Raw genomic sequence first — 72,089 nt, 5'->3', positions numbered from 1 at the left:
ACATACTAAAGTGCCAGGAATACAACAAGTACTAGTAATAAATAAGGAAATTTATATTCCCCCCCATTTCCAAACATTAAAAAAACTCTCAAAGTATTAGCTTTAGTATCATTTATTTATATGACAACACCTATAAATGGCTACCAACCAGGTGCAATTTTTCCTGCCCTTTTGGTATCATGGATATATTATATTATAAGGAATAAATGAGACAACTATGTGATGAACTTTGAACAGTATTGGGTGTGTAGTAAATAATGAGTATATTTTTATTGTTTTGAATACTGTTACCACTGTCATGGATTTGATAGATGGCACAGAGTGAGTGATCATTACATATTGGTTGTGCTTATAGTGATTTTTATTACTAGTTTGGATGAATAGGAAAGACCTGCTAAAAGATCAAGGAAGTTGATTTAAAAAGTGGTTTGCCTTTCCTGAGATTCCTTGAATCTTTATATTTGTTTGGTGCCAAATTGTGACGGAAACCATTTGGAAGAAATTTGGTTGATGTATTTTTCAGGAATAATCACTCCTCATGAGTGTTAATAGATCTAATATTAAATGTATCAGAAACATTTACAGTGATCAGTGAGTTCAATGCGAATAAGTGGTCCTCAGTCCTAAAAAAGTGGTACTGACATTTATGAGACATCATCTTCGCTGGTGACATAAGAATCTCAAAATGCGGATTCATGAGCCTTGCCTATACATACTCTGACTCAGTAGTTCTGGGATTGACTAAGAATTTGTATTTTAACACGCATACCCAGTTGATTTTGATACAGGTAGTCTGTAGACCATACTTTGAGAAGCACTCTTCTAAGACACTTAGAACCTTGGACAGCTCCTGGTGGTGCTGGCCCGGGATTTTCAGGACGTGGGACAGCTCCCAGCATCTCCAGCCCTATGTACTGTGGGATATGAACTCAATGGGGCTTGCCCATTTTCCTAGAGAAGAGCAACAACATAAACAGGTCTCTTAAGACTACACTCTAGGAAACGGAAAGTTCTAGTTCCTCATGGCAAATAAGGAGAAGGAGTATGCTCTATAGGAAAACATATTCTAAGTCCAGAGTGCTTAACGTGGAAACTCTGGGATAGAGGGGGTACAGGTAGTCTTTAGAGGATTTGACACCCTCCTGTGTGCAAAACTTGTGAGAAATATTATGTAAATATATTTTAATGAATGGGGAAATTAAATTTTTCTCCATTTGAGTATGGAAATATGCTGAATCAACTAATTTGTATACTTTTATGTATAATTTATGTACTTTGATGGACTTATTAAAGTTTGTGTGGATGACTTGAAAATTTTATTTAATTTCCTTCTTGTTATTCAAGTACCTAACAACTATCTGCATCACTTCAACTATAACAATATTAATTAAAACAAGTAAGCAAACAATCTCTGAAGCTTTCCAACTGTGACATCTCAAGACATAACTTGAAGTGTTGTGATGGAGGTCTATTAAAGTTGGTGCAGAATTGCAAATGGCTCTTCTTGGAAACTATATTACTAAAACAGTGTCTTATTATAGACACAGTTAATGTGGGAAATGAGGTGATTTATGTGATCAATGAGTTTTTTTCATATGTTATTTGATTTTTTACGTGTTCTTAGCCATGATGTCTTTATAAATAGGCAAGTGGCTAGTCATGTAGGTTGAATTAGCTAGTATTTTTAGCCAGTCAAACTATAAGCTTATGGCCATAACAATATTTCATTTAAAATACATCCCTAAGGGCATGTAAACAGACCATCCCACATTCATCATCTGTGACCTGTCTGATGGTAGTCTGAAGCTCAGCTATATATATGATGAGAGAGAGAGAGAGAGAGAGAGAGAGAGAGAGAGAGAGAGAGAGAGAATATATATTTGTTATTTCACTTATTTATGCATTCATTGGTTGCTTCTTGTATGTGCTCTGATTGGGGATTGAACCTGCAAGGACACCCTCTAACCAACTGTGAGTTCATGCCAATGAGACATGATTTACCCAGTGGTAGAGAGGAGAAAGCTAAGCTATTATTATACTCATCATCTTCCTAGGAGATGAAGGGCATGCATTTTGGAGGCAGTTTGTGTCTATGACCCTGCCATTTTTCTTTCTATGGGGAATAGTGACATAGAAATTATTGACTTAAGGGTCTAATCAACTCAGCAAACCTTCTGAACTATCTGTACTAATATAGTAAAGTTAACCCAGGTAGTTATTATTATTATTATTATTATTATTATTATTATTATTTGCTTGGCTTCTATAACAGCAGTTTTTTAATTGATTTGATTCTCCAGCTCATCTCATTGTATGCTCTTTTAATGTTTTAACTGGCTCCATCTTCTTTGCTTGACTTCCTGGCATCCTTTTTCCTGGGTCCTTTTCTGTAGCTACACTATTTCCCTAGTGTAGATAGATTTCATTTAGTCTCATAATGTTCACGCCATCTTTATGCAGATGACTCCCATATGTAAATCTCCAGTCTTGACCTTTCCTTGAGCTGCAAGCTCATAAATCAAACTGCTCTGTTGATGGCAAACTGCTCCCTGACTTGGTTATCTAATAGGCATCTTAAAAGTAATGGGCCCCACAGAGAACTCTTTATTCTCTTCATTTTCTTCTCCCTAAACTGTTCCTCTCTCAGTCTCTTTCTCAGGAAATGGTATTACCCCTTCCCAGTTTCTTAAGAGAAAAGCCCGAGAATCATTCCATTCTTTTTTTCATATTATTTGGGACAGAAATAGAATATTGGGGATCGGATAAATTATAAGAAATATTGATCATGCTTTGTTAACCATCAAGGTTCTGTTCTGACTAGAAAAAGCCCATTTTCACCTGGCTTGGAGTTGTATATCCTGGGACATGGGAGCTAACATCGGAATGCAGTCCAGCCTCCTGTCCCCAAAACTGACTATCATTATGGAAAGATTTATGGCCTCGTGGCTGAAACAATCTAGTCCAGAAAGCACCTGCTCTTTATAACCCCCTATTACCTGTAATCTGGTCCTGGGGTGCCTGGAGGTGCCCACCCTCTTGTGACTCCCTCCTTCACCCCCCCCACTACGTTTGCATAACTTGTAAACTGTAATAATTATCCAATGCCTACTTTTCTATGCCTGTAATTTCTACTTCCCCATGTAATCTTTGTCCTTCTACCCAATATAAGCAGCTGGCTTATGGTGGGGTGCAGAGCAGATTTTTGTGGATGACCCTCTGCTCTCCCATACTGCCGGCATTATTGGAATAAATGCTCATATAGGAGTCAACCCTGTCTCTGCTGAACTGGCTGGAGTAGTGACAGGCAGCCTAGACCCCTGGGTTGTCTGGTTACAATTTGTCACACCCAGGTAATCAGCTCCATCTCTAAAATACATCCCAAACATATTAACTTTCTATTTCTACAGCTGTCACCTTTAGGTTAAACAATCAACATCCCTTATCTGGACTATTTTAATGGTCTCTTAACTGTTCTGTCAGCTTCCATTTGTGTCCCACTCTAATCCCTTTTCTGAACAGCTGCCAAAATAAATCATAAATCTGGTCATATCACCTCCCATCTTAGCACCCACCAAGGGCTTCTCATGGAATTCAGGGTAAAATTCAGAGTTCTTTATTTCCAGGGCCTTGAAGACCCAAGGTGACACGGTTATGTCCATCTCTCTCACTCACCTCCTCCTGCTCTCTCTTGCTCTCTCTGCTCTAGCCACATCAACCTTCTTTCAGTTTCTTAAACACCACCTCTGAGCTTTTGCATTTGTGGGTTTTGGTTTTTTTCCACCTGCCTGAAGCTTCCATATTCAAAAACTTCACATGGCTGGCTACTTCTCAATATTCAAGTGTCAGCTCAGGTATCATTTCCACAGAGATCATCTTATCCATGACAGAGAGGCAGTCAGTCCCCAAAATTAAACCACACATTAGATCTGGCTGTGTGTTTCTGCACAGCACCCCCCACCCCACCCCCCAAACCACAGGGCCTTTGTTAAAGTAGGAATGGATTACTTTATTGTTTCATGTAATGTGGAAACTTGTCACAAAGACAAGCTGTTCAGGGCTGAATTGTGTCCTCCTATCCCTCACTCCCAATTCATATACTGAAACTCGAACCCCCAATACCTCATCATGGGATTGTATGTGGAGATAGAGCCTTTAAAGAGGCGATTAAGTTAAAATGAGACCAATAGAGAGGGCCCCTAATTCAGTCTAACTGATGTCCTTATAAAAAGAGGAGATTAGGACACATGGAGAGATCCACAACAGGGCGTGTGCAGAGAGGGAATGCCATGTGAGGACACACAGTAAGAGGACAGACACCTGCACACCAAGAGGAGAGGCCCCAGAAGAAACCAAACCTGCCAATGTCTTTATCTTGGACTTCTGGACTTCAGACTGTGTGAAATTTCTGTTGCTGTAAGCCACTCAATATGTAGTGTTTTCTTATGGCAGCATGAGCTAATAGAGAGATTGGCCCATTTTGCATATGGATTTTTTGCAATCCATATTGCAAAAAATGTTTTTTTATGTATGAAAGGTGGTTCTGGGAAGGGTTGGAAACAGGAATTGACTATAAAGTAATCCAGATTAACAACTGGAGATGCTATGGTTCCTTGAGAAGGCAAGGGTATGATGTTAGCTATTCTCCAGAAGAGTGAATGTACATAGTCAGCTCTGAGTTAACTCCTCTAACAGGTGGTCCCATAAATGTGTGCTTATCTCCATTTGTGTTTCTTTGGACTGGTTTATCTTAAGTTATTTGGGGAAATGGAAGATTCCTGCAAAATGCTTTAACACCTAGAAAATAAAAATTCTGGTAAAATATTAGTAAAAAAACATTTACTCTGCTACCACTATATAACTGCATGATTCAGATTTAAGTTTTAATTTGAAAGGTGACACTGGTTCGTACAGTTGGTTTGGAGCCTTGGACTGCTTTTTTCTTTTTCTTTTCCTAAGTAGGCAGAGCCCCAAGTCTTAGTTCCCCTTTGCTTCCGAAACTCAGAAATTACCAAAATACTTTTAGTGCTCAAGGCTGAGCTCAGGACTCTAAAGTGCCTAGGAGCAGGCCAATGCTGGGTTGGCAAAGTGTTTTCCCTTTTTTCCCCCCAGACACACCAGTGGCTCTAAGGTCTTTTCCAGGAAACAGAATTCAGACCCAATCACAACTCCCCAGGTGCTTAGACAGGAGAAAACAGGCATCTGGCATCCAGAGATAGGAAACAGAAACAACACAGCCCTGTCAAGTTGCTTTCTACAATGCCTTCTAAGAATTCATTTCTCTTTATCTTAAGAAACAGTTACCAATTGTTTAATTTAAGATGTTTTTGGAAAGCAAATCATCTTTGTGACAAAAAACCCCACAACAACACACAAAAAATGTGCCAAGCATCTGACTACATCAAAGGCATCAGCACAGAGGAGGGAGCTTGTGCAATGAAAGGGGGCCATGTGGTGTGGAGAGTGAGCAATCACTTACCCTTAAGCTTTCCTCATCTATTATAACAAGGTGGGTCTTGGCTGGGACTCATGGTGAATAGTAGGAGACATTGTTAACCCCATGTAACTATCAGCAACAACTTATTTTCAAATTGCCTAGGAGAAAAAGGACTTCATTGCTGTCCACAGTGGGCGTTGAGACATTTATAGATATGTCCGATGGGTTGATGCATGTGCATATGTGTCTGACTGAAATCCTATTCTAGGAAGGGATGGAAGTCACTGAGAGAGAACTCAACAGAAGGAAGAAGGAATCAGACAAGGGAAATCTGGTTTTAAAATGAGGATTCAGTGTCCTGGCCAGTTTCCCAATGGTTGGAGTGTTGGCCCATGGACCAAAGGATCTCAGATTGGGGTCAAGGGCATATACCTCGGTTGCATGTTCATTCCTGGTCCTGGTCAGGGTGAGAGTGAAAGGCAACCAATCGATGTGTCTCTAACACATTGATGTTTCTCTCTCTCTCTCTCTCAAAATTAATGGGAAAAACATTCTCATTTCTTGTGTGAGGATTTAAAAAAGAAGAAAAAAAACAAACAAATGAGGGTTAAGTGTCTGGGTACAAAGTGGCAGCAGAATCTTGAACTCATCTAGACCCAGCCATCCAAGACAAAGTGGTTTTGTTTGTGAATTTAAAGTGCTTTATCAATAAGCACCTGCCGAGGACCCTTCCTCCCGTAACCAATGTAACACAGAAGGACCAGTTACTTTCTCACTGGAAGAAGGACTTGGTCTTATGGTGCAGGGCCAAATTTCCTCTTCATGGGAGGGAAACCACAGCAGTGGTCACCCACGCATCTAAGTCATAAATACATATATGCATCCTGAAACAGGGAAAACTTGGAAAAGGGTAACACGTAAAAGATAAAGGCCTGGAGCCTTGTGAGTTTAGGTGGGTTGAAACAGTCTGCTTCTGTGTAAGTGGATGTGGTTGGAGACACTATCTTTGAACTTGATTCCAGTTCTCCAATCATCAATATTTCTTGAAACCCGAGGGAGAATTTAACAGTAGCTCTCACAAATATAACAGTACTGATAGCTATCATTTGTTTTGTCACCTATTATTGGGAAGAGTAATTTATATTCACAATGAATCTTAAAGGTGGGTGGTAGTAAACCCAGTTTAAGTTGATGACTCTAGCGTAGACAGTGAGCAAGTGATATTCAGATGTCTGACTCTAGATCTTGTGCTCTCTCCACGGTACCACACCATGATGGCAGGGGACATTTTAGTCTGGCCTTGGACCATGCTTGACAGGATGCCTGGAAGATATGTCTGTCATGTCAGAGCCTTGGGTGAAGAATTCCAGTGAGAAAGATGAGCCAGGACAAGATGCTGCAGACCCTCTACATCAGTGAGGCCACTCTGGAAACTCTGTGGCTACCCCAGGACAGAGGGCAGGTGGAGAGTGCCCCCACTGAGTCTCATTTAAAAAAAATATATATTTTTTATTGATTTTTTTACAGAGAGGAAGAGAGAGGGATAAAGAGCCAGAAACATTGATGAGAGAGAAACATCGATCAGCTGCCTCTTGCACACCCCTCACTGGGGATGTGCCCACAACCAAAGTACATGCCCTTGACCGGAATCAAACCCAGGACCTTTCAGTCCGCAGGCTGATGCTCTATCCATTGAGCCAAACCGGTTTCGGCTGAGTCTCATTTTTGTCACTAAGACTGGACCTAAGTGAAATGGTGAAATGGGAAGGTAAAAACAATACTGACAACAACAACAAAAATAGAAACTAGCAGTTATCCAACATTATTACTTGCTAAGAACTGAGAGGAATACTTTACAAACCTCTGAAGTCTTCAGCCTCCATGAGTTGACCATTAATATCATTACTTTATAGTTGGGAAAACTGAGGCTGAGGATTAAGCAGGTTGTTTGATGATAAGGTGTATGAGCAGAAGGCAGAGCCAGGACTTGAACCCAGGTAAATGGAACAGCAAAGGCTGGATGCAGTATCACGATCCTATAGTGTCTCTCTACAGCAGTACTCTTCTTCCCCTTCTGAATCACTTCAGGTCTCCATCTTACTCTGCATGTGGGACACTTTCCCTTGAGAGATCATGGGCTCTACTGCCTTCCTGCTCTTCTCCCCAATTATAACCCAAAGGAAGGCACCACTTTAAGCCACTTATACTCTAGGGAGAAAGTTGGGATTATTTTGCATTGTTTTAAAATGTCTCTGTCATACTTACTGTTTATATTTTCTCATATAATGATTGGTACCAGGGGAAATACAGGTGACTTTTACTAAACACAGAGGATCTGAATAGTTTTTATACTGGTTGACTTATTTATAACAAGCCCAGTGAAATTGCTGGGAGTTAAATATTACAAAATGCAATTTCCTATAACTAATAAACAATGATTGGTAAATTCGATTTTCTACAATGGATATTTAAGTAAAAATTTTATCATCTCAAGGTTAGAGGTTATGTAATCATTAACCATTGTGGTTAGAGTAAAACCCCATGAGACTGCTGGGCCTGAACTACTGAATTTTATGATGACAAAATACCGAAAAAATATAAATGTGACAAAAAAGTATTCTAACCCTTCATCCTATCTTATGTTTGTATTTTTAGTGGCTTCAAGTTAACTTACGGATAAATATTTTACAGTTCTTCTTTTATTTATATAACAAGGCGTAATTGTTAGTTCCGTGCAGAGTATTCTCAAGGTCTCATGGCACTAGTTCAAAGCTTCTCAACCTCTCAAAACTCCTTTAACCGAAAAATTTGTGGGTGCCATTTTTTAAAGATTTTATTTCCCTCCAGATGTATTGAGATATTATTATTATTTTATTTATTTATTTATTTATTTATTTATTTATTTAAAAATATATTTTATTGATTTTTTACAGAGAGGAGGACAGAGGGATAGAGAGCCAGAAATGTCGATGAGAGAGAAACATCGACCAGCTGCCTCTTGCACACCCCCCACCAGGGATGTGCCCGCAACCAATGTACATGCCCTTGACCGGAATCGAACCTGGGACCTTTCAGTTCGCAGACCGATGCTCTACCACTGAGCCAAACTGGTTTCGGCTGAGATATTATTGATATATAACTTTGTGTAAGTCTAAGGTATATGCATGGTGTTTTGATATATGTATATATTGTGAAATTATAAAACTAGTAAACACTTCCATCACCTCACATAATTACATTAAAATTTTTTTAAAATAGTCACCCAAGGATATTTTTTCCATTGATTTTTAGATAGAGTGGAAGAGAGAGGGGAACTCAGAGAGGAACATTGATGTGAAGAAACACATAGATTGGTTGTCTCCTGCACATTCTCTGACCAGGGCCTGGGCTCTCCAGAATGGAACCCAGTACCCTTCGGTCTGTGGACTGATAATCTATCGATATCTACTGATCCAAACCAACTGGGGTCATAATTCCCTTTTTTTTTTTTTTTTTTTTTTTTTTTGGTGTGTGTGTGTGAGTGTGTGTGAAAACATAGGATCTACTCTCTCAGGAACTTTCAAGTATATAATACAGTACTGTTAACCATAGTCACCAAGCTGTACAATTAGATCCCTAGTACTTTAATTTTAATCAATGGTTAATTAAGGAACTTAGGGTTTACCATGTTTATTTCTATAAATTTCAAAGGCGTTTGTATTTTGACTTGCCTCTGTCTGAGAAACAATAGTTTTGACCTCCCCCCCCCCCCCCATAAAGGAATTTTGAGAATTACTCAAGGAAAAATACTATTTTTGTGGTGGGACAGGGAGTGACTTTTCTCCTGGATTCTGAAATCATGACATCCCAAGGTCCTTCCTGAAGCTGTCTAGCAGGTCGTGCAGTATGGGCGCGGTTCTCAAAGCTGAGGCGACAGTGAACAGAGAGCGTTTGGTGACAACGTGCAGGGGGTGGGGGCATAGTGAGACTTCCTCTTTTGAACCATGGCTTATTTAGAAGTGTCTTGTTTAGTTCCCAAGTGTATGGAGATTTTCCTGTTATCTTGGTTATTAATTTCTGGTTTAATTCTATTTTGGTCCCAGAACACACTCTGTATGATTTTAATTCTTTAAATTTGTTGAGGTTTGTTTTATGGTTCACAATATAGTCTATATTGGTATATGTTCTGTGGACACTTGGAAAGAATTTGTATTCTGCTGTTGTTGGGTAGAATGTTCTACAAAGGCTGATTCTGCTGATTGATGGTCCCGAGTCCTTTATCCATGATAATTTTCTGTCTGGTTGTACTATCAATTGTTACTCAAAGGGTGTTAAAAGTCTGCAGCTTTACTTGTGGAATTGTCTATTTCTCCTTTCAATTTTACCAATTTTTGCTTTATATATTTTACAGTTGTGTGGTTTGGTACATTCACATTTAGGATTGCTATGTTTTGTTGGTTAATTGATCTTCTTAACATTGTATAATGTCTCTTTCTGTCTCTGATAATATTTTTGCTCTGAAGTCAACTTTATCTGATATGCAGCTATTCCTGCTTTCTTTTGACTAATGTTTGCACGACGTATCTTTTTCTACCCTTTAACTTTCAACTATATTATTTACATTTGATGTAATATTGTTATGTTAAAGTTTAAATTTGTCATTTTATCTTTTGCTTTTTGTTTGTCCTCTCTGTTTTATTATTTTTTTTGTAGTTTTCTGTTTTCTTTTCCTGTCATTCTGTGAATTACCTGAACAGTTTGTAGAATTTTATTTTGACTTACCTATAGTGTTTCACATTACACTTCTCTCTCTTTCCCTCCCTCCCTCCCTTCCTCCTTTTCAACCTCCTTCCCTTCCCCCCCTCTCTCCCTCCCTCACCTTATCACAGACTGTTGGTCTCATCATCTTACCAATTTTGCCTAAAGTATACAAATTTTACCTCTCTTTATATCCATTTTCTTTCTCCTTTTCATATAGAGATGTCTTAAATATTTTCTCTGCATACATTTACAATCACATCAGGCAGTATCATAATTTTGCTTTTAATCATCAAACATAATTTAGAAGACTCAAGGAAAGAAGATAAGACTATTGTATTTACCTATATTTTTGCTTACTAAGAGTGCTTCTTTATCCCTCACACATAGTGGAAAATGCATGAGTCATCAGACTGTGACTTACCCTGGATAATTTCTTTTCTTCTTGGAAGCTGCCATTTCCCTCAGGAACCCTCGCTGGATCATGTAATTCATGTTTTTATGCCCTGTTTGGGGATTTGGCTTTTCTGTTTATATGAGTTTGGTTAAATACAACCAGGCTGCACATTTAGCTAGCGTCCCAGTAGGCACCAGAGAAGCAAGTTTGTCAAATGTAAATTAACATATACAATCTAAACATACTTCTACTAACTCGTTTAATATGTGCTCTGCTGACAAAGAAATCTCCCAGGTAATAAATGCTGAATGCTTGGGAAAATAATACAGGCTTCAACCTCAACTAAAAATTTAGCTCCTGAAGTCAAACTTTGGGAAAGGAGACAAAGTGGTTGTTTTGCTATTTTTTAAAACTCTGAATGCTTAGTTAACTAGCTTAAGATGCATAAAAAAATGTAATTGCTTTTTATGAAAAAAATGAATATATTAGCTCATTTTAGGATAACTGTATGTATACATAGTTATCATATATGTATAAATATATTTCAGTAAGGTAAAGAAACCTCACTATTTTGAATAATTGGCTCAGTGCTATATATAAACCCACTTTGTTTATTTATTTACTTCTAGTTAAAATACTAGAGGCCCAGTGTACGAAATCATGGACTGATGGGGTCCCTTGACCTGGCCTGCTCCCTCTTGCAATCCAGAACCCCTTGGGGGATATTGGAGGCCTGATGTATGTATTTGTCCTATCTCTGCAGGCCAGATCGAGGGACCTCTAATCCTATATAATAAAGGCCTAATATGCTAAGTATCCAGTTGTCTGATTGTCTGTTCAACCAATCAAAGTGTAATATGCTAATGATATGCTAAGGCCACTCAACCACTTGCTAAGATGTACACTGACCACTGAGGGGGGGGGGGGGGGCAGACAGTTGACCAGTCAACCAGTTGCTATGATGTGCACTGATCACCAGGGAGAAGATGCTCTGACCAATAGGTTAGCTTGCCGCTGGGGTACAGCTGATTGGGATTGAGTGAGATGTGCCGGACATGCCCTGGAGCCTTCTGTTGTTCCTCCCTGGCTGGCCAACCTTCTGTGTTCCTCCCTGGCCCTGATCATGCACTGGTGGTGTCCCTTTGCCTGGCCTGCACCCTCTTGGGATCTGGGACCCCTTGGGGGATGTCAGAGAACCAGTTTTGGTCCGATCCCTCAGGCCAAACCAAGGGATCCCACTGGTGCACGGATTTGTACATCGGGCTGCTAGTATGCATATAAGATCTTTGGTATTAACTCTTCCCACCCTCCTCTCTCCCCACTTCCCTCTGACATTCATCAGTCTGATCCGTGTTTCCATGCCTGTGCGATGAGTGTCTTCCTCCTGGCTGTCAGTGCATGTCATAGCTACTGGTCGAACAATCAAATGGTCGAATGATTGCTTAGGCTTTTATATATTTAGATAATTGACATATAACTTTGTATTAGTTTGGTGAATAACCTGTCTGCTCTAAGATAACTTAGAAAAGAGTATACCAGTTATATTTAACATAATAGTTCATAAATACCCATGTTGGCTAAATACATTGTTGATTTAATTACTGTGGCTTTGATTAGAGTTTAGACCTCTTATTTCTGAATAAGTGCTTTATTGCCCCTTTTCTTATAGTTCTTCATCACTTTAATGACACATTCACTAATTTTAAAAAGATGAATTCCTCCTCCACAGGCTGATAATTTTGATGAACTGTTTTGATTGTGGGAGAATTTGTAAGTCTTTGCCATCAATATATAAGAGGTAAGATGAAGAAATCAAGGAATAGTGAGCAATCTCTGAACCATAATCAGGAAAAGTCAAAGCAGAGGTAATCAGTGGGTTGTGCTTTAGGTTCTCAGCTTATAAATTCCAGTAGAATCCGTGTGAAAGCAGCAGATAGGAGAGGCATGCTTGAGGATGGCCTTGTGTTTCTGGAGGCTTCCACAAGAAGATAATCATGTGGCCACACCTTGCTGCCATGGAAACTGGGAAATAGAGCTGTGTATCCAGATAAAATTTCTATTACTATGATACTAGGGGACAACTAGAAGTCTCTGCTGCAAGGATTAGATAAGACAATGTATATAAAGCAACTAGCACAGTGCCCAGACAGAGTAGGCACTCAATGCATTGTAACTATTGTTTCCATCTCTTAATTTTATAATATCAGGAGCAAAATGAATACGAAAGGGGGAGGTGGGTCCTGAGCTACCTTTGAAGCCCTCTGGGGAACAGCCTCCTCTACATTCCTTGTAGCTGAGGTATGGAAAGGAAACAAGAGCTCGGTGAGAGATGGAGATTTACAGTTGCTTTTAGGTTTCTGGTTTGAAAATTGATATTTCAGAGTCAGATAATCAGAATGGAAATGTGCTAGCCTGGGGTAGGGTAGAAAGCATATAGATTAGGCAGAGATATATTTCAATGTTTTTAAATATTTTCAATGTTTTTCCGTAGCAACCTGGAAACATTTTTCTAATAAAATTTCTGAGAAGGAATTAGACTATATATGTAAAAGGCTTAAATTCTTAGGAGGAATTGAATTATGCAGATCTAAACAGATGGCATTATCAATAACAACCATCGTTTTTAATATACATTCAGCACGTTGCTCTTCCAAAGACAAGGTTCTGTGAACACAAGAGCGGTGGTAGGAAATATGAGTGCCTAGAGCAGTGGACTGCCCTTCCCAGTGACCAGCGCCCACTTGCTTCTTATCTGGGGCAAAGTAGAGGACTATCTGCCACTTAGATTCACTATGTAACCACAGGGCCAGAAACACTCCTATTTTTGTTCCTCTCAGCTCTCACTTTTCTCTCTACCAGAGGAAGAGCACATGCCTCTTACTCTTCTTCTTTCACGTCCTTTGAGGAGTTTTTCTCTTGCTCAGTTCTAACTGTGATTAGCAAAGCCAATATTTCCTCTGTTTTTCTTTGGCAAAAATGGAACAATGGTGCTTATCCCTGGAGTATGCTCATTGCTAGGGCTCTGATGATGATGGGAGCAGAGGGATGTATTGTACTTGTGAAAGGAGTTTTTGAAGGTAAAATAGGTGGGTTTAGGAAATTTTGGAATTGGGAGGTCCATGGACAAAGCATAGGGCTACAGAGCTGCAGCAGGTACATTTCCATAGAATGAGGGAGCTGGGAGCTGCAGAAGGTACATTTCCATAGAATGAGGGAGCTGCAGAAGAAGCATTTCCATAGAATAAGGGGGATGGGAGCTGCAGAAGGTATACATTTACAGAATAAAGGGAAGGAAGCCACTCATTCAGCGAGGGAAGAGGAAAGTCCAATGGGAATAAGGAAACAATAAGGGAGAAGAAGTGGAGAACCTCACTTCATGTACCTCACGTGAGGTTTGAGCTCTGGAGTTGCTATAGTGACCAAATCAGAGGGTATAGTGACCAGTCAGAGGGGATGTCAGCACAGAGAACGGCAGCCTTTATAAACCAAGGAAAAAAGGGACTTCTTGAGTCTCTCTCCCCATCCCTATGTGGGAGTCTGTGCTTGTTTCTCAATAAATTTCTGTCTTTTATTATGCCACCTTTGTTTGTGGTTTCATTCTTGGACACCATTGGACAAGGATCCAGGAATCATCACATGTTCTAGTTCAGTTTTTGTGTTTCACTTGGAGGCAGTATCCTGCTCGTCCTCTAAGTAGAGGCCCAACACACAGTGCAGGAGATCCGACAGAACACTGTATGGATGTTCCAAACAGGTCAGTCACTTGACTTTTATACTTATTTGGAGTTTTCTAGAAATCATCATTTTTCTCCCCAGATGACTAAATTAATGTATATATTTGCCCATATCAGCTGCCTTTCTTTAATTTATCTTGCATGTATTCCTCTAATTTTTTTTCATGCTTATAGTAGGGTATAAAAGCATGCATACAAAATAAACATATACATATCTCTTTATACAAGGATTTTTAATCTTCATTGGGAATTTTCTTTGCAATCTAACTCCCCCTGAATAGTACCTCATGGAAATTTATTCAGATTCATTTCTGTAATTCAAATTCACTCTTAACAGTGCTATAAAATTCCAGTGTAAAAATACCAGAATTTATTCAATTATTTTCTTATCTATGGTCACATTCTCTCCCTCTCTCTCCCTCTCTCTCTCTCTCTCTCTCTCTCTCTCTCTCTCTCTCTCTCTCTCTCTCTCTCTCTCTCTCTCTCTCTCCCTCTCTCTCCCTCTCTCTCTCTGTTTTCAGAAATCTCCTTTTCCATGAATCCTTTGGAAATCTGTATTAGAGAGCTAAAATTTAGATAATGTAGTATGTCACTTCTTCCTGGAGCAGCACTAGTCCTTGCATTTTTCAAATTTGTTATTTCTGCTGACTGTGATGACTCATGGTGTCATGTAAATCCATATAGCAACTTGTAAAAATGCCCACAGATACTTAGTTTATTCATCGCGCGATGGGCTTAGAGAAAATGTTTTCAAATTCTAAGCAAAGCTACAAGCAGAATTTCCTTTTTTATTAAAGAGCCAGCCCTGTGTGCATTTAGTGGTTATCTCGATGTTGGCCTTGAAAACAATACAATTCTATCCAATTAAAAGATGCACCTGGCATGGCATTAAGATTATGGGCATATTTAGTCTCCGGCCTATAAGGTCATACAGCTAAGTTTATTATCATTAGTCTTCAAACAGGCTAAAGCAGACTAGAAAGCAACATTTTATCTAAGAATAACAGCAGAAAATTTTAGACAGCAGTTTGTTACAAATAGGGGTTTCTTCTCACTTGAACTTAAGGAGCTTGTTACACGAGTGGCCTCACTTTGCACTTTGACAAGTTACATGAAAAGTTTGATGGCACTGTAGTGCCAAATAATTCCAAGCATGCATCCTGAAGATTATGACCTCAAATGCTGCTTGATTTGACTTGCCTCTTAACCCAACATCAGAGCCTGTCGGTGAAATATTTCTAGGAGATTTCTTCCTCGTATTCCTTTGGTAACTAACTTGAGGTGATGCTGGGGTGGGAGTTGGGGGTGAATGGCATTGTTGATGAGAAGAGGGGTCCTCAGCCCAGAGACAGACTTCCTCCTCTCTAAAGTGATGAGGGAAGGTTCCCTGGATGCCTAAGTTTCTTTCAGGCTGTGACACTGAGTCTCTGAACCAAAGAGAGTGAAAAATGTCAACATGAGGATTCTATAAAACACAGATTTGACTGGCTTGGGGAATAATAAACTTTACAATAGATAAAATTACTTTTATCAGGTTACATTAATTACTTACCATTACTAAACAAAAATTAAGCTATCCCTCCCCAAAGGCTGAATGGTGAATGAACACATGATGTGTTCCTGTTCAAGTGAAGATGCTTTGTAATTTTTAATGTAGCCACTGGATGGTGCAATTGCTCTAGTGTTAGTAAAAATCACTCTGCATTTTCAGGTGGAGTGAGTCTGCAGGAGGGTGCTGATCCTGCTGCTTACTTAGTAAGGAAAAATGTACAGTGGGAAAGCTAGAAGGAACTTCTGGAATTATTTGACTCAATCCCTTTTATTTATTTACTTGTTAATTGCATAAGTAATACATAAATACTTTTTAATAGTAAAGGATTCAAGTTTTATGTATTAGTATGTGTTCCTCTTTCCCTTGTCCTCCCTCTTTCTCTGCTATGTTCATTCCTCACCCCAGAGAAAACCCCTTGTTAACTTTTTTTGGTATTTCTTTTTTTTGGTATTTTTTTTGTCATTGTTAATCCTCATCCAAGGGTATTTTTTCCATTGATTTTTAGAAAGAGAGGAAGGGTGGGGTAGAGACAGAGAGAAACATCAATGTAATAGACACATTGGTTGGTTGTCCTGACAAGGCATGCAATTAAGAGGTACGTGCATTTGACTGGAGTTGAAATGGAACCTTTCAGTCCTTGGGCTGAATCTGTAGCTACTGAGCCAAACTGGTTAGGGCATGGGGATATTTCTTGAAGGCTCTTTCTACGAACACACGCTTATGTACATGTACATGTACACATATGTTTTTTCTTAATAAACATCCATGCAGCCCTCATTCTGTAAATGAAGAAAGACAGTGTAGGGTTTGGAGCCAATTTTGTTTTTTGGGAAGAGCCTGTGCTTTGGAGTCACATAGACTTGGATTTAAAATTTTGATATTGTGACTTAATAGTTGCCAACCTTAACCAAGCTATTCAGCTCTCATCTGAATCTCAATACCCTCATCTTGCAAGCTGTTCAGGTGTACTAAATAAGATGAATACATGCAAATGCTCCTAGCTCAGCTGGCCTGGTCTCAGGTGCAGTATCCTTCTCTATCACTCTGCCAAGTTCAGACAACTCATTATTGGAAAAGCACAGTTCTCCCCATCCTGTGCCTCCTAGGAACCTTTGAAAGATGCGAGAACATGTGTACACTCGTAATCAGATGCATACTCCAGCTGAATGACCCAGTGATTCCTAAGTATGAATCCTGCTCTTGCCAAAGCCTTCTTTTGCTTGTGTGTGCCTTCCTTCTGATCAAGTTCAGGGAAGAGCTATATTTGAGAACTGGAGGGAAACACCAGGGTGCAATATGGCACAAGAATTCAGCAAGGCTTCATCAATGGTGGGTCAAGTTTAGACTCAGCTCAGGTCTGTAAATCTGTGCAAAACTCCTATGTTCTCTGTGCTCGAGTTTTTTTTTAATATATAAAACGAGGAAGGTGAAAATTTGGACCCCATTTGTTCTTAGACTGGTGAGAAGAAAGAAGCCAGGAAGCTCATGATGTCTTCCTTTTGGCCTTGTTTTCTAGAAATCTCAGAGCCAAACTGAAAGTGAATTGAAATGACTCTCCTGGCCCATGAGTTCCTGGGGTAAGTCTCTTTCATTTCATGGTTTTGTGCTGATTATTATTTTGATGCTGTGAACTGTGACTGTATGAAAGTGGTGGTGAGGAGATAGGCCAGACTTCTGCCTATTCCAGCCACATGGGCTCCCTGGGCCCATGCTTTCTGGCGCCTGGATGGTGTCTCCTGAGATCCAGAAGGATCAGTTTTTCAGCTGAGTAGAAAGGATGAAGAAATAGACCTCACAGTAGAATCTTTCTGTGTCTCTCCATAGCAGCCCTGTTACTCCTAATTCTAAAGTTAACTGCTGTGTGGGATGAACAACGAGGACCATTGCCACTGTGGCAGGTTTTCTCTCCCGGGCAGGTGAGGTGAGGAAGTGACTTTAATTAATCAATTAATTAATTTGTTAATTGATTGATTAATTAATATGTTCTTGTTAATCCTCCCCTGAAGATATTTTTCCATTGATTTTTAGAGAGACAGTGGAAAGGAGGGATAGAGACACAGAGAGAAACATCAATATGAGAGAGACACACCAATTGGTTGCCTCCTACACTCACCCTGACGGATCAGGGATAGAACTTGCAACCTAGGTATATGTCCTTGACCTGAATCAACTCAGGACCTTTCAGTCCAAAGTTCGACATTCTATCTACTGAGCTAAACCGGCTAGGGCCACACTTCAGGCTTTAAATGCCATGTTGTAAATGCTGAGCTTTATGATGAAAAGGAACTAGATGACTTGATTATAGGGAGCTACGGAAGGACTCCTTCACCTCCCAGCAGAAGGGGTAGAAAGACTTTGTCTAGAGTTAGAGATCGGCACAGTCTACAGTCAAGGCTGTGAACTATGCTCAGAGTTAATTTCACTGAAATAGCATTTCTTCTTGTTTGCATGAATTGCTGTAGCCAGTGTTTCAGAATCTTTCTCACCAATGGTATCCCATGGGAGAGTCTTGTCTCTGAGCAGAACTGTACCTACGCCATTCAGGTAAAAGCTACCCAGAGTTAAGCAGCAGAGAGCCTGCTGGCAACAGCCGGGTTAAATGGTTGCTATCTTGCTCTCCAGGAAGCTAGGCAGCTTTTAAAAAAATGCAAAGTCAGCTAAGTTGGTGCAGTGCTGAGAATTAAGAAAGCCTTGCTATTCAATTCTGTCTCTTTAAATGATATGCTTTTCAAAAGCCTAACAGTTTAGATGCCAAAGAAGAGGAAAAGAAAGCCAAAGTGGAAGGGAGGGGAAAAAAAAACCCTTTTCCTAAGCAAAAGCCATTTATCCCAACGAAAGGGAAAAGCAAGCTTGAACCGCTGCAGTGGGGACAAAGGCAGGGCTGCCTGCAAGGTGTGCAGGGGACCTGTCATGTGGAAGGCGCCGTCAGGTTCCGCTCAGTCATACACAGGGCTCCTTCCTAACTCTAGAGCTCTGACCTTTTCTTAGAGCACTAACTTTAGAAAACCATCCATTGTAAATTCTTCATCTGTTTCTCTGAGAGGTAAATCTTCTAGCATCTCACCAGCGTTATGACTTGGGATGTCTTTCTCAAGGAATGGGGAGCCATCTCTTTGAAATGTAATCATAAGGAAAGACAGTGCCTCTGTCTCCTGGGCTTTTGGGCAGGTAGGACTCTTAACTTCCAAAAGCATCAATTAGCGAAGACAGATGGCTTGATTCCATTGGCCACCTTCGCCCCTACCTTCCTCTAGTACTTTTCCACCATCTCATCCCAATGCTGAACAACTCTCCCACCTTATCCTTTTGTTTAGTCTCTCTCCCCCATTGCAAGTCTTGACTTAAGCCTACTTTGCCTGTTTAACTGTTTCTGATGCATATTTCCTTTGCCAGTACTTAACCCAAACCCTCTCTCTGAGGCTCTAGAATCATAGCATCTTCTGTGGAGCAACCTCTTCTTTCTTTCCAGCCGGAGCCACCTTGGGAGATGCCCTTACAGCTTTATTTTGGACTGGAAGAGCCCCCTCCAGTTCCTCCCTCTTCCTTCTGTTATCCTGAAAGTGAACTCCCCTAGTTTCACCAAGCCACATGACTACCCCGCTAGAGACCACATGAAACAGCTAAATGTTTCCTTTGGACCATGCATCTGGCCATTGGAGGGTGAACAAAATCTGCAATGTGAGTAATTTCCTTTTCACTTCATGGATAGGAAATGCCTTGTCTTTCATCTCCTCTTTCCCGTGGTTTAACAGTGTTTCCCAAACTTTTGACATATGTGTACCCCTTCTATAATTTTCGTAATGCTGAGTACCCCTCGTACTCATGAGAACGTAGAATTAGGCACAGCTAAGCACGGTGCTGTGCATATCCCCACCAAACTCTAGTGAAACGCGTACCCCCACCAAACTCTTCCCATACCCCTGGGGGTACGCGTACCGCACTTTGGGAAACACTGGTCTAGAACATGGAAGTGGCAGCAAGTCCACTTTGACCACATAGTTAAGAGCAGCATTTTGCCGAAACCGGTTTGGCTCAGTGGATAGAGCATCAGCCTGTGAACTGAAAGGTCCCAGGTTCGATTCCAGTCAAGAGTATGTACCTTGGTTGCGGGCATATCCCCAGTAGGGGGTATGCAAGAGGCAGCTGATCGATGTCTCTCTCTCATTGATGTTTCTAACTCTCTATCTCTCTCTCTTCCTCTCTGTAAAAAAATCAATAAAATACATTTTTTAAAAAGAGCAGCATCTAGAAGACGTGGCAAAACACAGCTTCCAGGGTCTTGACCCCAGAGTTTCTGGCTCAGTAGGTTTGGGGTGCGGCCTGAGAATTGGTATTTCTGACAGGGTCTTGGGTGATTCTGCTCCAGGGACTGTAGGATGTCACAGAACAACAAAGCAGGAGCCTGAGTTCCCGGTTGCTCATGTGGAGCAGAGCCGCCTCACCCCCTGTGGCATCTCTGAACTGTTACCATAGAGGGGAATAAACTCCTACCTTGTTGGAGATGCAGTGTTTTTGTCTCTCTTTTTCTTTAAGAAGCTGAACCTATGTCTGAATACAAACATTACAGGTAAGGGGTACACAGTAAGAGGTCTTGGGGTTTCCTGGGCAGCAGGCTCTCTTAGGTTCAACATGGGTGATTTTTATTTGGAAAATTAATAAAACAAAGGCAAATACTTGTTTAGTCACAGAATGACTTCATTTATGAGAGTATCCTAGGTAGGCAGTCAACTGAAAACATTCTTTCCACATCTGCGTTGGTGCTTGTTTTTCTGCCTTGGAAAAATCTCAAAACATGTATATCCCTTGTGTTCTTATTTAAGTAGGCATGGGATTTCAGCACTGTTGTTCAGAGAGGGTGCTTTGAGATTTCCTTAGAAATCACTGAAAGCTCTGCAACCAGAGGAAGTCAAGAAGGAAAATGATCAGGGTGAACCCTTGTAATTTTATTTTACTATATAATTTTCAGCATTTGATTCCTATATGTGGGAACCCTTAACACGACCCGCATGATTCAGGGCCCACTCAGGGCCCGGTTTCTGGAGGAGGCCGCACACTAAAATGAAGAGAGAGACTAGAAAAGAGTTAATTTGGGACAAATGGGGGGCTAGGCGGGAGTCAACCTCTAGTGTAGGGGTGTCGAACTCAATCAGAGAAGGGGCCAAAATCTAAAATCCAGCCTAAATCGCGGGCCGAATGGTTTACTGAACAGTCATAAACTGTCATTGTGATGGAAACGCAGCGGAGTGCAGTGATGACAGCGCGGTGCGGGCCACATTGCAAGGCCTGGTGGGACGGATTTGGCCCGCGGGCCTTGTGTTTGACACATGTGCTCTAGTGGGAAGACTCCACTAGGCTCTGGTCTTGATATCCCTTTTATTGAGGCTCCTATGGGATACACCCATTACCCTTAAGCAGCTTTGGGAAACACCCATAGGCAGGTAATAAGTGGATTATCATATCAGTAAGGATTTACATGATTACAAGATGGGGAAGTTGCCTCAGTTACTATTGTCTCAGTTAGATAGGGTGTGGTTGGCTCTGACTTTTCAGAGCTTCAAGGTTGACCAGCCTCTTTCTATTAGTGAGACAATGATTGGTTCCCGGCACCTATATTTTTCTATATTTTACCTGGAGATAGTCTGCAGCACAAAGACACATACACACATGTACACACACACACACATACACACACACACATCTCCATTGAGGCCAGGATATAATGTTCTAGAGGCATTTAAAGAGAACTGAGCAGTTTTACCTCGGGTTGGATTGCAGCCAAGTGATGAGCAGAGGCATGTTGAATGGTCAAATTTATTGCTTTCTAGTGTCCCTTCTCTCCCAGTGATTCCGTTGTGGCTCTGCCTTCAGCTGGACAATATTCATGGACTAATTAATGAGGGAAGGCTTCCTGTGCTTCTTTCCTCCTCTTTTCCCCACCCGATCTGCTGCCTTGCTCTTTTGAACACTTTATTGCTAATGGCACTGCTGAGGCAGAGAGAGAAGATCCGGCTGTATCCGTCTTATTTGCCGGTGCCTGCTCCTCAGAACTGGAGAAGGAGCTGAAAAATAACCTTGAGGAATAGCCGTGGGGAACTGATAGCATTCCAACAAATTTAGATTATTCTCTTCCTCAGCTGGAAAAGGTAACTTCAGGTTTGAGGATTCCTTCTCAAGTAGTTTTTCTATGAGTTATGAAATATGTCATTTTAAACCTATTTCTCTGCCTATAACTTGAGAAGTACTGCAGAACTTTTGATGATCCATAAAACAATATAGGTCTTTATGGTGCTGGCTGAGGCTATCTGGGGTGTGTGATGGTAGGAGATGCCCTTTGCAAAATTTCTCTTTTGCCCTCTCTCCTTACTAACTGCCAAGATTTAAAGTCTCCATCAGAAGAGAGGGGAGCTCTGGAAGTGTCATTTATTACTGAGATTCAAAGGTAATAAAATATCCACAAAGAAATGAGAGTTCTTCAGATTACTGAAGAAGGAAGTGAATTGATCTGTGACTTAGAGGTATCTCCTTCAGTTAATCATTGCTGACTCTTCCCTTCCCCAAGTCCCTTCTAAATCACATTGAAATCAGGAAGAAAGATGATACGTGCAACATGGAAGGAAGTAGAAACAGGCTGCTTATTCCTACACGGGGCTGCTGAAACAGCCCCAAGTTTTTACGATGCAGCACCTGCACAGGAAGATGGGGAATGACAAACATGTCTGAATCAGTGGTTAGCAAATCATTGGTCTGAATCATTGGTCTCTCTGGGCTGATGGCCATCTGATGGTCTCTGTCCTTTCCCATCTGCTTCATAAGTCTGTTGCCAGTAGGAGAAACACACTTAGCTTACAACCATCTTCTGGTCCTGCTTGATGCTTTGATAAATCACAAGAACCATAGAATCAGTGGCAGGTGATGAGAGACAGTATCTCTTCTGCACTCTGTCCTGCATCAGATTTCCCTGGTAAGCCGGTTCCATCTGACAAGACTAAGACAGGGATGCTCTTTCCCAGCACAGGGGTTATTAAGCAGCTCTGATTTTCAGATGAGAAGGATTCCCTGGCACACTGTATCAACTTCCACAGTCATGGCCCTGGAAAACAAACTGAGACAATTGTGTTCATTTATGGGAACTCTCATAATACTCTGTAGAATGTTCTCTTTCCTGCTGGCTCCGCCTGAAAGCACGAGGCCCTTCTTCTTTTGGAAAAGGCATTCTTCAGTGTCCTTAAATATAACTTTTATTCCTTCAGGCCTCCATACCACGAGGCCGTAGTTGAAGAGTACATGTGTTTGTGACTTTCGATCCCTACCACTGGTCTCTCCCTTTGTAACCAGACACATGGAGGCACATCTCTCTTTGCTTGTGGCAGCCATCAAGAACCTGGTGTTCCTCCACTCAGTGGTTCTTTGTTCTGACTGTAGTTCTGTGATCTCATTCCATGTGATGGTTGGCTTTGTTACTGCTCTGTTATATGCATCATTTGGGGATATAAGATATTTATGACAAATCACGAGCAATAAAGTCCTGATGACAGAATTATAAAAATGATGCTAATAGAAATGGGAAAGAATTAACAGACTTGATCATTACATGGCTTTTAATTATTTGGGGAATTGAAGTTTATTCAGGTAAACTAAAAAAGAACCTGCAGAAACCGGTTTGGCTCAGTGGATGAAGCGTCAGCCTGTGGACTGAAAGGTCCCAGGTTTGATTCCAGTCAAGGGCATGTACCTTGGTTGCGGGCGTATCCCCAGGTAGGGGTATGAAGGAGGCAACTGATCGATGTTTCTCTCTCATTGCTGTTTCTAACTGTCTATTCCTCTCCCTTCCGCTCTGAAAAATTCAATAAAATATATTTTTTTTAAAAAAGAAAGAATCTAATTATATAAACAGGATAAGAAGAGGAAACACAGGTGAAGGAGATTGTTGGGATCTGTTGGAGAAGGTGATGGGCTGGTAAGGAAGGTAGGCAATTTTGGGGATCATGTTTGGTAGGAGGTTGGAAAGCTCAGAAGGAAGTGAGATTCAGAAGTGAGGTCTGTACTAGTGAGATGTGTTAACATCTTTCATGTTGATGTGATAATGGCTAGACCCAAGAGAGTAGGTCCGAATGCACAGAGAGATGTGTGCCTGGAAAAGGGGCACACAGAGGATGTCTGAAATGCTTACATTTGAGGGCCAGGAGGAGACAGGTGCACAGGCAATGGAGACTGAGAAGCAACAGTAGAAAAAGTAGGAGGAGAAAGCATAGAAGATAAAAAAAAAAAAGCCACATAGGAGCGGATAGCTACATTAAGTGTTGCAGAGGGGTCTAAGAGAAAGAGGACTAAGATGAGACCATAGGATTTCCAATGACAAAGATGGAGATATTTGAGAAAGCATTTCCAGTGAAGGGCTTGGTAGGGAAGCCTGACTCTAGGAAGTGACGAGGTGAATGAGTGATAGAGAACTGGTGAAGTGTGTGGTGTTGATGGACAGCAAGTAGGAAAGGCCTCTTACCCTAAGGCAGTGGTCAGCAATTTGCAGTTCACGAGCTACGTGCGGCTGTTTGGCCTTTTGAGTGTGGCTCTTCCACAAAATACCACGTGCGGGTGCGCATGTACAGTGCAATTGAAACTTCATGGCCCGTGCGCAGAAGTCAGTTTTTGGCTCTCAAAATAAATTTCAATCGTTGTACTGTTGATATTTGGCTCTTTTGACTAATGAGTTTGCCGACCACTGCCCAAGGCATCAAGGGAGGTGGTGAACATTTAAGAGGGGAAGAGGGATTGGATTAACGTGAGAAAATCTAGGAGAAGGCCTGAAGGATGAGCACTAAAGCCCATGGATCACCATTAGCACTGGAGAGGAGTTGAGATTCTTTCTGTTTGCAAACTGAAGAGTGAGAGAAGTGATGAACTTACTCTGGGTGGAGAAAGGAGGAAGTGAGGGAGAGAAAATTAAGTGTTTCTATGAAGTAGGAGACTCAGAAAGAATGGGATGGTGCATTTGAAAACTAATAGACTAGACTAGATTGAAATTGCTGCCATAGGGAACAGGATAGACAGTTAATAAAGATGAGTAAGAAGATTAGTGAGCAGCTGAGGTGGAAAAACAGATTTATAATGGGAGCTGGTCAGCCAGCTTTTGAATAGCAGTGGATAAAATGGATGATTGGATTTACCCAAGGCTGGGAATTGATAAGATTTTAGAGATTATAGGTTGGGAGTAGATTGGGGAGGAGAACTTCAAGGTGTTTCTCTGTGTCCATATTTAATTGCAGAGATCCTCTTCATGGGTAACGGAGAGGTCTCAAAGTTTTGAATGCTACAACACAAGAGAGCTCACTAGCTTCCTTCCACTCACGAGGTTTTCCTGGTACAGTAAGTTTTCATGGGAAGGAGTAAGAAAAAAATGAGGAGCACTACTAAGAGAGTTAAGACAGTTTTGAAAATCAGGGGCAGTGGGTACCCTGGGAAAACATTATCCCTCTGTTCCACAGGACCCAGGGAAGGGCTCAGCTTCTTGGCCTCTATTCTATGCATTTAATTCTTTTTCTGAGGCTGTGAAATAAAAACTCAGACATCTGCCCAGGGTTGCCAATGCTGCAAATAAGGAAATGAGCCAGGATTCAGCCCAAGTTTGTATGGCATCAATGTGAACAAACCAGTCACTGCCCCACGCCACCACCTCCCTTGCAGCTATAGAAACTTCCTGGGAGAGAAGTGGCTAGTTGGCTTCATCACTGAGCTTTAGGGTACCCTTGACCATGGAATTAAGTTCACCATTGAAGAGGTTTGGACCACCAGCACCAGCTTGTACCCAGTTCTTCAGGGGGCAGCTTCCCAAGCACAGTAGGTTTGGTAGGAGTATAGCTGTCCTCTGTAAAGTCTGAACATTAACCAGGAAGGCAGGTGTTTCTGGTTCCATGTAAATCCCTTGGCTCATTTAGGAGAACAATTCCTCTGTTGGCTTTTCAGTTCTTTCCACATAAGCTTGAAAATTTGTGTTTAAACTGGAGCTTGAAAACATTCTGAAGTATCTCTTGTCTACTAAATTCTTCCTCCCTTTCCCTTCTTGGTGGTAGCAGAATGGGTTAGAATTTGAGTGAGGGAAGTATGGGTCATTCATTCGCCTTCCTGGGGAAATCTCTGGACAGGAGGCAATATACATTGTGTCACTGGTAGTAGGCACAGGCCCTCAGAGAAGGAAATATAATATGATGGCAGCTGACAATGAATGAACTAAAGGTTCAAAGAAGGTGCAGCTTGAGGGACTCCATGAGCTGAGGAGAGCTGTGAGCATAAGTAATGATGGGAGCAGGGGCCCAGAGCCAAAAGTCTACAGCTAGAGGCTTGTGTGCCTTGAAAAATAAAAACAGCACCCCTGGAGCTACAATATGCTCAGGCAAGATGACGTCTTAAAAGATGAACAGCTGGCCTCCTTTAATTTTGGTGCTTTATTTTGTTCAGAGCTGGAAATGGAGGTAAAAAATATGAAAGGAAGACATCCAGGAGCTACTTCAGGTTAATATTAAGGTTCATTGGCATGGCAAGCAGCCTCTAAAATGACCCCAATGATCTCCACCTACTGGTATTCACATCAGTGTTCATGAGGGTGGGCTAGACCTACTGATGTGCCTCAAACAGAATGTGACAGAGTACTGGCTATCACTTCTGAGATTAGGCCACAAATGAGACTGTCACTTTGTGATGGTACCTATTACAGTTCCTTGTCCTCCTTGCCTTCTCACTCACTTTCTCTGATGGAATCTGCTGTCATGTTTTGAGCTGCCCCTTGGAGGCTCACGTGACAAGGAACTGAGGGAGGACTCCAGCTAATAGCCAGTGAGGAACTGAGACCTCAGTCCAACAGCCCTCAAGGAACTGAATGGTTCCAACAGCCCTGTGAGTGTGGAAGTGAATCCTCCTCTAGTTGAATCTTGAGCTGACTGTGGCCTGAGTGTTGATCTTCATCACAGCCTTGTGACTTGGAGCCGTAGGACCCATCTAAGCAGTATCCAGATTCCTGATCTATAGAAACTATGAGACAATAAATATGTGTGTTAAATTTTAAGTTTGTGGGTAATTTATGGCACAGAATTGATGGCTAGTGCAGCTCTATGAATTCCCCCATGACCACTCCATACTCCTGGAAGGATGGAAAAGAATGCTCTGTAATCACTCTGGACCATATGGCATTGCTGCTCCTGAGTCTGTAAGACCTCAGTGCCTCCTTGCCAAGAACACTGTGGCCTCTTGAAAGAAGATTGGAGAAGCCAATATCTCAATGTCTTTTGATGGTGCCTATTAGATCTGTGGGTCCCTAAATGTAAAAGGATATGAAAATTCTTCAGTTTGTGCTTCAGTAATATGTGGAACTCATTGAGGAAAAGGATGGGTTAATGGTGGAAAGATCAAGTTTCAGGCCAGGGTAAAAAAGGACCAAGCCTTGATCAACTGGGTACTCTTCTCTCCATAGGAATATGCTTCTTGACTGGGCTCTGTTCCAGGTGGGGCATTCCTGACCACTTCCAGACAACATCTCTTGCAGTTTCTGACTACACCACAACAAATTGTCCCTGCTTTTTATTTTATTAAAAAAAAAATATATATATATATATATATATATATATATATATATATATATATATATGTATATAATTGATTTTTTTTTTATAGGGAGGAAGGGAGAGGGATAGAGAGCTAGAAACATTGATGAGAGAGAAACATCAACCAGCTGCCTCCTGCACACCCCCTATTGGGGATGTGCCCACAACAATGCAAATGCCCTTGACCGGAATCAAACCTGGGACCTTTCAGTCTGCAGACCGACACTCTATCCACTGAGCCAAACCGGTTTCGGCTGTCCCTGCTTTTAAAAATTACTAATCACATTGTTTTTGTTACTCCTAGACACAAACCAAGTGCTTTTCTGATACCAGCCTTTTAAGCTACTTCCACGTTTTTATTTTTTTTTAAATTGCTTTCTACACTGATGGTTTTACTTATTATTCATTCCAACTCTATCCTGACTCCAGCCACCAGGATCATAGTGACATGGGATGAGAAAGGCCTGATTTGGCCTTAAATGATAACATCTGGAAAAGGGTTTTTACGTGTTTTTCTCCCTTGAGCCTGCTATCCTATCCTTTTACAGATAATTGCTAGGGAGCTCCTAACTTGGAAATATTTCATTTTGTTCTTGGATATAAAAGCCGCTACATAAGAAAATATTCTGTAATGACATAGCTACCTGTTTTGACAAAATGTATTGTCCCAATAAATCCAAGCTGTGTATATTTCTCTCCTTCCACACTTGGAATAGAAGCAATTGTATTACATTTGAATTTGAAGTACTAGTTATCAAAACTAAACTATAATGAGGCACTCCTCCTTCCCTACAACCAAAGGATAATTGTTTCTGACCATCTCCCCTCTCAAGCCTCCAACACCTTCTCTCCCAACATTGCTTTAGGCTAGTGACCGTGCATCTGATTAGATGTCACACCAAGGGAAAGGGGCTTTCCACCGACTGCCCCCCTGTCAGGTGTCTGTCTGCCCTTCAAACTCATATCAAACTCTTCTAGTTGTGCACTGGATCCCATCCTCCACTTGGTCTTTCAGGACATCACTATAGCAACTCTCCCCTTCTCTCTTACATCACTGACTTCTTTTGTTCTTTACTGGGTCATTCTTATGGACATGCTATTATATCTCCCATCTCAAAATAGGAAAGCTTGAGTCCACTTTTTGTACCAGCTGCCACCCCATTTCTTTGCACCTGTGGGTTAGGAGGAGACCAGGCCGGCAAAGCAGGGGAGTGGTTAGGTGCCAGTGGTCCCAGATTGCGACTAGGACATCCCCTGAGGGTCCAAGATTGGAGAGGGTGTTGGCTGGGCTGAGGCACTTCTTCGCCCCCACCCCCCGGGGCCCCCCTCTCATGCATGAATTTCATGCTCCAGGCCTCTAGTTAAATAATAATAAAGCTTAATGCCCTGTAGCTTAGAATTCAAGGCCATTTATATTTCACCCCCATTTTTTCTCTTCTAATGTATTTCTCATGGTTCTCCCTCCTCTGTTTCTCAGTTTTCTTGCTTGCAAAATTTGTAAAGATGGATAGAAGCCCTCTCCTGGCTCACAGGAACTGCATATCAAAATCCTCTTACAGAAGGGGCTGCACAAACAGAAGACATTATCACTCTGTTTCCAAGGTATAAAAGTCTCCTCTTTCTGTGTCTGTAGTAATAACACTAAGGAGGTGCTTTTCCCTTCAAATGTTCACCTGGAATCTCCCTCCCCAAACAACAACAACAACAACAACAACAACCCATGTATGCCATGAATGTTGCTATGGCAACATCAGAAAGGGAATTAACACTCAAAGTAAGTACTGCCCCTGAGCAGGCTGCAGGATCGGTACTTGATGTGACAAATTGGAAAACAGCAAAGACCCTTGCTTCCCTGCCTTGCGATTCCATTTGTCCTTGTCAGCTCTGTTTGATTAATTAATGTTCCAGCAGAAAGTAAATGCCCTTCACTCTGTATTCCTTTTGGTACTTGAAGTTGATGGGGCTTGTTTCTCTCATTGAATTGAAATGCTTCCCACAAAAAACAAACAAACAACAAAAAAGTCAGCTTGTTAGATTTCCAGAGACTATCCACTCACCCGTAGGCCAAGAGTACAATCATTTCAATTCAGGTTGTGACCAAGGAGGAAAATAAGTCATCATTCAATAATCTTGTAAAAAATCTGATGTGATGTTTGAGCTCAGCGGATGATGGACCTCAGGCAATGCAGGACCCTGCCCTGGAACTCTGCTGATGGGCCTTGAACTCATCTGTTTGAGGTGCTCTGCAAGGCTCCTGGGTGAGACCTCAGCTCTGTTTCTTTTACTCCTGCGTCTGCATCTTTGGCCGTCCCATTGGAGACTGCATTTGTCTTTCACCCACATTCCCTGTCCCTTTCCCTACTTCACTGTTTTCCTTTATACGTGTCACTAAAGTCCCACATATTTTCTTGATTTTTCTTGATTGGGGTCTGTCTGACCACACTAGAATATAATATGCTCAATGCTGGCAAAGATTAAAACTGCTGTATTCCCAGTGCCTAAAGACTGATTAGCCCAGAAATGACACTTGGTAAATGCATTTAAGGGAATGAGGATGAATCAATCAACCAGCTGAGTTTATTCATCTAAACGCTGACCAAAAATTAATTTCAAAATTAATTAGTTTTTAAAATGATTTCTGGGAAGAGGGAGCTACATGCTCACAAAAATCTATTTTCTCTTTTTCGTAGGTCCACAGCTAGATCACCCTTCTCAGTTACCCTGCAGTGCAGTATAGCTAATGCAACGTGAGCAGAAGTGTTGAGTCTCTCCCAGGTCTGCTCTGTTAAACTCCCCAAACTGATTCTCTCTGCTCTTTACCCGCTTGTCTGCAGCATGTCGATGCCAGGACGATATTGAATGCCATGGACTGAGCCTGGCAGAGCCTCTGTCAGTCTGGGGCCTTGTACAATTTTGCAGAACCAAACAGGATATGCCTTTAACTGTTCATGTGAAGGAGAAGTAGACTTCTATTGCACCTGAGACTCATATATCTTTGGATGTATTTGTCACAGCAGTTAGCCTACCTAACCTTACAAAGACATTTGTAACAATAACTACTCTAAACCTATTAAAGCAGTTAACATGCAGAAAAGGCTAAGACAGACACAGGATAATATTTTCAACATTATCTTTAATTTTCCCATCTTGGAGGTCCTTGGTTACACATGACAACTTGAGGAATGGGTCAGTGGACAAGTAGGTCACCCCTAAAGGAACCTGTAAGCCATTCATTCTCTTCCAGGCGGCAGAAAGCAATGTCCCTGCTTTAGCATTTCTGTCCCATCAGGCTGATTTATGGGGGCCTCTGAATTATGGGCATTGCAGCAACCTTTGGCTATTCCCCAGGTGCCAGCACACTGCCGTTAAAGAATTGACAATCTTGCAGTTCCCCTCACACAAACCCTCATTTGGAAAAAGGCATGTGTAAGCACTATGAATCCCAGAAACCCTCAGTGAAAAATCAAATCAACGATCTGGTGTGGTCAGCAAACAGATGGAGGAGTTTGGAAGCAGAATGGACAGGGCCCCTGGCAGCTCACACATACCCTCTTCCAACAGCACTGCCCAAGTGTGCAATGTTTGGTACACGGTTCAGAGCATATTGGTGGCTCTTCCCTTATTTGACTTTCATAGTATCCCATGAAGTGGAGTGGCACATATTATAATAGTTTCCATTTTGTGTTGGAACTGACATTCAGGGAAATCAAGGAGAACATCCTCTTGGTGAATAAGAAGCTCCATGGAAAAGGGGACAACATTGTCAGATGGAGTGAGTTGGCACCTCCTGCATGACTACTTCCTTTCACTGGGAAAAAGGGATAGAACTAGGGCCGAAGCAGGGAAGAAATGAATGAATATCAGAGAGATGAGGTAATCCTGAAATTCCAAATGGCCTTTATGTGTGCTGGTGTGCCTTTTATTGGAGAGAGTCCATAGCTTTCAACAATTTTTGAAGGCGCCAGGAGCCCTCATGTGGTTAAGAACCATTATTGAAAGTGTCTATAGCTGTAGGTTATCTTGGATGCTACCGAAGGAACTGGTGTCCAGAGCCTTGCTTTGGGAAAATAGTGCCTTTTTATAACAGGAAAGGGGCATACAATCTTCTTAGGCAGGATTTTTTTGCCTGTGGATGTTTACTACATAAAACAATATGAATATCCATTTCTATAATCCCAGAGAGTTCATCTGGTTCCACAGTGATCAGATTTACTATTTTTCCAAAAAATAATAAAGAAAAGTCTGCCATTTTAAGAAGACAATGCTTAGCCTTAACAAAATCCTGTGGATGCATCCCAGGTAAGGTGAATAAAACTCAGAAAACATTCATCTTATATGCTGATGTCCATACTGTGGGAAGGTTAGTTTTACTGAGTCGCTGAAGGCAGCTATAGTGGCTGGGCCATCAGATAAAGGAAACTGGGACTTGAGCAGTAATTTATAAACATTTCTTTGCTCAGAATTTCAGAGGGCTTGGCAAAGTCATAATCACAATGCTGGCTATGAACATGCCTGTCCCAGGAATCATTTCACACTGACATTTTCAGAACCAGGTGCTTAGCTAGGCGTGGACCATGAATGAAACCATCACTCTGGGAGAGCACTGTGCTCAGGGCTTGGGGTCTGTCCAGGGAGAGAATGTGATGGCAAAGATGAATAGCTCTGAGAGTTTCCCTGAAGTTCATTTCCTTTTCTGAAATTACTAAGTTTCCACAGCGGGTTTCTTGGGGCACCAAGGGCAAGCCCTGAAGCCAGTTCAGTGGCTGACACCTGCTGGCTTTGTTCTTTGGCCACCGGGACTGACTTGCTCCTTTCCCTAGCTTAGAAATGAAGTGACTGAATTCTCAGCAGGTGTTGACTCAGGGAAGTCATTGTGGTTTGTATAATTTGGGGTTCTGAGCACAGCATGTAGGAAGAGTGGCAGTGATGGGGTCAGGAGCCCCAGGAGCCTGTCTGTTCTTGTTGAGTCTCCTGCCTATGTGTTTTAGTAAGAGATTAGATTTTCCTAGATGTCATCTCGTGATTGCTGGCGACTTTACAGCAAACAGCGATGGGGTCTGATTTTCCATTCAGGGTGTAAAGTATGTTTCAAGAAACTGAAGTGAAATGCAGGACATGAAGAATGTCTACTTTGGCCGAGACCGGTTTGGCTCATTGGATAGAGCGTCGGCTTGGGGACTGAAGGGTCCCGGGTTCGATTCCGGTCAAGGGCATGTACCTTGGTTGCGGGCATATCCCCAGTAGAGGGTGTGCAGGAGGCAGCTGATTGATGACTCTCTCCCATCGATGTTTCTAGCTCTCTATCTCTCTTTCTTCCTCTCTGTACAAAATCAATAAAATATATATATTAAAAAAAAAAAAAAAAAAGAATGTCTACTTTGTGCTCTCTCTCTCTCTCCGTTCCTTCACTCTTTACCTACAGATTGTGAAAATGCTCATCTCAGCATTTATCTTTTTGCTTCCCAGAACTTCTCAACTTCTGTTTCAGCTGCAAATACACTGTGGTGTTGCAGCCAGGCCTGAGTGCTCACCTGTATTCTAAGTCTTGCACATGTGTCAAACACAAGGCCCGCGGGCCAAATCCGTCCCGCCAGGCCTTGCAATGTGGCCCGCACCGCGCTGTCATCACTGCACTCCGCTGCGTTTCCATCACAATGACAGTTTATGACTGTTCAGTAAACCATTCGGCCCGCGATTTAGGCTGGATTTTAGATTTTGGCCCCTTCTCTGATTGAGTTCGACACCCCTATTTAACGTGTGCTGTTGGCCAGGTTCTTGAGTGTTTTTTTAAAAATATATATTTTATTGATTTTGTACAGAGAGTAAGGGAGAGAGATAGAGACTTAGAAACATCGATGAGACAGAGTCATCAATCAGCTGCCTCTTGCACCCCCCCCACTGGGGATATGCCCGCAACCAAGGTACATGCCCTTGACCAGAATCGAACCCGGGACCCTTCAGTCCCCAAGCCGACACTCAAACCGGTTTCAACTCTTGAGTGTTTTGTTGCTGCTTAAAGTAAAGAGATTGGGACTCAAATTCCATTTGCTCAAAGAAGTTATGTATGCGTGTATGTGTATTTGTAGGAATAAGGAAGCAGGGATTTGGAGGCAGGATAGAGATAGATAGGGGCACTACCTGTGGACCTCATTCTTTAGTTTGAGGACATGTGTTCTAGTTCCAAACATAACCTGAGCTGACTATATGACTTTGGGCAATTCAGTTCATCGTTTTGAGCCTCAATTTCTTTGATCTTTAACATGGCAATAGTGCTTGATTTGCCTGCCTTATTATGTAATTTGAGAACTAAATGAGTTACTGCTTTATTCAAATACTAGAAACTTGGTGCATGAAGTTTGTGCATGGGGGAGGGGGTGTTCCTCAGCTGGCCTGTACCCTCTCCAATCCAGGACCCCTTAGGGGATGTCTTGACTGCTGGTGTAGGCCAGATCCTGCCCCTAACAGCTCCCCACTGCCGGCCTGATCAACCCTAACTACCTCTGCCTCAGCCCCTGCCACTGTGCTTTGTCTGGAAGATGTCCGGTCTAATTAGCATGTTATCCTTTTATTAGTGTAGATAAGATGGTGTTTCAGTCAGGAGATGTTAGTTTATGTTGTGGTACCCAAACAATCACAGAGTTTCAGTTGCTTTAAACCATAAATTTTATTTTTTCCTTAAAGTACGTGTTCAAAATAGTTTGAATGGGTTAGCAGGGGGACTCTTCTCATGGAAATTTCTCAGAGCTCCAAGCCAATGAAGACTCCATCTTCTGTGATGCCACCCTTTCCATGTGTAGCTACCATGTGCTTCCATGATTACTATATCAGGAGGGCAGAGCACTGGACAGTCACTTTGACAACTACATACATTGGCCTAGAACTACATCTACTTTTCCTCACATTTTATTGGCCAACACCGATAATATGGTCTTGCCTAATTTTAGAGGGGTAGAGAAGTGCCATTCTACAATAATCTATTGAACTTTAGGTGGTATTGATGAATTTCACTGATTCTAAGTTGCATTTTTTTTTCCATTTTGTATTTCTGACATTGGGGTACATTGAATAATCAGTATCATTTTGTAATCACCAAAGCTGATTCTTTCAAATTTTACCTCTGAAAATGGAATGCATTTTACAATTGGTGATATCTCAGATTTGACGATAATCCTGGTATTATTGCTATTCTTCCCAGTTGCTTGGCCTTCGGTGATCCTGAGGGACTATGGCTGGGATGGCATCTGTAACCCCCACAGTGCTAGACAGTGTCCTAATTACAATTGTGAGTTCTAGGTAAAGCCTTCCTCGGAGCCTCCCTGAACTTTCTTGTACTGTTTGTGGGAAGCCAGTGGGAGGAGTTTCTTGGGGCTTTCTCTCATCCCCAGGAATGACAGTACTCTTTTCTCTTGCCCTGACATTGGACCCCTGTTCTGGGATAAATCTTGGGGGCTACAAGAGCACATAAATGCTTATAAGTCTGCAATTTCCTCAAGGGCAGTTACAGTATATTTTCTCTGTCGAAACAATCTCCCAGACAGCAGAATGCCAGGACAAATGCTAATTTATGATTCAAAAGTCCCACTCCAGCTACTGAAGAGCTGCGACCATAAGGCCACGATTGGGTCAGTGTCCATGCTCTCTTGCTTTGGGGATTTATGAGATCTTTAACCACATCCCTCTCATTGCTCTCCAGGTCATTGCCTTGAGACATCAGATGTTGCCTTTTCTCTCTTTTCTGGTTTCTTTATCTATAGATTCCTATAGTGTTTGCTTTGCATACCTGTGCACTCAAAGATAATGGCTGATCAGAAGTAGGAGGAGGAACTGAGGATTGGGAGTTGGAGGAGAGTAAGGAACAGAAAAAAGGCTGGGCTGAATCTCAGACTGAAGCCAGTTGAGGGCTAAAGGAGGCTGGGCTGAATCTCAGACTGAAGCCAGTTGAGGGCTTATTCACAAACCATATGGGTCCCTCATGCATTAGAGTACTCTGTACATACCACCATTAATAATGAGCTTTTTGGCAAAAAAGAGGAGACACTGTGTGAGTACTTTATGGTCATGTAGTCCAGCCTCAGATTAGAAGAAGACTGGCTCTGAATGGCTACTGGTAGCCTCAGCTTTCCTTGGTTCAGACTACTTTTTTGGAGAAGAGCTAGTGCCAGGGGCGAGGACTGACTCTTTATTGACAAAGAGTAATGGGAAAGTTAAGAAGGTATTTGGAAGAAAAAGTACTCAAAGAAATAGGTAAGAACCACCATTAGGTTGGGCTGGGTGGAATTGAAGGGATGAGCTCATAGGATTTAGGGAATCTGCAACCAGATTGTCTCTTTGCTGGGAAAGCAAGGCAGTGATTCAGCAGTTTTCCAATAGAGTCAGCAGAAGGGGAAGAGTTGAGATAATGACTCTGAAGGGAGCAGGTTATCTTCATTGAAGACTCTAGCAGTCAAGCTAGGGAGAGAGAGGTTTAGCATGGATAATTGAAATTCACCTGTAACCCTAAATCGTGGCTGTTGATAACAACAACCTCTCTAATGTAGTAAGTCTTTTATCAGAATGATTCAAAAGCAGCAGCAATGATTGCTTTGATTTAGTCTTGTTCCCATTGCCTCTGCCCTTGAAGGAATCTGGAAATAAACTAGAGGATGAGGGCAAAGATGTGCTGGCAGAACATGAGAGAGGAGCCAGTGGGCCAGGACCCTGGGGTTTGAGTTGGAGGAGCAGCTGGTGTCACACAGAATGCTGGGAGCAGTTTATACACCTCTTTCCTGTCCCCAAAGCCACACAGGCTCACTTCTCCCCATCATTCAGGTCAGACGGGTTCCCATACAAAAAGGACTTTCAAACTTGGTGTAAACGTTTTGAGTTGTAGAAGTGCAATGTTAAATTCCTGACATGTCCTGCCTTAATGCATCCTAATGCAAATTGTGTTTGGAATGGATGGGGGAGGTTGGCCTTTTAAGAGCTTTTATGTGAGCCCCTAGGAGAAGTAGAAAAATCACTTTTAAGCTACCATTTTGTAAAACTGCATTGCTAATTATTCAGAGTGGATGACATCTCCCTCTGTGGTCCTGCTTCTAACTTAATTCTCAAAGCTCTCTATATTTGTAATTCTCAAACCTTGTTTTTTAAAAATGGTCAGGTACTTCCTCTCCAAAATGGTAGAATTTGCAGGAATGCTTCCTGGCTTCCCCCAAAAGCTTCTATCTTCACCAGGGGATTCTTTGCTGAGAGCAAGGCCCTACATAATAGAGAGAACTGTACTCTGAGCTCTGCAGGAGAGAAGGAAGTAGAAATTCCTTGCCAGTGCACTCACTAAAAAAGGTATAGGACAAGTCCCCTGGTTAGAAACTCACAGTGCTCAATTCCAAGGTTCTGGGAACTTGCTGTTTGGATGATCTTGCTGGAAAAGTTTCAAAGACTCAAGGGGATTTATTAATAGTTGGGGCATGGAAGCCGTTGGCTGCATGCAGCATTGCCCTCTTCTGTAGTAAATTGTTGTTGAAAATATCTAGAACTCGTACTTAGTGTTCTTTGCTGATTAAACCAGGCAGGGAGGCAGTAAATCAGACTATCCTTTTTGGGAAGGAAAGCAATCTGGAACGTTAGTTTGCCAGCTGAAGTTGCTGGAAGTTACCCTTCGGTTCGTTTCTTGAAGGGAGAGAATTAAAGAGGAGGAAAAGTCAAAGGTAAGCAGTATTTTTTAGGAAAGCATATATTTCAGGTTTCCATTCTTGTCCCTGTATAACTTATTGTCTATTATATTTTTCCTAAAGGTAGGAAACTCCAGAAAATTGTGTTTCATGGAGCAAGGGATTTTGCCCCTGTGCGGAGTATGGGCTGCAGGGATTTGTTTAGTGATCTTACCAGTAGCTACCCCATAATCAGGGAAGAGATTTTCTTATAATAGATGGAATTGAAGATCATTGTGTTCCATAGCTTGTTCACTGTGGCTATATTGCAAAATGCCTTAATTGGCTTATTTATTTTTAACTACTATATGGGATTTTGGCAAATACCTTTGCCTTTCTCTCTAATTGCAAGGTGGGATTTCCTTTTTGTTTGATAGGGCTATTAGATATTCTCTCCCCCCCGCCCCCCATGAGACTTGTCTCTTTATATGTACAGTGTGATGCATATTATCCTTCACAAACCCAACCTCACAGAACATGGGAGTTGAGCAGTTTTCCTGGAGGTGAAGGTATGTCAGGGAGGAGACCTACCCAGGGAAAGGGCCTGGGATTGGGTGTTAGAGGGACCCAGACTCAACCTGGCACTTACATTCACTAGCTCTTGACTTGGGAGCTGGTGAGTGCTAGGAGCTTCAGCTTCTCACTTAGAAACTTCAGACAGTGGCATTGATTGTGAGGTTGAGAGTGAGCATGAATGAAGTCCACAGTGTAGTGTCTGTATGGTTAATCTATTGTAGGACTTCATGGGTGTACCCAGCAGTATTTTCCTGTGAAATCTTCCCCACAGCCTGGTGTTCTGAGATTGCTCATTGAAATTGGAGGGAAGAAAAACTAACCCTTTTATAAATGCAGATATAATGCACCCAGAACCCCAGAATCCCTCAAAGAAGTTGAAATATCAATTCCAGCTCCCTTTTGTGGGAAACACCGCATGCCTTTTAAAAACAGACTCTGAACTCTTCCCTGGATCACTGGAGTTGTAGGCTAATCACAGTGTCAGAGGAGCCTCATGAGTAATGATTGCATTCTGAATGGACTCTGGGGACAATTAATCAGCATAACTCTGTGAGCCTTCCATGGCCTTTTTTCCTCAGAAGCGACAACTTGATGAGTGTGGATATGTAATAATAGTCTGGTACTTAAACAGGACTGGCTTCATAATGCTCATTTTCATGATATTCATTTTCTTGCTTTTGACTATTTTTAACTTTTAATTATTTAAGGACCTGAACATTCTTTTAAAAAATTCATAGAGAACCTCGAGGCTCTAGTTTTGATCACTTATGTATTATAATTAATAGGTAGAATTTTATGCCTCTCAGAGGGCACAGCTGTGCAACAACTGTTAAGCTCAATTTCTTATCTCCAGGCTCTTGCTGGGCTTACCTGGTTGAGGCAGAACTGGTAACATTTTTATTAAGCTGATAAAAGGAACAGATATATGTAATGAAGGAAGGATTTAGGGCAACCAACTGTAACTGGCTTGTTTGGAACTCTCCCTGTTTTTGCAATGGAAGTCCTATCTCCTAAGCCTCTCAGTTTTAGGCAAACAGACAGTTTGCCTGGTCTTGTTCTGCTGAAAAAATGGAAAGTACCCTGTTCTGGGAACCTTGGGCAAGTGAGGTTGGCTGATCGCACTAAACTGGCCTGGGGGTGTAGAGATCTGAGTTCTAGTTTTTGCTCTGGCCCTACATGGCCCTGTGACATTGGCCAAGTCACTTTGTTGAAAAAACTGAGCTTAAATAACCCTGAAAGTTGCTTACCAGTATTGACATCTTGTTTTTAAGAGGTGGTTTCTTATTGGATTGTACCCTTTATGTCTTTACTTTAGGGTTTTCTTTCTTTCTTTCTTTCTTTTTTTCTTCCTTTCTTTCTTTCTTTCTTTCTTTCTTTCTTTCTTTCTTTCTTTCTTTCTTTCTTTCTTTCTTTTTATTTTATTTTATTAAAACTTAGACTCAAAACTGGATAAAAATATTCAAACTACTTCTGGATCAAAGTTCAGCGATGGATGATGTTCATGAATATTGGGGTACTAGAAAAAGCAAGTGCTTGCCGAAACCAGTTTGGCTCAGTGGTAGAGCGTGGGTCTGCGGACTGAAGGGTCCCGGGTTTGATTCTGGTCAAGGGTATGTACCTTGGTTGTGGGCACATCCCCAGTGGGGGGTGTGCAAGAGGCAGCTGGTTGATGTTCTCTCTCATCGACGTTTCTAGTTCTCTATCTCTCTCTCTCTCTCCTCTCTGTAAAAAATCAATAAAATATATATATATAAAAAAAGCAGGTGCTGCTCTTGATGTTATAAACTGAGCACCCAATGTAGGATACCTGGTTGGAATTTTCTGTTTTTGCTTACCTGCATCTCCCCCCCCCCCCCCCCCCCCCCCCCATTGAGAATGAAGCATTGGTTGTAACTTTCGAATCAAGCCTTTCTATAAGTTGGAATAAATGTTGCCAAGCCAAGGTCAATTGTGTGCACAGAATTGGGGTTTGAGAGGACACTGATGCTCCAGGGCACTTGGAGTTGGGAATGCTAGATACCAGTAGCTTGTTGATCAAACAATGCAGTAATAATGTCCATTGCTCATCAAGTCTTGGATTGTAGATACAAATAAGATGTGGCCCTGCCTTCTAAGAATACACTGTCCTACTAGAGGCATGGAATAGTAATTAATTACTAAACACAGTAAAGCAAGTTCTATAATGGAGGCAAAGGCAGAATGGGAGAACAAGGGGAAAGTGATTGGTTCTACTATTCTGTTCCATATACCAATGGAATTCTGCTCTCTAGCCCATTGGCCCACACAGGTGTCCATAGTCCAAAGGGGTATAATTTTCAGTGGGACCAAGATGCGCAACCACTGTGTTTCTGTGGTTCATCTTTGGATATAATGGGATAGTGTCATTATTATTGTTGCTTTTTAAGGCACAAAGTAAAGATAACAAGAATGATTCAAGTTTACACTGAATTTTTCCTGAAATCCTACATCCAACTTACTTCCTGTAAGCTTTTCAGATTACTAGCTGTTAAACAGAATGTACACACATTATAAATATGTCCTTTTAAAATTAAGTACTTCAACTTACTCCCTGCAACAGGAGATAGCAAAGAAATTTGGCTTCTGTCATTTTAAATCATCCTTCTCCTTTTAAATATCAGTAAAATTACAATTCTACCATAAAGTTTGCAGTTAAAATGCACAGCAGTGTAGTCCCATCGTTAATGATGTTATAATTTTTGGCAGAAAGTGATATAGGATGCTTGATTTTCAGTACCTTACATTCAGAGAAACTTGACTTTTGTGTTTGGTAATGAGAAGTTTAAAAATTTATAGAGTGCTTTCCTTCTTGTTTCATATATTTTGCTGATTTATCTTCATAACATCCTTGAGAGAGGGGCAGAGGAGGCCCTGCGGTGTATGTTTTATGGAAAATGAAATGGTGCCCAGCACAGTTAAAAGGCCTTGCTCAAGAATACACAGCTTCTCCCGTGTCTCCTCACCTGATGGCCCCTCACTGGGTTGTGCTGCATTGCTGTGGTCATTTCACCATCTCAGGAAGTCACATTTGGGGCCAAAATAATTTATGGAAACACAAAATACTACATATGTGGGGGCCGATGTTGTTATAGCTGAGATCACGATAATTTGAAAAATAAATTATATTTATTTCAGAGAGGAAGGTAGAGGAAGAGAGAGAAATAGAAACATCAGTGATGAGAGGGAATCATTGATTGGTTGTCTCCTGTATGCCCCACACTGGGGATTGAATCTGCAACCAGTGCATGAGCCCTGACTGGGAATCGACCATGATGACATCCTGGTTAACAGGTCAATGCTCAACCACTGAGCCATGCCTGCGGGGCTTGAAATTTTTATAGCTGCATTCTTTAGGTTTTCTCCCTTGAGAATTAAGGTTCCCGAGGAGTCAACACTCCTGTCTTTAAAAAAAGAATGCTCGGATTTAAACCGAGCTCCAAAGCATGCCTCTTGGTTTTTCCAGTGTCTGGCACAGACTAGGGGCTGAACACATAGTTGCTAAATGCATGAAGTGTGATATGATTGTGGGTTCCAGACCTTGCCACCCTGGAGTGCTTCTGTTCCATGATTTATATATTTATCTGTGATCCTTCTTTTATGGGACAGAATTACAAAGAACTCTTGGAGGAAGAAATAAAGGCTGACATAAGAAAAATTGCCTTCGTGCAATGGAGCCATCAAATCACCCAGCATTTCTTCCTCAGCCAGAGCTGGCAAGAGACAGAGCCAGTGAGCTGTGCTGGGCAATTCTTATCTACTTCTTCGTGTGACTTGGCAGAAATGAATTATTCTGTCTTGCACTTCAGGGAGCAGGTGGATGCCTTAAAATTCAAGCCCCTTCCTTGTTTGGGATATCAGATCTGGAGAAACTTTTTGTCAAAACAGATGGAATCATCAGTCAGCGTGCACTGGAACTTTCTCAGGGCAAGAGTTTAATTAACAATGTTCATTGCAGAGCTGTACTTTGTGTTCTTTAATGCATTTCATTCCCTAATCAAATTAACGAAAATGCACTGGGATGGCGAGCATTTAGAGAACGTCAGGGAATATGTCAGAATTGAAAGTTTCAAATGAGTGTAATTATCATGGCTTGCATATTGTGTTCAATCCCTTGGTCCCCTGGGAGCAGGCTGAATTCACAGAGTGACTTACTAATAAAAGGGAAAACAAATGTGCTGCAGGAGTTTTTGCCTCTATGTGGGCAATCCTTGGGAGAATTGCTTAGGGGTGTATTAATCTTAAAGGTCTTTCCATCTTTATACATCTGTATAAAAAAACACAGGTGTCTGCTTTTTCTTTTTGAGGACCAGCTTTTTCTATTTTTTGAGGACCAGTTCCTGACAAGTAGCTTTGTGACTGACATGATAAACTTAACATTATTTATGCAACAAATGTTCATTGAACATTTACTATGTGTAGGTCATTGAATTTATAGCAGAGTCCTTGTTTTTAGGAAATCTGAAGTCTAGAAAAGGGATTGGCGAACTTTTTTTGGTTTTGTTTTGTTTTTAATATATTTTTATTGATTTCAGAGAGGAAGGAAGAGGGAGAGAGAGAGAGAAACATCCATGATGAGAGAGAATCATCTAAGTCCCCCACTGGGGATCGAGCCCACAACCTGGGCATATGCCCTTGACTGGAATTGAACCTGGGACCTTTCAGTTTCCAGGCCGATGCTCTATCCACTGAGCCAAACTGGCTAGGGTGCGATTGACCAAATTTTTCTGTAAAAGACAAGATAGTAAATATTCTTGGCTCTGCAGCTCAGTCTTTGTCACATTTACTCCACTCTGCCTTTTTAATGGGAAAGCAGCTATAGTGGACAATATGTAAAGGAGTGGGCTTGACTATGTAAGTAAACATCTGATTCACAAAAACAGATGGGGGGCCTGATTTGGCCACATGGACCATAGTTTGTAGACTGCTGACTTAGAGGGTGGAGACGTTCAGCAAGAATATAAACAAATAAATGTATGATATTTAAGTTGTGATAAGTACAAATGTCACTGAGATAGATATAAGGTCATTGAGAGACACAACATTAATGAACAATTCAGTATTTCAGATCAAAACAGTCCCATTTTGGACTGCTTTAAATATTAGCTCGGCATTCCTTATACTAAAGAACCCAGATATATTAGTTTTTAAAAATCCGCAATTTTAGCCTGCCCGATGTGCTCAGTGGTTGAGTGTTAATTCCCAGTCGCATGCCAGGTTGTGGGCTCAATTTCCAGTGGGGGGCATGCAGGAGCCAGCTGATCAATGCTTCTCTCATCATTGATGTTTCTATCTATCCTTCTCTCTTCCTCTCTTTTATCAATAAAAATATTTAAAAAACGCCTTGAGTTTAATAAGCAACAAAACGAAGACTAGGGAAGCTATAACTACCAATCACCACTGTGGGCTGCAGGCTCTGCCATGTTAGAATTTAGGACAGCTAATCTGATCAGGGTGAGGATGGGGGCAGCCATGACCTGTCCTAAGCTGAGGGGTGAGGGACCATAAAGGCAGACAGATTTCACAAAGACAGGTCATTTTGAAATTATGATGTAAATGTCTGGCATTTGGTTATATATATAGTTGATTAATCAACAATATTCTTACAATTTCTGTTTTGCTCCTGTTCAATCCATCTTAATTTTAAAGATTTTTCTATACTCAGAAAATGAGTAAGAACCAAGAAAACAGGTTTAATCATTTAAAAATACATTTTGGGAAAAGCTAAGTGCATTTCCTATTTGTTGCCGATGAGGAAATTCAGAGACCACACACAAAGGAGAGGCTCCTTTGCTTTGTGGCGCCAGGCTTCTTAAAACACTGCAGCCATTTGAAGATCCTCCTTTGTGCAAAAGTGTGTTTGCAGACCTGTCTGGGAGGCTTACCACGAGCAAAGCAAACAATTCTACCACCCAGACATGATTTTGCTGTAATGGTGGTTATAGCCTTACTCTGCAGTTGTTTTTATTTTTATTTTACTGTTTTTTTAAGATATATTTTTATCAACGTCAGAGAGGAAGGGAGAGGGAGAGAGAGAGAGAAACATAAATGATAAGAGAGAATCACATTGGCTGTTTATACACATCCCCCACTGGGGTTCAAGCCCGCAATCCAGGCATGTGCCCTGACCGGGAATCGAACTGTGACCTCCTGGTTCATAGGTTGATTCTCCATCACTGAGCCACACTGGCAGGGCTGCAGCTGATTTTAGATCTTTGCTTTTCTGGAGAGCCGATCTGCTGCAGAAGGAGGTTGGCTGGTCCTTGTCTGTTTCCCTATGCAGCCTTCCCCCCAAACCTGGGCTTCCTCAGTCTTCTTGGGCTGATGGAGGAAAAAAATAGAGTCCTATCAATTATGTTTCTGAGCAAGTGACGTTTAGCCCCCCTGAGGGGTGGGCCCAAGCAAGCAAATATGTATATAGTGATATCTCACCCTAAGGGAACTAACAGCTGGATTTTCTGATGTACGTAGAAGGCAGATGACTGGGCCCCTTCACGGGGCACAGACCCATGTAATACACAATCGAATATTGTCCTTCCCTTTTTCTTCCGAAGTCAATAGTAGGTCACGGGAGGGTACCCAGCAGCTTGGTTAAGAATCTGAAGGCAAAAGGAAACAAGAATGGATACGTATTGATTGTCTGTTATGGGAGCATTTTATACAACCTACCTCACTTAATCTTTATAACACCCATGTAGTAGGAATTATGCCATTTGCTATAGGAGGAGATCAAGGCTCAGAGAGGCTAAGTAGGTTAAATAACTTGCTCCAAGTCGTGCACCTAAGTAATTGACCAGGGATTTAGCTAGAGCTCTGACTCCAAAGCCTCTTTTGCTCTATACTGCTTCAAAATAGTTCAATAGGAAATAGCCACGCTCTTTTGCTAGCAATTCAGAGAGAAAAATAGAATTGCAAGCCTAATAGTAGTACAACTTGGAATGCAATACTAAGCCTTCCATTTATAGGCAGGGAAGGGAAGGGCCCCCATGTGGTGATTCTCAACCTTGGGGGCACATTGGAATCATGTGGGGAGTTCGAAAAAGTGTTGATGCTTGTGATTCTGATTTGATTGTTCCGGGGTGTGACTGGTGATTCTGACATGCTGTCAGCCAGGGTTGAGAACCACTCGCCTAGAGAGGTTATGTGACATGATAAAGGTTCATGTTAACATTCTCTTGCACACTTGTCTGGATGTAGTTCATGGTAAATTAAAAAAAATAGATAAGTATTTATGGGATAGAAAAGAAAGACTTTCTGGAGTTTTGGTTACAGCAGCTTTTTTGTTTAAATCACAACAAATTTCATGGCTTAATGTGAATCCAGATGCTGGTTTGAAGCCCTCTGAGACGCTGTCTCTTAGGGACCTTATTTTAAATCACTTGAAGTATGATTTGGGGATTTTGTTTTAGAAAGAAAGCATGATAGTAAAAAATAGAATCTCATACAGATTCAGAAAGACCAAGACCAAATGACACCAAGCCTGGAAATTATGCTTCTTGATTTTTAATTCTGGGAGAAATGTCTAATTTGATGGAGTGTAACTGGGGATGGAGTCTTGGGGTAAGGATATGGGGGAGAATCTCACCTGAATACAGAGAGCATGAGAAAAGCTCTTTCCTACAAGCTCAGCAGGAAGAGATGACAGCTGTGAGAACAAGCTGTCCTGGGATTGGTGGCAGTGGCTGTCCATTTGCTTATTATTTCTCCATGTTCATATTATCTCTCTTCATAAACCAGTAAGCTAGGATGTTTGGCGCACACGGCTCAGGCCTGTGGGTGGTCCATGAGCATTGCTGATGTGAGAGATAATTATAAAAGCAAGAGCTGTGTGGAAGAAAAACAGAACATCTCAGAGTCCCACCGTCTAAAAGCTTGGAGAGAACAGAAATATACATCAAGATTCTTTGTGGAAACAATTATTCAGTACTTCTGATTTCATCAAAATGTCTTTTAGCTAAAATTTGAAAGCATACTATTAATCAAGTTGCCTTGGGAAAGATCACTACTTCCCTCAGATCCCACTTTTAGCAGCAAAAAGCAGATGCTTTGCCTAGATATGAGAAACAAGCATTTTTAACAGCTATAGAGTTTAGTCAGCAAGAAAAACCAAGTTTAATTTATGATCTTGGCCATACTTTTTCCCTCTTGGAATTAACTCCCATGATGCTACCGTAGTAAGAACAAGTCCTTAACCTTCCAGGGTTGCTGGTCTTTTAATTTCATATCAATTTTTTCTCTCATTTCTAGTTTTAACCATTAAAACATGATGGTTCAACCTGTGTTGCTCTGAATATGATTATACAGCCAGATTTTTAAAAATCAGTACCATATTTTCCGGCATATTCGCTGTATAAGACTACCCCCCACTTCCGAGGCAACACCAGTTCTTTTTTTAATAGACCACCTCTCTGACTCTGGCCAATCTGAGCAGGCTTTTTACTAGAACACAGTGTACATGTTCTGTACCTGAAGCTTCGGAAGTGAGGGGTAGTCTTATACAGCGAATATAGGCCTAAACCTATGTTTTAACTGTAAAATTAGGGGGTCATCTTATATGCTGGAAAATACGGTAATGTGGATCTTTATGCAAAATTTCTATAAACCATGTCTCGGGAAGTATGGCTCACCATAGTTGTACTTTTATTTCCTATTTCAATTTCTCTATATAAATTACCTTTGATGTCCCTTTAGGTGGCAAAATTGAACGCTATTTTTGAGTTGAAAATGACTTAAATGGAATATTTTGGATTTGCTCAATATAACAAAGTGACAGTACAATAAGCTTTTTGAAGAAAGGGAAGCAAAACACTCATTTAGGTTGCAGTTTAAGATAAAATTTTGTTTGTGTTTGTGTTTTGCCTTTCTTACATAATTGTTGAACCAAGGGCATTGGTGGCACAGAGCCGGAGGTGTGGCTTGGTAAATAATTACTTAAAAACACAACAACCAGCAGATAGATTTAACTGTATGGAGTTTTGGAATCTGAGCATTGGGTGGTTCGCGGATCTCATTTTGGCTTCACACTCAATAACGAAGCCCTTTCCAATGCTCCTTCAGTCAGTCACTGCTGGAACCTTCTAGTAAGGGAGGACTTACTACATGATGAAGTAGCACATCCATTATGGCACTGCACATTTTGTTATGAAGGCTGTAATTAATTTCACCCTCCATCTGATACCTTTACCTTTTTTCTGATGAATGACAATAAGGGACACCTTAAGTTCAGCCTATATTTTAGTTTTCTTCCACAGTGTTCCAATTGGCTTTGAACTCAACTGCAGCAGTGTCGTTGGACATTCAGGATGCTACTGTCCGAGTGTAACTGTAGACTGGGAGTTGAGAGAGAGGTGTGGTTGTCCATCTGGGGTTGGATTTGACTTATTATAGTACTAGACAAGTTTGGTGTATTCAGAAATTCATCTTCATCAACTGTTGAAAAACTGCTTCCTGAGATGAGTTGAACCATAGAAGCAGAGGCTTGTTTATTTTGCAGAATGTCAATAGTAAAGGCCTTTCTTTTGTACCAGCCGCTCATGACTTTTTGTCATAAGGCTAAGAAAATATACATATAAATGAATTCTTGGATTAAGCGTTGAACTACTTTTAGAAGTTATAGAAGGAAATCTGAGTGTCTTATCATTGTGTAAATTATTTTTTTCCCTCTTGTGTTAGAGGCTTGGTAAATTATTAATACATTTTATTTCCTATTTCTGGGGACATAGACAGAATGCATTTCCCATTATCCCTTGCAGTTGATTTGGGGCCATATGCTTGACTTTTGTCCGGTGAAATACGGTTGGAAGTAATGTATGCTACTTATAGGCCTGGTCATCGAATCCCCTGTACAGTCTTCCACATTCTCTTTCTCTTTCAGGAAAAGGCCATGTGTTGGGAGTGACAATATCAAAAGATGCAAGGAAACAATCTCTGAGTCGTTTAGTTAACTTTTTAATTATTCCATCATTATTTTGAACATTGAAGCCATTATCATTGTAGTTATGCAATTAAAGAAGAAAAAAAAACCTTCCCTACTTCTTTACCATTTACATATACTTATATATAAATCCTGTAAGTGAAATAAGAAATGAAAAAGTACAATAACTTGGCAATTTTAAAATAATGACATAATTCTAAAGGAAATTACACATGAGATAGAAGAGCAGGGAAAAAGACTTTAAAAAGGTAATATTCAGAGGTTGAATAAATGAAACACTGATGGATTGCCTTTCAAAGATCATTTCGATGTACATGTTTCTAAAACTTGATTATATGCTCCAGTGTTAAAAATCAATGCTTTTTTTTTTTTTCCAAACGCTAAAACAAATGGTTGCTGAAGGGTCCAGCAATTTGTTTTCCAACCCAGCTTACAATCAAAAGGAAAACATTAGTGCAGTAAAGCATGTTCTACTGTAATAGAATTTTCTCTTCCATTTACTTCAGTGACATTACTTCAGTGGAGTGCTGTGAGCAGCCATGTACAATATATTGTTTTTATACGTCTTAATAAAAAGATCATACCTTCTTTTCACCAGCCTTTTCAAGATGGATCTACCCTGGTCAACATGACACAAATCTTATTGAGAAATCACAAGATAAACGTATTTACAATTTAAGCACAGTTTGTCTTGGTCAACAGTTTGTAATGACAAATCTCTAGGAACCTTAATTACTCAATAGAACCGATGTACTAGTCCGAGATTATACCAGGCTTCCTGCTCACCCACCCACCCAGGTGCTGCCCTTGCTTCGTAATATGCTCCCCCATGTCTCCAGGTTGGAGGCATTCTCTGAATAATCTCATTTTTGCAAGTGTGATGCAATTTTTTTCTTCTTGTGAGCACATCTAGAGCTCAATTAACCTTTATTACTTTGAAACCCATATTCATTCTTAGGTTTCATTTCTGTCTCTCTGCTTTTGAATTTTCAAAGATGAGGTAGGATAACAATGGGAGCATTTGGGAAAAAATCCAATCATTATCCCAGCTTGGCCAATGTCAAGGTGCATAATTGCAAGCAAATTATGCTGCTTTGCTGAAATCTCTGCTTCATTGTCAGGGACTGACAGCAATTACCACTATTTACCTCTGAGTAGATGATTCATTTTGATATTTGCTTTTAAAATGTTAGAAAAACCCATTAGGGCTGCTAAGAGGGCTGTAAGAAAGACAGCGTGATGTGGAGTGTCGTACTGGGAAAGCTGGGTGCAGCCCCAGATGCTGTCATTGGGAACGGGGTAACCTTGCCACTCCCCCCGAGTTATTATGAGGATGAAATATGGTCATGTAGACAACTGCCTAGCACATTGCTGGTTTACAGAAAGGGCTCAATAAATATCTATTAACGCTGAAGAAATCAGATGTGAAACCTACGTTCTGCCAATGGCATACAGCAGTGGCGAGGGATACAATCCTATAAGGAGTCCAAAGAGTCCGTTATCTGTTTGTTGAGCCAGGGTAATTTCAAATTTAGACCGAATAAATAATTCTGATTTAAATTCTTATTTAACCTTAAGTGTGGAGAAAGAGGGAAGGATCTTTGGACTGTTGACTTCGAATTCCATAAGAAAATCAGTAAGGCAAAAGCCCTGTGAATGCATTCTCTGCTCCAAACCTTCTGATAGAGTCCATCGTATTTTGAATAGAAAGCGAAGTCTGAACCGGGGCCCACATGGCCCTCCGAGAGAGGAGGCAGGATGCCTCTGTGCCGCCTCTTTCTCCCTTCCCTTCCCTTCCCTTCCCTTCCCTTCCCTTCCCTTCCCTTCCTTTCCCCATTCATGCTGCTCCCGCCTTTTTGCTGTTTTTGGCCACTCTGAGTTCATTCCCACCCGAAGCCCCTTGACATTGCCCTTCCTTACGTGGGACATTTCCCCCCTTTCCCCCATATGTTTGCATAGTTGGTTCCTTTCCGTCATCCAAGGGTTCTCTCTAATATTTCTTCAGCAAGAAACCTCTACAATAGTTACCTATAACCCCACCCCATCATCCTCTATCTCATGAATATGCATTTTCTTACACAGCTATAAAAATATTTTAAAAAGCACTTATCATGAGTTAACGTGACTGAATCTATGAATAGATATTTGATTACTTGTTTGGTATTTGTCTCTCCTGCTGAAATGTAAGTTACAAGAGAGCAGAGGATGTCGTTTTGCTCATTGCTGTCCTAGCGCAGGACTCAGCACAAGCAGGCATTCGAGAATATTTGTTGCATGGATGAGTTTCCCTTCTTACTATCTTAGGCCCCGGGATATTGTTTCTGTGTGAGAAGACATTAAAAGGTCCCAGTATTAGGGACACATTCGGCTATGCATGATTGAGAGCTTTCTTAAGGAAGATACTACTTTAAAAAATACTGAATTTCCTTCTGGTAGAGGGAAGGAGGTGATAGGAGGGAGGGGCTGACATGGGACATCGTGATCTCTAGCCATCTGGAAATTGTAAAAGACATTCTGATTTTTACAACAGCACTAAAGATGTTGTGCCTATCCAGCTCCAGGGCAGAGAGAAAGTCTTCTTACTCATCTTTATAAGAGTGAGGGCTGGAGACAAAGATGAAGGGAAATGGCAGGGGTGAATGTTTTGTTTGTGAAGACTCCTGATAGCAGTGCTGCCCCCCTGACCTAGGACTGGCAGTGGGATTTAGTCCGGAATGTGGACACTGACCGGCTGTGTTCCCTCCCCAACTCTGGTGTCTTGGCATTTTTTGAAACCTTTATCCATGGCCTCATTTACCCTCTCCCTTTATGATATGTTACTCTTTCATTTAAAATGTGTTGAAACACTTTAAATTCTCTGCAAGATAATATATGCCAAAGGAAATTCAGATGGCATAGAAGAGTTTCTGATAAAAAACAAAAACAAAAAACTAGTTCCTGCCCCGTGTCTCTCTTTGCCTCAGTTCTATTTCCCAGAGGTCACATCCTTTATTGTATTTTTAGTTCTTCTGATGCCAATGCCAAAACTCTAGAGTAGTCCCCTGTGATAGAAATATAATGTGAACTACATATATAATTTAAAATGATCTAGTACTCTGTTTCCCCGAAAATAAGATAGTGTCTTATATTAATTTTTGCTCCCAAAGATGCGCTAGGTCTTATTTTCGGGGGATGTCTTATTTTTCCATGAAGAAGAATACGGTACACCTTTATTGTTAAATGAAAATAAAGGAAATTTATTACCTGTGTACGGTATGGTAGTATGGTAGTTGTCAACACAAACCAGACAAACTGTGAATCCTACAGTATCAAGAATTTACTCATTTATTCAATGACAATCATGTCATCATCTTCTGGAACATCATAATAACAATCCAATTCCTGAATTTACTGGTGAATTTCTTGTGACTCCTAGGGGGGCCTTATTTTTGGAGGATGCCTTATATTTCACTCAGAAGGAAACCTGTAAGTAGGACTTATTTTCAGAGGATGTCTTATTTTCGGGGAAACACGGTAGTTTCATTAAAAGAGGAAAAGTACACATATAAAACTTATTTTAAGAATATATATATTTTTTTGCTGAAACCGGTTTGGCTCAGTGGATAAAGCGTCGGCTTGCAGACTGAAAGGTCCCAAGTTTGAGTCCATTCAAGGGCATGTACCTTGGTTGTGGGCACATCCCCAGTAGAGGGTGTGCAGGAGGCAGCTGATCAATGTTTCTCTCTCATCGATGTTTCTAACTCTCTATCCCTCTCTCTTCCTCTCTGTAAAAAATCAATAAAATATAAAAAATAATATATTTTATTTAACCCAGTATATAAAATATTATTGTTTCAACATATAATTTAATGGAACTTATTAATGAGCTATTTTACATTGTTTTTGAAATTTATTGGGTATGTTATTCTTGCAGCACATTTAAATTTAGGTGAAACACATGTTAAATTCTCAATAGCCAGATATGGCCAGTGGCTTTTCTCCTGGTGTACCAGATCATATTTTTTATTTATAATATACAGTATATATTTATACTGTACCAGATCATATTTTTGATTTATAATATATAGTATATGTTTATTATACATTATATATAACTTCTTTGATATAAAAGAAAAGGTTGTATACATGTTATTCTTTTTTCCTATTGTTTTTAAACATACATACATATCTGCATATAATTTATACTTATCATTTCAGATGTATTATTGGTTACTTTTATAACTTTAAATTAGGGGTGTCGAACTCAATCAGAGAAGGGGCCAAAATCTAAAATCCAGCCTAAATCGCGGGCCGAATGGTTTACTGAACAGTCATAAACTGTCATTGTGATGGAAACGCAGAGGAGTGCAGTGATGACAGCGTGGTGCGGGCCACATTGCAAGGCCTGGCGGGACGGATTTGGCCCGCGGGCCTTGTGTTTGACACATGTGCTTTAAATCATATACCTAAAGCTCTATTTCTGATTCTTCATCTTTTGTAACGCCTTAATCTCTTGACTCCCTCATTTATGATGTTAACATTTCTATCCACATTCTGTACATTTTCTCCCTCTCTGCTCCTCCTGTTATCAGCCACACTTATACAGAGCCTAGGAGGTAAATATTTACAATTGATACTGCAACCAATTGTGATCTTTCTAAAAAAATGCTATAGACAGTGAGTCTTTGTGTAATTTTAATTAATATTGATGGAGATAGAGACAACGGGGACTTGATCTACCTAGAGTTTAAGACCGAACATAAAAGGAGTCTCCTTTCTGCTGGGAATAGTAAATTATGTAGTAATGGTTTGGATAATGGAATGCAGCATCAGATACTAATTTGAACTGGGACTTTTATTATTTTATGAGGCCTTTCCTGGAGATTAAATATAGTACGGAAATAGATTCACATTTGACATGTAAATGATTCTTCCTCCTTCTGAAAAGCTGGCTCTTTATGGATGACATTCTGTAAAAGATCAAATGCTAAGAGCACAGAATCAAAGGAAACAGAATCAGAAATGTCATGTGTGTTTTCGTGGTATTGGGGGCTGATGTCATATTCACATAGAAGAGTTACTTTTGTTTTTAAAACCAAAAATTCATGTTTTAAAAATGAAGAAATATTTCTAATTGAACTGTTACATTCAACTCCTAATTACTATTATTCTATTTATAAATGTTACCAATCACTTTAAAAAAGTTTATTAACTTGATGACTTATAGTTTCTTAAATATTTTAAACTTTAATGGCTTTTCCTTAATAACTAAATTACTGTATTTATGTAAGGAGATTAAAGTGCTCTAGTTAATTTAATCAATAAATATTATAAATCTCAAGTTTTTAAAACATATTCTAATAGCATTAGGAAGGTTGAGAACCACTGCTCTATTAGGTCATAAACATTACAGGACTTTGTGATCCATCATAATAAAGAGTGGGGTTTCCCCAGGTGACATTTGGGGTTTGAGTTTACGTAATTGAATGGGTAGTTGTGCAATTCACTGGAATTATTACACGAAGGAAGAGCGAGTTTGGGAAATGGCGCCAGGGTGACCGCGACTGGAGTTTAGAGACAGAGTGCTGAAGGCTCCCATGGGACATCCCGGTGAAGTGTTTAATGGGAAGTTAGGTAGATGGATCTGGACCACAGGTGAGTCTTCAAAACTGAAGGCACAGACCTGGAGTCATTAACATGCAAGTGTGCTTGAGACCATGGTGTTACAGAAAACCGAAGGAGAACAAAGCAATAGAGAAATGTAGTTACATTTATTACGCGCAGGTCCAGAGGAAAATGTATCTCAAATTCTGGGCCCCAACATGCAGGAATTCTCCCTATTTATATGATTTTACCTTCTTTGTCTCCCAAATATGGAGTGTTTCTGGCCCCCTTTTACAAGTTCTTAAAGAGCCAGTGTGTACTGGGGCCTTGAGACCTCAACCAAAGGTCTGGCTTGGTGCCAGCACTGATGACTTTGTCTGGGGAAGGTTAAATCCACAGAAGCCAAATAGCAGAGTTAAAATTTCAAACAGCAGTTTTCATACAGGATGGATGCTTCAATGGGAATAACAGGTTACCTGGGAAGAGACGGGCTGTCTGTGTTTAAATGGCACATGTGAAATCAGAAGATAGTGGGGTTTAGGGAATGATGTAGAAAATCAGAAAGCTGGTCAGAGGCTGAGAAATTCTCCTTCTGGCAGTCTGGGTTAGCAAGACATCTTCCAGTGTCTTCCTTTAGAAAGCAGATTCTGGGAATGGCCCGTATTCATTTGTAATTGAGTTGAACCTTAAATATATGAGAGAAAGGTCACCAGATAGATCCCTGACTTTTACCTCTAATAATCTATAACCCATTGTCCTATTCCAAATTTATCCAAAAGCTATGGAATTTAGCAACCTATCTAGTTCGGAATGAGAAAGATGTAGTCTGCTACGTAATACTACGTGAGGTAAATGAAAGAAACCCCAAATAAAAACCTTAGAAAAGTAATAGCTGATGGAATTAGGTATTTGAAGGTCAATTGTTTTTGTAAAGAAAGTTTTTTTTTAATTTTTAAAGAATTTTAATTGATTTTTAGAGAAAGAGGGAGAGAGAAGGAGGAAGGGAGGGAGAAATGTGAGAGTGAAACATTGATTGACTGCCTCATGCATGCCCTCTGCTTGGGATCAAGCCCACAACCTGGGCATGTGTCCTGATCAGAAATGGAACCATCAACCTTTTAGTGCACAGGGCAACAACCAACCAACTGAGCCACACCGACCCACTGGGGCTAAAGACCAACTTTGCATTTATTGATTGATTGATTATTTATTTATTTATTTATTACTGTTGACAATATTACATATGTCTTCCAATTCTCCCCCTGCCCTCTTTCACCCCTGACCTCCCAGCCCTACCCAACCCCAGGCATTCATCATACATTGTGATTTCATTGGTTATGCATATCTATATATATAAAAGGATATATATATATATATATATATATATATATATATATATATATATATAAAACAACTGAATGGATGACCGAACAGGCTGTGTGGGGTGACCAGGCTGGCAGGGGGGAAGTAAGGGGTGACAAGGCTGGTGGTGGTGGTGGGGGGATTAAGGGGTGACTGGGAAGATGGGGAGGAGGTCAGTTGGGGATGACTATGCCTGCAGGGGGGGGCATTTGGGGGTGACCAGGCCAGCAGGGGAGGCAGTTAGGTGCGATTAGGCAGGCAGGCAGGCAGGCAGGCAAGTGATCAGTTAGGAGTCAGTGATCCTGGATTGTTAGAGGGATGTTCCAGGTTGGAGAGGGTGCAGGCTGGGCTGAGGGACCTCTCCCCCACCCCTGTGCACGAATTTCATGCACCAGATCTCTGGTATGTATATAAGTTCTTTGGTTAATCTTTTTCCTCGATCAGCATGTGCCATCTAAGCCTTTAATTTTTAAAATGCTCAAGCACAGTGATTCATTTTCACGCTGTGAGTGAATGAAAAAGGAAAATTGAAATTCTTTTAAAAGAAAGACTGTTGCCTGTGGCCTCCTAAAATAATAGCACAATGTTCTCAAGCTGGAAGCCTCCCCTGCCCTTAGGCTCACGAGCTGTGCTTACCGGGAAGGAAAACATGCAGGAGGAAGGTCCCTCCATTTAACAGGGATTTGGGAAGGTTTGGTCACTAGACTTGAGGGGGTCCTGAAAATTAGACAACTGGGTTCACCAGTGAGGCAGGTCCTCACAGCGACTGTCACAAGCCCACACAGCCTTCTTCCCGATACCCTCCCCTGCTCAGCAGCATCCCTCGCACAATATTCATTCCATTGTGTTCTCAGCTCCTCTCTACCGCCACCAGCACATGCATGGATTCCTACCAGCCTCTCTTCGCTGTCAGGCTGAAAGAGACTTTGGTCAGAGATTCAAAATTGCTCTGGAGTAAGTTTGACACCTTAAGATGCAAAAAGGCCGCGATGCAACTTGGACAATCTGCTTGACAGGCTCTGCGGGTCGGGTCTTCAGGTGAACTGGTGGGGAAGCGGAGATGCATGCTAGTGCCAGCAGGTGGCAGTGTGAGCACGTGGCAAGGCTAATGGAGGGAACCAGGACTGGAGAGCTGGCTCTGCACATTACAGAGGATGGGGTTTCCAGCACCCTACACCCAATGCCCTACCTTCAACTTCTTGGCAGATTCTGTAGAAGCCTTTCTGTTTGATCATTTATAGAAGCACCATCGGTCTCTCTCTTCTATCCAGTGGCCTGTTTTGAAAAGCTGAGCTCTTTTAATAAATGAGCAACCTACAAAAGGCGAGGGGAAAGAAAACACTTGATAGCTGCGTGATGGCGAGCATTTGTCTGCCAGAAGCACTCCTGGGGCAGAATGATCACAGGAGGGCAAGGTTGTGTCTTTGACCTCTTCAGAGGCCAGTTCCCTTTGTTCTATTGCATGGCCAACGGCTTCACCTTTAATGTGTTTAACCACCTGGAAATGTCTGTTTTGCCAAAAGGGGTCAATGCTTAAGTCTTTTTCTATCAAAGAAATTCACTGGGGTTAAAAATCAGAAGACTACCCTTACAGTCACGCAGACTTAGGTCCAAATCCCTGCTCCGTCACTCAGTGGCTGTGTAACTGCAGGTGTGTTAGTCTCTGCATCTTCCTGTCTCAGCAGGTTCTGTGTGAGGGCGATAGACAACGTAGATAAAGTGCCTGGCACACTCTAAGTGCTCAGTCAAGGCTAGCTGGAAATAATAAGGACGTTAGAATCCGCTTCTGTTTCTATGACAATTTGTCCGGATTCTTTGTACACCAAGGAGAGCATGGTTTTGTTCCTACATCCTCTTTGCTTCCGTCTAATGAGAACCTTATCTTTTCTTTATTTGCTGAATATCAGGCTGCTTAGAGGGGCCTGAGATGGAGGGAGTCTGGGATAGAAAGCAGGTTGAGCATACATTGTTCTCACATCACTGCTTTATATAGCTAAGTATAAATGAGCTTTGGGTGATCAATTGTTCTCTCTCTCTGTAGTATGATGAACAGAATTTGAGCTCTGCAGGTCAAGTGACTTCTCCAAGGGAGGAGCACTTAGATCCTCTGCCTTCCGACGCTCACATGCATTTATTTAGGGAGCACCCCTGCCTTTCCTTTCATTCCATGTGCCCCTGTAAAGACCTGTATCAGTGGTTCTCCATCTTAGTGGATGGCCCCACCATTCATCCAGGTTTGCAAGTCGGTTACTTAGGAGTCATATCTGACATCTCATTTCTGTGTCTCTTTCCCTGTCACCAAGTGTTATGAGTTTTATCTTCAAAAACTTCTCTCAGATCTGCCCATGGCTCTTCATCTGTGTTACCATCCCTCTTGTCCATGTTATCCTCATTTCTTCTGGATTTCTACCACGAACTTCTATCACACATGGGTGCACTCACTCTGTCCCCTCACTACTAGTGAGTGCACCCATATTCTCCCAGCACAGAAACCCTGTGGCTCCCACTGCCTGTAAGATGAAGATAAAACTGACATTACTTACGGTGTTGTGCCTGGTCTGATCTCATTTCTCAGTGGTGGCCCTCGGGGCCTGCGTTTAGTTCTTGGGATTTGCCACTGTCCTTCCAACACTGGACACTTGCCTATGCTCTTCTCTTCCTCCTTTGGCCTAATTAACATTATTAATCTCTGGCTATCTCAGTTCAATGGTTACTTTTTAGGAATCTTTCTTTGACCTCCCCAATTAGGCAAATAATGAAATAGTAAAGCCTATGTTGTAGTTATCAGTACCAGCCCTCTTTAGATGAACAAACTCAATACATTTTCATAACAACCCTATGTGCAGACTCTACCATTACTCCTCTCTTATGGATAAGCACACAGAAACATAAGGCAGTAAGTACCCGGACTTGCCCCAGATCATCTACCTAGTAAGCGGTAGTGTTAGAGACCAAAGCTAGGCCAGCTGGCTGCAGAGTCCGTGCCTGGGCCATGAGCCCCTCAGCACTCTACAGGGCAGGGCTCCCTCCACTAAAGAAATACAGGTCTTTGATGAAGTAGCTTTCCAAAGGTGACAGAGTTGAACATATTGCAAAAGTGGTATTTGAACCTTCGTCTCTGATTCTAAAGTCCATGTTCTTTCCATTACATCAAATCACTCTTCATATGTCTAGTACATTCTATGGTGATGCAGTATAGTTACATATATGATTTTTTTCTTCTCCTACTAGCTTGTGAGCTTACTGGGGACAAGGTCTGTATTACTCATTGCTATCCCCCATGGTCAGCACATTAACTGGCACCTCGTAGATATAAGCTTGTTGACTAAAGACCCTCTTGAATGGGATAGAAGTTTTCTTAATAAGAATCTGAAGTCCTGTCCTAACTGGTTTGGCTCAGTGGATGGAGCGTTGGCCTGTGGACTGAAAGGTCCCAGGTTCATTTCTGGACAAGGGCATGTACCTTGGTTGCGGGCACATCCACAGTAGGAAGTGTGCAGGAGGCAGCTGATTGATGTTTCTCTCCCATCGATGTTTCTAACTCTCCCTCTCTCTTCCTCTTGGTTAAAAAAGAAAAAAAGAATCTGAAGTCCTTTTTCATTCTGTTACCCACTCGAGTGCTTGTATTTCCCTATGAGAAACAACACGAGGGGAGAGTTGCTGGCCCATGTCTCCATCTTTGTAATAATCACCCTGATGGCTGCGGGGAATACAATGAGAGAAGAGAAACGCATGGTCCATGCTGAGCTTCCTCCAAACGTCCTGCTCACACTTAGGCCCAGCTTCCCTGAGCCCGCATGTCCTCGATTCCAGGCCCCACACTCTGGAAGCATCTGCAGGGCTGACAGCTGCAGGACCAGAGCACTGGTTTATTGGAAGGCTGCGGATCACAGGCACCTGATGGGATCTGAGAATTATGCACACACATATCTGCACAGAAGCTGGGCCGCTGCAAGCAGAGATGATGGTTGTACACTCAATTAAAATGCATGCTGCATAAAAACAACATTTCCCCACAGGGCTAGCTAACTGTAAGTTTTAATTATACAGTAATAAAAAAAAAATGGAGAAACAGCAGCAAATGACAATCTATTTCTGTGAACGATCTTAGTCCAATAGCTTAAATCTACAAATCACATAAAGCATATATTTCAATGTACATCACAGAGTGTTTGTACTAGCACTGGCTGTACGTAAGGCATCAGCACTTCTTGTTTACGGTCAGATAGCGTGGCTACTGACTTGGGGATGGAGTAGGGGAACCCAGGCTGGGGCCTGAATGGAATTGGCACATGTGAGAGGGGCTGGCATGAGAAACCCCAATCCCTTGGACAAGGAAAAGGGGTCTGAGTAGTTTGCAGGGCTGGTGGAAGGTCTTCCTTGGCCCCTTGCAGCTCTGGGATCAAGCAAGAGCGGGGAACTCTGCACGCCTGGCCAGGTGTGGAGAGGAGAGGGCACTAGCCACCTCGAGGCAGGGCACAGCAGTGCACTGACCTTCTCAGAGCACAACCGGTTGGTGTTAAAGGCTCCAGACTGCAAGGAGGGCAGAGCTGTCTGAAGCACCCTACTTCCCTGTGCTATTATCCATTCTGAGAAGCTGTGGTGGTCAAATCAGGTTTAATGGAGCCTGAAGCCTATAGATTTTTGGGAGCCCTCTTAAAGAAAAGGAGTACAAAAATAGCTTCTTCTGGCAAATTTTACGAAAATGCATGACAACGGGAACACCTTGCTTGTTTTTCACTTTTACTTAAGTTTAATTAGCTTCTCATAAATTCACCTTTATCTATGACTCTTGGGGTCTGCACACTTGCAAGATGTGTAGTGACTAGGCGGTTTTTATGAGCCTCTCGCAGTCAGTAAATCCTCATGCAGGCAGACAGGTAGAGCAGCATCCAGAGCTTGTCACTCACTGAGTTGTGCACATTTGGTCAGCATTTACACAAACCAGCAGCCATTTATTGTTCCCCTCATGCCAGGTACTGTTAACACTCTTAAGTTTTTTCTTGCTTTCTGTTCTAGGGCAGCTTGACATAGCCTCTCATTTTGTCCCTTCCCAACACAATGTTAACCTCAGCCAGCCTCTTTGAATGACAGTGTGTGTGTGTGTGTGTGTGTGTGTGTGTGTGTGTGTGTATAGGGGTGGTAGGAGGGAACGCTTCCTTAAGAAAGGCCTATGAATTTGCTATTGCAAACTTTGTCATGAGCTGGGGGATGCTTGTATCTTTTCCTTGTGGCATCCTGTGACAGGGCCCATGGCGGCACCAGAAAGTTCTTGGCTTTCTTGGACATCCTGGCACCTGCACCTTCGCGCACAACCAACATCAGTGGCTACACACACCCAGGATTAGACAGATCCTAACTAGGTTGGCTCATAAGAACCCTCTGTGGCTCTTAATCAAAATGCAGATTTCTGGAGCTTCTGACTTCCCACTCCAGACTTCCAGAAACGAGGGCTCCAAGGATGGGCCTGTGGGTTTGCATTTAAAAAAAAAAATATTTTATTGATTTTTCACAGAGAGGAAGGTAGAGGGATAGAGAGCTAGAAACATCGATGAGAGAGAAACATTGACCAGCTGCCTCCTGCACCCCCCCCACCGGGGATGTGCCCGCAGCCAAGGTACATGCCTTTGACCGGAATTGAACCTGGGACCCTTCAGTCCACAGACCGACGCTCTATCCACTGAGCCAAACTGGTTTTGGCGGGTTTGCATTTTTTGATAAATACTTTAGGTATTTCTTCAAGTCAAGTAAGCTTGGGTGTCACGGAACCCAAGGACAGGGGAAGCACATTCTAAGGTAATAAGGGGTGTGAGTGCTCCCTGGGTGAACAGATTGAAAGGTCAGAAGAGGCAGAGGGCATAATACTCCTGTGCTGAGTGGTAGGAGAAGACAAGCAGGCATCATTGTGCCTTTACTGCGTGCCCATCACTGTACGAGAAATTATGAATATATATATATTTTTGATGTTCACCACAGGTCTTTGAGGCAGAAACATGTTTACCTTTCTTGTACAGATGGGAACAGTCTCAGATGTTTAATAACTTGCCTGAGCCATGTAGCTAGTCAAGTGTGGAACCTGGATTGGAACTCAGGCTTCAGGATATCAGAGCCTGCATTCTTTCCAAAGATGGAAACATTGCCTCGTTCTGGAGACGCTGTGGCTAACATCAGGGTTTTTAGTAGGATCCAGAACACTCTTCCAACTGCCATGGAAGCCACCTGTAAAGGCACTGCTGAGGCAGTTTAACGGCCAGGGCACTGGGGCTGCTGTGGTGGTTGAAGGCAGTGATGAGGGGGCTCATGAGCAGTCTGCTGCACTGATACCCGTAGCCTCTTAAGAGAGGGCATGGCCCTGGTTGAGAGAGACACCTGTGGACAGGGACAGGTAGGGTGGTGTGTGCTGACCATCTGGTGGGGAGCATGGCTGGCTAATGGTGTGGTTCACTGTTCAGGAATGTGGGGTTGAGAGTCAGATAGCCGAGGTCTAACCCAGTGACTGATTTGACCTCTTGTTTGGCTCCTTTTTTATTGATGTTGCAACAGACTACTGTAAACCTAGCAGTTTAGGATAACACCCATTAACTCTCTCCCAGTGCTGTAGATCAGAAGTTTAGGTGAAGCACAGCTCAGAAGCATCCTCTACTCAGGAGCTCCCAAGACTGAAATGAAGAAGTTGGCAAGGTTGGGCTCTTCTCCAGAAGTTGTGGGGAAGATGCCACATCCACACTCATTCAGGTTCTTAGCTGCCATTGTACAGGACTGAGGTTGTTATTGAATTAACATATGGCCCTCTTTATCTTCAAATAAAAATGGTACATTATGTTTTTCTCATCCTTTGAATTTTTGACTTCTTTTTCTGCTCCCGGACAGAGAAAGATTTCTGCTTTTTAAAAAAATATATTTTATTGGTTTTTTTACAGAGAGGAATAGAGAGTTAGAAACATCGATGAGAGAGAATCATCAATCAGCTGCCTCTTGCACACCCCCCACTGGGGATATACCCACAACCAAGATACATGCCCTTGACTGGAATCGAACCTGGGACCTTTCAGTCCCCAGGCCGATACTCTATCCACTGAGCCAAACCGGTTTTGACATATTTTTGCTTTTAAGGGCTCAGTAATTAGATTAATTTTTACCAGATAATCCAGAAAAATCTCCCTAGTTTTAAGCCAACTAGTTTGTAACCTTAAGCACATCTGCCATACAATTCTTAAATAATAAAGTTAACATATTTACAGGAGTGACACCAGGGAGTGAAGGCCATGGGTTAATGTTCTGCCTATGACAGTGACCTTGGGCAGGATCTCTCAGAGTTCGTGGCCTATGTGTGATACTTTTAGAAACTAAGATTTTTATTTTATTTTGCTCTAATAGAAGTTATATATTAATCTGAAATTCCATGCTTCATTCAAAGGTGGCATATATTTTTCCAAATGATGACTCAAGAGCTGAGAATGAGTTAAAATAGGTTCTTTTGGAAAATATGCTAAAATAATATCCAGAAATCAGCATGCATCATTTATTCGCTCCATCCTTCACCCGCCTTCCCGCCTCCTCACTCACCATGTGATTTGGAAGTTTTCTTTAAAATTCTTTTCATTAAATTCTGGCCCTAATGGGTACCATTAGGCCAGTGATAATGCCACATTACACTTTAGTGTTTTGGGTGTGTGTGTGTGTGTGTGTGTGTGTTTCTGGAAAAAGTATACCTCCAAGCAATGGTATTTAAAAGGAGTATTTGAACCAGTGTCTAATTTGAAGAAAATGAATAGCTTGAAAAATAACATGGATACCTTATAATTTTCTAGTCAAAAACTGTCAAACAGAAGTTCTCACATGCTGCAATTTTTTCCTAATAATTCACTCAAAAGTATTTCACTTCCCTGTGCCCTTTGAAAAAGCTTGCAAAGAGTCACACTTTCCTGTAAGTTATTGGAAATGCATGTGGTCTCTCATTCTGTGTACTCTCTGAAGAACACTTTGGCATTGAACAGTGATAATAAAGATGGAAAAATGAGAAACTAAATGTGATTTCGGTTTGTAAGCTTTAAATGCACCATAATTTAAAGTTGGCAACTTGCATACGCATGCTACTTCTTGGGAGCACAAAGAGACAAACAAGAACCTTATTTTTTCTCAGTACAAAACAATGGAAAAATATATATATATTTTAATGAGCTCAGACAGATATGAATGTTGAGAATGGTGCAGGCTGTATATTTTACTTGCATTGTTTTTTTTTTTCCCCACTTGCACAGAATAAATGATTTTGAATTAAATCTAATGGGTAAACCTTTTTAATCTTCAATTTTTTGTATTGGTTTCTGGTGTACCGCTTAGTGGTTAGACCAGTGGTCAGCAAACTGATTAGTCAACAGAGCCAAATATCAATGGCACAACGATTGAAATTTCTTTTGAGAGCCGAAAACCGACTTTTGCGCCTGGGCCACGAGGTTTCAATCACATTGTATGTGCGTGCCCGCATGTGGTATTTTGTGGAAGAGCCACACTCAAGGGGCCAAAGAGCTGCAGTTTGCCAACCACTGGGTTAGATAATTGTATGCTTTACATAGTGTTCCCCTCAATATTTCCAGCACCCCAACTGGCACCACACATAGTTATCGCAATGTTATTGGCTATATTCTCTGTGCTGTACTTTACGCCCCTGTGACTGTTTTGTAATTACCAATGTGTGCTTCTTAATCCCTTCAGCTCTTTATCCGGTCTCCTAGTCCCCCTCTCCTCTGGCAACCAGCAGTTTGCTGTCTGTGTCTATGAGTCTGTTTCCATTTTGTTTGTTCATTTATTTTGTTCTTTAGATTCCACAGATAAATCATATAGTGTTTGTCTTTCTCTGAAGGACTTATTTCACTGAGCGTAATGTCAACATTTATATGAATAATCGGTTGATTTGACAATTTTGCTCAGTAGGATAATCCATAGTGTTGCTGCCCAAGACCACTTGTGCCCAACAGTTCTGTGCAAGTCAGCAGGTAGTTGTAACAGACCTGTGTTCTGGTTTCACTTTTGCACAGTGATCCCACTTACACTGAGTGCTTTATCTTTATAATAATCAAAGTTATTCATATCCCTATGTGTTCATTTTAGAAAAAAAAACAAAAACCCAGGAAATACATATAAGCAAAAAGAAGAAAAATAATAATTCTACCTCAGGATGGCTGGAATTTTAATCTTTTCTTTAAATATATGTATATTATATACATTTCCATATTACTTCTACAGGTAAATTAAGCTATACACTGTGTATATCATATCATATCTATCTATCTATCTATCTATCTATCTATCATCTATCATCTATCTATTGTATATCTCTGTCTCCAGTTAGTAGCTGGTGTCTCTGCTCTGATATTTACTATGATCATGGATTATAATCACAATTCCAGATCCCTTGGTATTTCCAGGTTTTCCCTTGTGACCAGTTGAGTCAGGTACTCTAGCAGTCCTTGTGCTCCCTCAGCATTTCAGCATTTCCCAGAAGGCTGAGAGTGTGGCAAATGGGTCAGAGACTATAAGGGAGCTAAACTGTAATGATCAGCTCATGATCATATTTTTGGATTTCTCCCATCAGAGCTCGAGGGATCTGCCTGCTGCTACAACTGGATTCCATAGGGCTTAACTTAATTTCGTAAATCCTCAGAAGCTGATGAGAGTCGGTGATGGAAAAAATGGATTGCTATTTGTTGTCACTTAACCAAAAAACCAACCCAAGCTAGAATTGACAGCCCTGTTACTGCCCTCTACCTCTCTGCCCCTGGGAAAGGAGACATTGTACAAATATTTGTAGCTTTACGCAACCGAGGAAATCTACTCTGAAGTGATAAAACTTCAATGCTTACATCCTAGCATCTCCCCCAGGAAGGTTTTACCTTCCTTGAATAGCCCAAGCACGGTTTGAAAATAAATTTTAAAAAAAATCTTATACAACTTGAATAAAGAAATACCTTCCTCAAGTTTCTTTAAATATGTTTAAAGAGAATGAACATGAGTCATAACCATTTCACACAATAAATACACTGTAACATGAAAAGAGTGTTGCCCTTCAAAGGGTTTGCCATGAAATGATTTGTTTTTGTTGCTATAAGGCTATTTTTTTCTCAACAAATTTTGGAATTTATCATAGTTTCATAATCAGTTTATAAGATCCCATGACCTCACAGTTTCCCTACCTGGTATTTGAGGAAGTCTAAATACCGTATTTTTCGGACCATAAGATGCTCCGGACCATAAGACGCACCAGTTTTTAGAGAAGGGAAATGAAGAAAAAAAGATTCTGAAACAAATAGTGTCCTAAAATATTTTATGTGCATTAAAACCCAACATCAGTCATAAACACATGTAATCAACCCTGTAAAGTAAACAGCAGCATTTAGAACTATTTTAGAGCCGGGCAAGCACACAGAGACCACACAGAGCCGGGCAAGTAAAAAAACTTTTTTTTAAAAGTATATGTGTAGGCTATATTTGGACCATAAGACGCAGGGACTTTTCCCCCCCACTTCTGGGGGAAAAAAAGTGCGTCTTATGGTCCGAAAAATACGGTATATGATCCAACTTGAACACTTATTTCAGTTGGCTCCGAATAATGTTTATATCTTAAAAACAAGACAAAATTAGAACAATTCTTCCATGATGGTGATCTGCTACTATAAAGGCTGTTCAGAACAACGGGTACCAGGTCCTGAAAATCAATTCTGAACGAGAAACTCCAACACTGTTCTGAGCAAAGGCCCCATTGCCTGTGAGAACAGTGAAGGTACATTTCAAGCTGACTACTTTGAAAGGGAGGAAAAAAAAAAATCACTCAGACATTGAGTTCTGGCGTGTTGCTCAAATGAGGAGTTTCTGTCTACCTTGCATGTTGACCCAACATATAAGATTTCTGTATTATTTATAAGAGCTGTCATCCTTTCCACCTGCCAAGGCAACAATGAGATTTTTTTTTTTTTCCACTAGAAAATATATATGAGGAGCTACTCTTTTGGAACAATCATAGTTGAATAATTGAATAGCAGAGTGGTATTGGAGCAATATGATTTCTGCCTTTTAATCTGTTTTTTTTTCTTTGTAAATATTAAAAGATTATAAATGAGGTACACGTGGAGAACCAAAATTCAATCTATTTTTAATCCTTCCAGTCACTGTTGATATGCCTGTAGTCCCATAAGAGCAGGGAGAGAAACAAAGACTTGTAGAGAGGGAGTGGAGGGGCAATGGACAGAGTGGGGAATAAAGAGGTATTCCACGATCTTTTCCCATCCTGATTCCCAGACCGACTATGCATTTAAATTTAACCCCTTTGATACTTTAGTTAGGACGGAACACTGGCAAAGAACTGATGTTGGAAGTCTTTGATGGCAGTAGGAAGAATACATTATTCTGAGTAGGCACTCGATATTCTCATTTACTGGATACGTAAGTGGGCAGATGGAAGGGTATGTTAGTGGAGACAATTTATGTGCAATTTAGTAGCTACTTAAACAGAATAAAGAAGCTTGAGAGTTCCTGTGCATATTGCACTTTCTATACAGCTTAGTGCAGACAGGAGTAAGGAATGCTTGAAGAACACTAGAAAGGCATCTGATTATTTTCATTCTTTTTAAAAAAAATTTATTTATTTCAGAGAGGGAGGGAGGGAGGGAGAGAGAGAGAGAGAGAGAGAGAGAGAGAGAGAGAGAGAGAGAGAGAGAACGAACATCAATGATAAGGGAGAATCATTGATTGGCTGCTTCCTGCATGCCCCCTAGGGGGTTGAGCCTGCACCCCGGGCATGTGCCCTTGACCCGAATTGAACCAGGGATTCTTCATTTCTCAGGCTGATGCTCTATCTATTGAGCTAAACTGGCTAGACATTTGGTTATTTTCAAAGAAAAGAGGATATTCACTTAATACTTAGTTTTTATCACAATGCATAGTGATTATATTTGAAGAAGATAAAACTGCATTATTCATATTTTTAAGTTAAAAAAAGACCTCACTCAAATAGCTTAAAGGATGTAAATAATTAACTGATGAAAACACAATTTCCCCCTGAAACACAGTCTTGCACTACAATCCTAAAGAATAAGAGACACAGATTTGTAGAGTGATCTGTTTATTTCATACTGATCTTTTAGTTCACTGACCAGCTTACATTTGTCCTTGGAGAGGACAGAACACAACTTTCAAAACAAGCTCTATATATGTATGCATATTTAATATGTAGAATATGTAAAATAAAGTTCTTTCTCATTTACTTTATATTAACAAAATCTTTCTTTGCCCCCACAGGGGCCCATGTTGAGTTCCAAATACTACAAATGTGTTACTCTGCATAAAATGCTACCTTATATTGACCAAAAGCATCGTACTTTATAGGAATACTGAAATCAGGATTTTTTTTTACATCTAAGATTAGATCTTCATTTTCATTTCTGATGGTGTTTGTAATGAAAGAGCAAAAATTGCCATTTACTTGGCCTGTCTGTAAAGCACATCTCCTGTGTTCTAGATCTTGAATTGCTTTTTATCAGGAAGGCAGCCTCATTAAAAGGGAAATAGAAATATCCATTAACTGTGCATAAGAAAAGGGAAGGTATTACTGAGTGAGCCAGGGAAGATATATTTCTGAATTAAAAAATGAGCAGTCATTCCCTTTATATGACCTTAGTTTCTTAAAATACCGTATTTTTCGGACCATAAGACGCACTTTTTCCCCCCCAGAAGTGGGGGAAAAAAGTCCCTGCGTCTTATGGTCCAAATATAGCCTACACATATACTTTAAAAAAAAAGTTTTTTTACTTGTCCGGCTCTGTGTGGTCTCTGTGTGCTTGCCTGGCTCTAAAATGGTTCTAAATGCTGCTGTTTACTTTACAGGGTTGATTACATGTGTTTATGACTGTGATGTTGGATTTTAATGCACATAAAATATTTTAGGACACTTTGTTTCAGAATCTTTTTTTCTTCATTTCCCTTCTCTAAAAACTGGTGCGTCTTATGGTCCGAAAAATACGGTAATAAACATAGTGACGATTTGAAGAATACATATTGATAGAAATTCAGATTCAAAGAATTCAAAGAACACCTCTCCTCTCCTCTTCTCTTCTCTTCTCTTCTCTTCTCTTCTCTTCTCTTCTCTTCTCTTCTCTTCTCTTCTCTTCTCTTCTTCTCTCTTCTCTTCTTTTTTTTTTCTTCAGGTGTGTCTTTAAGTTGGATGTGTAAATACTGGAAATGACTGAGTGGGATATTTCAGTTCCAGATTTGAGTTTGAGAACTAAGGACCAGGGCAAGAAAATTAGGAAATAATCTAAAATCCTGCATATAACATGTATATAGATAATTATAATAAATGTAAACCAGATCAATTTGTGTTAAAAGACAAAATTTCAGATAGAAGAAAAAATGTTTTTCCTTCAATTTAGAAGAGAGATAACTACCGTATTTTTCGGACCATAAGACACACTTTTTCCTCCCCCAGAAGTGGGGGGAAAAAGTCCCTGTGTCTTATGGTCCAAATATAGCCTACACATATACTTTAAAAAAAAAGTTTTTTTACTTGCCCGGCTCTGTGTGGTCTCTGTGTGCTTGCCCGGCTCTAAAATGGTTCTAAATGCTGCTGTTTACTTTACAGGGTTGATTACATGTGTTTATGACTGTGATGTTGGATTTTAATGCACATAAAATATTTTAGGACACTATTTGTTTCAGAATCTTTTTTTCTTCATTTCCCTTCTCTAAAAACTGGTGTGTCTTATGGTCCGGAGCGTCTTATGGTCTGAAAAATACGGTAAAACCTGAAAGATGAAAAGTAAAGAGATGGAAAAAGTAAGCATATAATAGACAAATAGAAACTAAAAGAAACCTGGTACAATAATATTAAATATCAAACTAAATAGATTTGAGTTATAGAACAACATTAGGGATAAAAAGGATAATTTTGGATAAAAGAGACAGTTTACCTGGAGACTGTTCTAATATAATGGTAGAGCAAATACACTATATTATTTGGTACACTTAATAACATAGTTCCAAAATATATAAACTGAAAATGGACAGAAATGCAAGCATAAATTGATAAAGTCTACAGTCATAGTAGGAGATTTAATAGACTTCTTTTGAAATATTGATAGATAAGTTGAAAGGCACTTAAGATATGGAAGAATTGAAAAACACATTTAATAAGCTTGATCTAATATATATGTAGATAGAAAGATATGGATATATCTCTGCCCTTTAAGAACGTAGAGAATACATATTCTTTCCAAGCACAGATGCAATATTTATAAATACTAACGACAGATAAGTCAAAAGTGATGTCTTAATATATTCCAAAAAATGGCCAGCATAAAGATCATGTTCTCTGACTATAATATAATATTAGGTACTATTAATAAAAAATATATAAAAATGATAATTTAAAAATCCTCAAAAGCAATGACTCCATTGATTGGAAAACTGAAAAATAAGATGCCTAAATCTAAAATTGTGAGACCATGGAAAAGCTGCTTTGCCTTTGAATAATGGTTAAGCTCAAGGATCCTAAGGAAGGCCAAAGCGTAATAAAATCCATGTGAGAATAAACAAATCTTTATGTTGTTTCAATCCCAAGGTCAGTGATTCTCAGTTTTACATAGGAAGAAATTGAGGGTCAGTAACATGCAGAGACACTCAACTTACAAGTGGTGGAAGGAGAGTCCACATCAGTTTTCTTTCATCCTGGAACAGAAAGGGAGTGTATAAAAGGAAATCACCTCTAAAGAGAAGAGATGGGATGGCTCCTCCATATGGAGGTGTAGCTGTAGAGGAAGGAGACAGTTCCACTGGGCAGTAACGTGCAGAGGAGTCAGGTGCGACCTCTCTAAGAAGCTGATAGTATATTTAGAGGCTTTTTCGGAGGAGAAAATAGCTCTACCTCTTGTTAAAAGCATTTTATAAATTATCAATCATGTAACAGATGTTAGGTATTACCATTAATGTCCCATGTTGCCCAGAAGTCCTGGTGCTTCCTGGAACCTTTATGGAAAAATTTCAGATTATTTTAGCAATAAATTTTCAAATAATGTAATTTATGCCCAAAGAACTGGCATAAGAACTTTACTAGGGAATTTTCATTATGCCTCTGGACTAGAGAATAAAATAAGGGGATGTACATGAAACTTTAAGTAAGGTAACGATAGTGTATTATAATCTTAAACATTTGCTAAGAGGCCCTAGTGGGTTTGGCCCCGTGGATAAAGCATTGGCCCGTGGACTGAAGGGTCCTAGTTTCGATTCCAGTTAAGGGCATGTACCTTGGTTGCAGGCCACTTGCTCCAGGAAGCAACAAATCAACGTGTCTCATTCACATTGATGTTTCTCCCCTCCCCCCACTCTCTCAATGGAAAAATATCCTCAGGTGAGGATTAACAAACAAGTTTTCTAAAAGGATCGATCTAATCTATTGCAATAGAATAATAAAAGCATAATATACTAATTAGACCAGATGTTCTTCTGGACAAAGCCACCGTAGGCAGCCCCCCCTCCCCCCCCTTCCCCTGGCGGTGGGCAGGAGCCGGAGTCAAGGCCCTTGCACGAATTCTGTGCATCAGGCCTCTAGTGTTAAATGTTCTTATCACACACAAATAGCAAAGATAAAGAGCTTGTGAGGAAACTTTTGGAGACAAAGGAGCAGTGTCTACAGAGTTCTGACTTCATGTAATGTAATAGGTCAAGTTTTTATTTATTTATAAAGGCAGCAGGTAAACAGTCTTAAAGTTAAAAGAATTTATGGAATCTGATACCCATGAGCCCTTTAAAAAGCACTATTTGGCAGAAAACAAAAAACAAAAAATCCCCAGCCAGTCAAAGTATTAGTCAAGATATGGGCCTCAGAAATGGAAAAGGGGTGGTAAAGGCACAATGAATTGTGGCAGGCTTCTTGAATCCAAGGAAATACGGAATTAAGACCAAATAATTAGGGACTTAGGGTGATGAAATAGAATGGAAATATTCCATATTACAGTGAAAACAGTAAAATACCAAGATAAATATGGAGGTAGGAAAGAGAGGAGGAAAGAGGGAAGAAGGGAACAACTTTGACATCTCATTTTTCATAGCAGGGAGTCAGTTGATGTAAGCTAAAGTTGAAACAGGAGATTAAAAAAAATGTAATGGTTTTAGTATCTTAATGTACTTTTTTGTTCCTACCTAATGAAATATAATGTTTTGGGATAAATAGTCGTTCATCTGTAGTTCGTTTTCTTTAGTTTTTTCAGATTATAATATTTCTGTTAAATTCATATAAATTTATATTTAATATTTACATTGAAAATTATTTGTCATCCTACTGTCCTGAAATGACTTCTGTCCATCTTTGCCTGCCTGCCTTAGAGGCAGTATGGGTTAGAGCAGAGCTTTTCAGTTGTGTGTATGAAAATCCTGGGATCTTATTGGCATGCAGGCCTGGGATGGAGCATGACATTCTGCATTTCTAGTGAGCTCCCAGTAATGCTGATGCTGTTGGTGCTTGGACCTTATTTTGAATATGCAGGCGCTGGTCCCAGACTGTGTGTTGAACTTCTAGTGCCACCGCTTATTAACTGTTTGACTTTGAGCAAATCATATGCCTGAATGTCAAATGGGAATAATAATAAACTGCTTAGAACAATTCCTGACAACAAATGTGATAAACATTGGCTGGAAACTTAATATCTCTGAGCTTCAGTCTCACCATCTGTTGCGACTGGAAATAACTTAAGATGGCCCTGCACAATGTATGGCATGGTATAATCAATATATGATAATTACAAATGCTAATACCCTGTTTCCCCAAAAATAAGACAGTGTCTTATATTACTTTTTGCTCCCAAAGACGCGCTAGGTCTTATTTTCAGGGGATGTCTTATTTTTCCATGAAGAAGAATACGGTACACATTTATCGTTAAATGAAAATAAAGGAAATTTATTACCTGTATACGGTACGGTAGTACAGTAGTTATCAACACAAACCAGACAAACTGTGAATCCTACAGTATCAAGAATTTACTCATTTATTCAATGACAATCATGTCATCATCTTCTGAATTTCCTGGTGAATTTTTTGTGACTCCATTTCTTTCCGAATCAGTGGACCAAATCTCTCATGTTTAGCAATAGCACTGTCTTTAAATGAGTACTTCTTGTCAAGGTAGCCTGTTCGCAGCTGCATTTGCAATGCTACTGTCAGTGATTTTCTCCCATGAATTCTTCACCCAAGTCACAACTTCTTGCAGTTTAGGTTTCACAAAGTTTCCACGCTGATTTCTCTCCATTCTATTTTCAATGTAGTAATTAATTTCCATGTGCCAATTGTCTTTGAATGGCTCGTTTATTGCAATATCAAGAGTCTGGAGATAGGCCTTATTTTCGGGGGGATGCCTTATATTTCACTCAGAAGGAAACCTGTGAGTAAGTCTTATTTTTGGAGGATGTCTTATTTTCGGGGAAACACGGTGGTTAATTCTGTACATTATAATTTAATAATACTTACTGGAAATTTCTTTTAATAATCCAGTTAGTCTTCATT

General features: G+C 40.8%; 1 long non-coding RNA gene across 1 annotated transcript; it reads left to right on the top strand.

Annotated features, from left to right (window-relative positions):
• The first annotated feature begins 44,504 nt into the window (after positions 1-44,504).
• On the top strand, positions 44,505-63,249 carry LOC118717044. Its single transcript, XR_004987321.2, has 3 exons — positions 44,505-44,519; positions 61,027-61,036; positions 62,967-63,249. It is a non-coding gene; the product is annotated as an uncharacterized LOC118717044 (long non-coding RNA).
• The last annotated feature ends 8,840 nt before the right edge of the window (positions 63,250-72,089 follow it).

Source organism: Pipistrellus kuhlii, unplaced genomic scaffold (genome assembly GCF_014108245.1).
Source record: "Pipistrellus kuhlii isolate mPipKuh1 unplaced genomic scaffold, mPipKuh1.p scaffold_m20_p_13, whole genome shotgun sequence".
Classification (NCBI taxonomy): domain Eukaryota; kingdom Metazoa; phylum Chordata; class Mammalia; order Chiroptera; family Vespertilionidae; genus Pipistrellus; species Pipistrellus kuhlii.
The sequence above is the reverse complement of the archived record's forward strand: the minus strand, read 5'-3'. Positions and strand labels throughout refer to the sequence as shown.